The sequence below is a fragment of the Euleptes europaea genome, chromosome 10 (assembly GCF_029931775.1).
Source record: "Euleptes europaea isolate rEulEur1 chromosome 10, rEulEur1.hap1, whole genome shotgun sequence".
Taxonomy (NCBI): domain Eukaryota; kingdom Metazoa; phylum Chordata; class Lepidosauria; order Squamata; family Sphaerodactylidae; genus Euleptes; species Euleptes europaea.
The window spans coordinates 64,276,726-64,348,814 of NC_079321.1; the positions used below are offsets into that span (position 1 = coordinate 64,276,726).

At 43.2% G+C, this 72,089-nt stretch overlaps 1 protein-coding gene across 1 annotated transcript; it reads right to left on the reverse strand.

Annotated features, from left to right (window-relative positions):
* Positions 1-29,439: 29,439 nt before the first annotated feature.
* On the reverse strand, positions 29,440-50,053 carry OSTM1 (osteoclastogenesis associated transmembrane protein 1). Its single transcript, XM_056856727.1, has 6 exons — positions 49,679-50,053; positions 38,456-38,570; positions 35,976-36,073; positions 31,487-31,648; positions 30,461-30,626; positions 29,440-29,557 (listed from the first exon to the last, which is right to left on the reverse strand). The coding sequence occupies exons 1-6, from the start codon at positions 50,051-50,053 to the stop codon at positions 29,502-29,504; spliced, it is 972 nt and encodes a 323-aa protein (XP_056712705.1). The 3' UTR covers positions 29,440-29,501.
* Positions 50,054-72,089: the final 22,036 nt, after the last annotated feature.

Here is a 72,089-nt window from a genome sequence, read left to right on the forward strand (position 1 = left end):
CTTCTCAGGATGAGGTACAACTAGGGTTGTCAACTGCCAGATGGTGGCTGGAGATCTCCTGCTAATACCACTGGTCTCCAGGTGACAGAGATTGTTATGTATGCAGCGGAAAGCAGCATCTATACTGAGCTTGGAGTTTCTCCAGGCTCCTGAGCTGCGTGTTCGTATTGGCTGTAAGACTGTAACTGTCCAATCACAGACGCGAGTGCTTGTGTGTTTTCATTGGCTGCAACGGCTGTAGCTGCCCAATGGGGTGGGGGTGGCCTGCGGGGCTGAGCAAGCATATAAGCACCATGCACACTGAGTTAGCTAGCTGTAATCACAATAAAGCAATGTTGTATGAGCTCTGCCTCCTGCCTCGTGTATTGCCTACACGGCATAACAGAGATCATCAGTTCACCTGGAGAAAATGGCTGCTTTGGCAATTGGGCTCTATGGCATTGAAGCCCTCCTTTCTCCAAACCCCGCCCTCCTCAGGCTCCACCCCAAAAACCTCCAGATATTTCCCAACCTGGAGCTGGCAACCCTAAGTACAATTGCGCTTGCAATTTCATTTCATCTTAGCGGGACTTACAGAACCTTCACCTGTGCTGTAGCAAAACAGATATGGCTTAATGTATAGCTTTCCTTTATAATACAGCATGCTGCTCTGTTTAAAAACATGAAAAGCCTGCTATGCCATGCAATTCTTTTTTACAACATGATCAAAGCAGGGGAAAAGCAGTAAAGCTCCTGATTGACTTAAGAGGTTCACTTAAAAACTAGCATAGAGCAATGAGTCCCAAAAATACAGATGGGCTCCAACTGGTACTGAAACACAGGTAGGAAACAATTGCCATTTCCCCTGCTCTTACAATATAACACCCTCCTCAGCCAGCAAAGAATGCAGTTTCACTAACCCAGCCTCTACAGCAGCCATCCCACTTAAATGGGAAAGCCAAATTTTCCACTTAGCCACAGGGACCACCACCCCCCCCAAAAAAATAATCAAAAAAATGAAAAGTTTGATTTGGTAGGGGAGCAGCGATTTATTTTTAAAACCATTCCGCCTAATATCAGTGGACTACCGTACCACTTGCCCTCACCTGGATGGCTCAGGCTAGTCGGCTCTCGAAAGCCAGGCAGGGTCAGCGCTGGTTCGTACTTTGATGGGAGACCACCAAGGAAGTCCAGGCTCGCTACACAGAGGCAGGCCATGGCAAATCACCTCTGTTCATCTCTTGCCTTGAAAACCCTACAGGGTTGCCATAGGTCGCCTGCAACGTGACGACACTCTCCACTGCCACCCTACTACTTATTGCCTCACGGAAACCTTTTTATCAGTATCACCGTTTCCCGGTAGCCAACGCATAATCCTCTCCTAGGCACGATGAGCCCTTCTCCCCCACGACTTCAACTCTCTTCTGACTTGCCACAGTGGGCCGTCCAAAATACTCTCTCGTGCGCTCCCCGCTGCCTCTACATTTCTCAGCTTTATCCTCCGAATCTCCTCTACAAGACATAGGCTACCACACCATTTCATTCTCTTCACTCTTGGCAGCAAATTTGGGTCACTGCGCAAATACCCGACCTCGCTGACCTCGCTGTGTTTCACTTCAGCGTGCCGCACTCTTCCCTCACCACTCTAGGATGCTTTGCATGGCTAATTCATAGGGGATGGTGAGAGAAGCTAATGCTGAGGCAGGCAGCTTATGACATTTCTTTGTCAATCTTTTTCCCTGTTAAGGACATTAGCCTCCCAGCCCTGAAAAAGGACAAACATTTCTGTCATGCAGATGGCAGGCTGCACAGGAGACCACAAAAGTATGCGGAAAGGCCCTTCGATCTTATGTCCAACAGTGCTGCTCCAGGGGAAATATTTATTTATCCTGCCTTTCCATTATTGAAAAAAAAAAACCTGCCAGGAGTCAGGCTCTGAAAAGGCAGCATTAAAAAATGTTCTAAAATAAAATAAAAGTTGCAACATTGTATCTATTTTTGAACAGCACAATAGAGGATATAATTGATCGAATCATAAAATAGAGCCAGGGACAGACAAAGGGGGTTACCGCATTATGTATTCCCAGCGATGTATTAAGAGTTTGAAAATGTTATAAAAAACATCGCTTTAAAAGGGTTTTTAGATACCACGGCTAAAAAATGGCTGGAAGATGTCTTCACAGCTAAAGGGGCCAAAGTGCGAACAGTATTTTTTATAACATTTTCAAACTCTTAATACATCGCTGGGAATACATAGAAAGTGCGAACAGTATTTTCTATAACGTTTTCAAACTCTTAGTACATCGCTGGGAATACATAATGTGGTAACCCCCTGAGACTATTTCTTTACAAACGTGAAGGGAAGGCAGACTCGGGGTTCCAGGGATATCTAAAATCTCTTTAATATATTGGGGGATTAAAACCTCCCAAACTAAAAGAAACCACCCCATTAGCTTTAAAAAACAGATGCCCACTGAACTCTCAGCAGCTCTTGGCAGTTGCTAGACAGCCACAACCATATTGCCTTCTTAGCCTTAGTTTCTGTAAGGAGGGGTGACAGACAGGAGAAGATTCTGCCCTCTTTTCTTTTGTGGACCCATGGGCAAGCGGCTCCAAGGGAAGGAGAAGTAACGTTAAGTAAACACACATACACATGCTCTTTGGGTGCAAATGGCCACAGTTTTTATTGATCACAACAGAATGGAGCATTGGCGGAAAAACATGGGGGCGGATCCAAGATATCGAGTCACCACCCTGTAACTCGATACACGTATCGAAAGCATCGATAAACAGCCCAACCACCAGTGGGCACAGCACCGGAGTAGCACTTATGAGGCCCCACCAGGACGGGCATCTCTGTGTGGAGCCAGTGCCACCTGGGATTGGAGCACCCACTGCAGGCCCCTTAGCTGGGCATCGTTGTTGTACTCCATCCCAAGACCCCTTATGGGGGTCCCCATAAACGGGAAGGAAAAGCACATCTTTCCTTCTTGGATCAGACCCCATGGAAAAACCAGCCCGAACAAACTGTGACAAAGAAAGCAAACAACATAACCAGAACACAGGGAGGGTGGGCGGGTAACCTCGCTGTCCCGCTGCAAAGAGGACGGCAGCTGGGCTGCGCCGGCTTAAGTAGGCACAGGGAGGGGTGACGTCAGGACATCCCACCCGCCTTGGGAAGGGAGGGGGAGAAACCGCGAGGCAAGAATGGCCTCGCGAGATGGCGGCAGCCCAACCTGAGGGACCATCTCCCCTTCCCCTGTATCCTGCCCGGTAAGTCCACAAGGGTGGGACCTGTTTATTCAGGTCCCCCTTTTTTTTCAGCTCAGACCAATCAGATTTGAAATGATGATTTCAGTGCCAGGGGCGGGGAGAGGCTGCGCCAGTGTTCTCACCCCCCTGCACCAGTGCCCGTGCCACTTACCCCATCCAGGGTGGCACTGACGACGGTGGGGGGCCCCGGACACCATTCTCCCGGCGCTACTGCAGCAGCGCCACCCAGGGATGCCAGCTGGGCCTTCTGCCAGTGTCCCACTGCCGCAAAGCCCCGTGCCGGCATCCTGGGAGGTACTCCAGGGGCGTGCCGAGGGGCAGAGCTGCCAGTAGGCAGCTTCCTGACCCCTTTTGGCCCAGTACGCTGACAGAGAGAAAACAGCGTTGCTGCACCAGCTTTTTGCTGGCACAGCCTCGTTGTTTTCAGTGGGGCAAAATGCCCCATTTAAAAAAATTAAAAACCTACAAAAGGCTTTTTAAAGCCTTCCGGCAGCCAGGGAATGGTTTTGGTTGCGCCACGGCAGTGCCGCAGCCACGCTGTCCCCGGCCACCGAAGGCTCAGGAATGGGCTGTTCGTTTCCAACTACCAACTGAAAAAGTGGAATGGGGTTTTGGAGGGAAAGGAGAGGTATCCTGGAATGGGAAGAGACTCCAGTAAGGACTTTAGAGAATGTTTAGACAGGCAAGGTTTGGGTGCTGTTCCTATTTAAAAAAAACCCAGTAAAATGTCCAAGTGACATTTATATCATATCGGTAGGGTTGCCAGGTCCCTCTTTGCCACAGGCGGGAGGTTTTTTTGGGGCAGAGCCTGAGGAGGACTGGGTTTGGGGAGGGGAGGGACGTCAATGCCATAGAGTCCAATTGCCAAAGCGGCCATTTTCTCCAGGTGAACTGATGATCTCTGTCACCTGGAGATCAGTTGCATTAGCAGGAGATCTCCAGCCACCACCTGGAGGATGGCAACCCTAAGCCCATCCTAGCGGCAGTGGCAGCCCCCCAACTGGGCCTGGCCACTGTGCAGCCCAGCCAGACTTTTCCAAGGGAGAGGCTGTCAGGGGTAGGGAAGGAGGGAAAACCGAAGGTGGGGGGGGGGGGGAGATAATGGTAGGTTGGCTAGTGGATGGGAAGGAGACAAGGAAAGAGGACATGAAAAGAAGCTACGGGGACTGCCAGGGATAGAAACAGTGGGAGAGGAGACATGGGGAGAATAAGATGCTCCACACATAGGATTGCCAGCTTTGGGTTGGGAAATACCTGGGGATTTTGGGAGTGGAGCTTGGGGAGGGAGGGGTTTGGGGAGGGGAGGGACTTCAACAGGTTATAATGCCTATACATTTCAGCAAAATAAGTGTGCACAATCTTTTGAGTGGCAGGTTTGTTTTTGGTTGGGGTTTTCCTTTCCACAGGTTTAAATGAATGCGTCTCTGGGACAATATACTTTTTGAATCCCCTCTGCGACTGTATATTGTAGATCGCAGGTCAGACCATCACAGAATGTAACATTGGTTGTTAATCTTTATACGCAACTTAAACTTTTGTGTTTACGGATATTGAGATTAAGCTGTGCGCTGGAAGAAATGTGTATTCTGTTTGGTATGAATAAGATTGTGGGCAAGATCGTGTCTGTCTGACTTTTAGATTTATAAACTGGGGAGCAGATGATTGCACCAGTGTTTAATTCATGTTTAAAGTGGGCGGAAAACCTACCCACGCTCTCTGTAAAATGCAATTCTTGTAGATTGGTAAAATCATTTTACACCATTCTGTTGTTTTTGAACAGTATTCCCCTGCAGCTGTGGGCAGTTGGTGATATTACATGGTTAATACAGAGAGAAATGGAGGGCTTTTCTTGGGCCTGCCCTCTGTTGTGGTAACTGGAGTTCTGTGCCAGCTAGTACTACAGACAGGGTTGCCAACCTCCAGGTACTAGCTGGAGATCTCCTGCTATTACAACTGATCTCCAGCCAATTGAGATCAGTTCACCTGGAGAAAATGGCCACTGTGGCCATTGGACTCTATGGCATTGAAGTCCCTCCCCTCCCCAAACCTCGCCCTCCTCAGGCTCCACCCCCAAAACCTCCTGCCAATTGTGAAGAGGGACCTGGCAACCCTAACTACAGACCACAAATGGAGGGCTTGCCTTAGGGTGGTCATATCGATGCTTTCATATTAATATATGGTAAGCAGTAGATGCACTCCATACTATATTTATTTTAAAGAAGCTGGTAGCTTCAGAGGAGGGCTGCCAACTGCGGCCTGAGAAATTCCTGGAGATTTGGTGCAGAGTGTGTGGAAGGGGGAATTTGGGGAGGGGGTTTCAACTAAAATCTATGGAATACCATAAAGTCTGCCCTCTGAAGCTGCCATTTCCTCCAGAAAGATTATTTTATGTTCTCTAGAGATCAATTGTAATTCTGGGAGGACTCCAGGCCCCTTCTGGAGGTTAGCATCCCTATTGCAGCAGCCAGCCTTTTGAAAAAAATTATTTATTTATTTTCAAAAAGAGGGGTACAAAAGGAAAGAAGGGAAGGGATAGGGGACCATCTGCGGGTAGAATACATTTGTAAAAAATAATAGCGATTCAGCATAAAAAGGAATTACATCATGACTACCACAAAAAAAAGTATATCTTATTCCTATAAAAAATATTTATTTTGCTATAATCAATAATTGTACCTTTATTCTTGTTCTACTAAACTTCACTTTGCTTTGACCAGTGTTTATACCGTTTTACAACATTTCAACTACTGGTTTCTGTATACCTATAAAACAAAGTCCATTTTTCATTAAACTGTTCAAGAGTTTCTTCGTCAGTCATATTCATCATATGAGTCATTTTAGCCATTGTGGCATATTCCATCATTTTATCTTTCCAGTCATCTTCAGCAGCCAGCCTTGACAGTAAGGGCCATTACACAAACTAATTTTTCTTTTGTCTAATATTGTTTTGTTGTTGCTATTGTATCTTCGCTTCATTTTACTTACCTTGTCTGAAGTGTGCTGACTCTGTAGAAAGTCGATAAAGAACTTTGAAAGTAACACCAAATCAGGACTATTTCCAATGCTGAGAAAATGTCAGGCATCTATCTGAGCAGATTTATACCCTTCTAAGTCCACTGAAATCTGTTGTCTTCAGGGTGTAACTCTGCCAAAGGTGGCACTGTTTATATTAACTCAGACCATTCGGGCAATCCAGCAGAATAATATCTTGCTAGAAGCAACTCACCAACATCTCAGGCCAGGCATTCTCCAGCCATACTGTCTTTGGATTGCAGATGCCACAAGCTGAATCCAGAAAGTCATAGACACAAGCCCCGCATGTTAGTGTTTTGCAAGGAGTAGAAAACCTGTACATTCTGGACAATGTTGCCACAAGGTTTGCAAGACACGGACTTTATGCTGCTGCTTGACCCTCCAGAAATTATTATTTTTAATTGTTTAATTTTCTATGGAGCCCAGTCGGTTGAGGAAGCAAGAGGATAACAAGACACCAGTAATAGTTATAGTACTGCCTCTATCATACAATATGGGGGGGGGGATGGACTAAAAAGAGATCCAAAACCATCCAGGTGGAATGAGTTCCTCTTGTTCCACCTGCAAACCAAAGTGCTCCCTAAATCATAAACAAATAATATGTTCATTGATTATGTGATATTTACAATTTAATATTTAAATATTTAAATTATTTTTATTTAAACATTGAATATAAATGTTTACTGTTTACAACTCCATAAATAAAAAATAATGCAAAAGAAGTAGACATTGCTACCCATCCTTTTAACCCAGTGCAAGATACCTTTGTGCTTCTCTGTTTCTTGAGCACCTCTGAAAGCCAAATAAAAACATCAGTATCATTTGAAAAAAGTGGCTCTGATACATCTTCAGTATCTGGTACATTGCTGGTAAGAATTTGATCATTGATCACACAAAAACAGCTTTGGCCATTTCTGGCTGTCTCTCTAAAAATATTTATAAGTGAAAGTAAGGGAAATGTTATGTTGGAGATAGCTATCAGGCAAAGCAAAGACACAGACTTTGACAGAAGTTCAAGAGTACTGTATAAGCCATTCTTTATTGGCCATGACCTCCCCTGGGATGCTTTAAGTCCCCCACAAAGCAAAGGCCTTGAACTCTCCATAATAAAAAAAAATGTATGAGTACTTACAGTTTCACCAAGTAGCTTAAATCATTCCAGCAGATTTAGAATACTTTGGTTTTGACAGATTTAATTTATTGATGTGTGAATGCATGTCAAATCCCAGAATAATCACTGAAAATGAACATGATGGATTTGTTAAGAGGGGGGACTACCTTTACCTCTTCTCTATCCTCTAAAGATTAAATAATCACACCAGGTCCAAGATGTTATATGACAGGTATATATTAACAGTAAATTTTTTACCGCTGAGCTCCAAAGACCTAAAAAAAGTCTCCTACTTGAAATGCTGACAAAACCCTTAACCTGAGCCGCACTGAGGGGGCACGGCTATAATTTTAATAAAGCTGTCAGATTAGGTGACTGCATGGTTACAGCATGATATTAATACAACTTCTTAACTGACAATTAGTTAACTGGCTCCTAAAGAGAAACCAGCTTATAGGATTTCCCTAATGAATATAATGCTTTGTTTCTGAGCAAAACATATGCTTTGGATATATAATTAGAAAAAGACTCTCTCCCCCCCTTGAGGAAGCATGTGCAGCTGAATAAAAGAGCTTATTATTATACCTGTGAGAGGTCAAAGTCTATGGGCCTGTAGCTTATGGTATTACGACAGATTACAAAATCATTCTATTATGTTAGTCAATCTGTTTCCAAGCATCAACTAGCAGGGAACTTGCACTGCAAAGTAACAAATAAGGTTCCCTTTGACTCCCCCGCCCCCCAGGTCTTGTGATAAGTCAGCTGTTGATGGCATCATCATTCCTGTCAAATCACATGCCAGACCCAGCGGATGGCTTTGATACTGAGAACCATCTTCACCAACAATTGGCATGCTTCATGTTACAAACCAGACTTTTTTTTAAAAAAAGAGCTGGAACCAGTCTGATGTCCATGGGTAGCCTTTGCTCCTAATGAGAAGGGGGGGAACAGTATTCACACTTCAACTGACCTTCCACATAAAACAAACCATTCAAGAGGGAAAAACAACGACAGAAAACAGAATCTGCCTTGATCGGCATCAATAGATCGGTGCATTGGTTTAAAGCACTGGTTCCCAACCGGGGGTCCGTGGACCCCCAGGGGTCCGTGAGAACTAAATTAAGGTCCGCGAAACAAAGTTATAAACCCATAATAAATTAATATTTTCAATTAAAAGTTCTCTGTTATAAAAATATATATTCAAATATTATTCAAAGTTTAATGTTTAACTAACAGTTATGATTAAAGTTTATTTTCAAATTCTCAGAATTTTTATTTTGAACCTTGGGGTCCCTGCACCGAACAAAAAAGTCCTAGTGGTCCCTGGTCAAAAAAAGGTTGGGAACCACTGGTTTAAAGAGAGATCTGGGTGGGGGGGACGACCCTGAGCATCAAATAGGGTTGCCAGGTCCCTCTTCGCAACCGGCGGGAGGTTTGGGGGGTGGAGCCTGAGGAAGGTGGGGTTTGGGGATGGGAGGAACCTCCAAAGTGGCCATTTTCTCCAGGTGAACTGATCTCTATCGGCTGGAGATCCGTTGTAATAGCAGGAGATCTCCAGCTAGTACCTGGAGGTTGGCAAGCCTAGCATCAGAAAATATCAACCTTTCCATAGTGAAAGCCAGCAGTTGTCAGCCTTTTTAGAAACAGAAGCCACCTATGATATAGAACCCACTTTTAAGTGTTTACTCTTCCCCCTAAAAGTACTTATTAAATCAAGTTATAGGGGCACTACTTTAGGTTGGCCACACTCTCCCAGCTGAAGATCCGTGTGCTTGATGATTTGTGTACATATTTTTGTAGAAATTATTCATTAAATCTCATTGGCAAACACAACCTCTTGATAATAATGAATGCGGTGGGTCCACATTTCTCTTTCTCATATAACATACTGGTATTCAGACTGCACTAAAATACAACTTCATTGACTCTAACTATTCTTTCTTTCTTGCTTATATTATATTTGGGATTTAATGCAATAGCTGGAATCAGTAAGAACTACAACAGCTCACTCCAACGCTCCCTTCTTGGCTTTATGGGGCTTTATCGCAGCCTGCCTTGCAAGCCATGAACTCTGTTATAGGGATCTGAAGTTTTATTCAGAAGGGCATTTGACAGGCAATGAGACTCCTTTTAAGACAACTGTGATTTGGTGTGTGGGGGGGTGGACTTTGTTCAGAGATATTTTATGCAATAACATTTTTTATGTTGGTGGTTTGCAGTGCCAAAGATCTTTTTTTTGTGAGTTGCTTTGAGTTCCTTTATTCATTTTATCAAAATCCTGCCCTTCCCCAGCAAACAAGTCCATGGTGTCTCTCAGACAGTTACTTTCAGTTTCAGTCACCTTTATTGGCATGATAATAGTAGCAGGAATACATAAAACTCCACACTCGCTCACAAGAGTCTCACGTACAATAATATAGCCAAAACCTAACCATCAATTTAAAACTCTTGTTTTAAATGCTGTAATAATACGTTCTCCCAAACGACAAATGAGAACCAGGACCTATCGCACAGCACAGCTAATACCAGTACCCTTTTATGTATTATTTCCCAGTGTCTGTAGATTGCCTCAGTTGGATTTATTGTTTATTTATTCCCTTGTGTGTAAAGTGCAGTCAAGTCGCAGCCAACTTAGGGCGACCCCTTTGGGGGGTTTTCATGGCAAGAGACTAACAGAGGTGGTTTGCCAGTGCCTTCCTCTGCATAGCGACCCTGGTATTCCTTGGTGGTCTCCCATCCAAATAGTAACCAGGGCTGACCCTGCTTAGCTTCTGAGATCTGACGAGATCAGGCTAGCCTGGGCCATCCAGGTCAGGGCCATTTATTCCCTTACCCTCTTATTTTTATTTTTAATAACAATCGCCAGAAACTCTGCCACCTGTTCGGAAACAGCAGGTATCCTATCCGCTAATAAAATTTTGGTCCCATCATGTGCTAAATCTTTTAAGGACATCAGGTGAGGGTTAAGTAGTTCTAGACGTTGTTTATAGTACAAAGGACACTATAGGAGAGTATGTTCTACTGATTCTGGCTCTTTCAACAGACAGTGAAGCATTTTGGGTCCCATTGGTTTCAACTGGAAAGTTACGTGTAAGGTACCACTAAGAGGCTGCCATACAAAAGATAAATAAACAGGTAACTCTATTGTAACCACAAAGGTGCAGCAGAAGCATGTCATGAACTGAACTGGCTGTGAGCAAGAGCAAAAGTGAACTGGAAAGCGAAATGTTTCTTGCTAAGACCCTGAAGTCCGGCATTTCTTAATATGTCAGGAGGGCCAATATTTTACATTAATGATGTCATTACATTTCACCCATTGAAAGAAGAGGATCTTTGAGAGTGTTTTGCTTTGACAGGAATATGCCCTTTGTAATTAAGCTGCTGCATTAATTTATTATATTTTTATCCCACTGTTAAACCAAAAATGTGCCTCCCAAAGCAACTCGCAGAAATTGAGACAAAACAAAGGACAATTAAACTCTGATAAAAAGTGTTCTTTGGGAAAGGGAATTCAGAGCAGGCTGCTCCCTGTTGTCTCTCTGGCCCGATCGACAGCAACTGGAAGCAGGAGAGGAGGAGGATCTCAGTCAGAGTTGGACTGAGGTACACAGCTGATTCCTGCCCTCCTCCTGATGGCTTAGCTGTATAGTGGATGTGACCAGCAAGAACCGCATGAATACGTAAACTTCCATACATGATAGCAATTCGTTAACTTTCCATATTAGCATTAATTAACTTTCCATAACACAGAAGTCTACATACTATTACAACAGAGCAATAAAGAATACTACCATAATACTGTTCCTTAATTCTTATTTTGTATTATTGCACCAAAGTGATATGATCCATTCTTATAACAATTGTGAAGAGTCAGAGGGAAATACTTAGGACAAATACCATCCCCCCACCACACACACACACACAACCCCCTTAGTGTTTGTAGCAATGTATATTTTATATAACAAAAAAATTGTGCTTTACTAAACTACTTATGATTCACACTCGATTTAAACCAAACATTCAGTGGTAATCTCCGTATTTTAGGGCTGCCAACCTCCTGGAGATCTTCCAGAATGAAAACGGATCTCCAGGCTACTCAGATTAGTTTCCCTGGCTGCTTTTGAGGGTGGATGGCATTATACCCCGTTGAAGTCCCTCCCCTTTCCAAAACCCACCCTCCCCAGGCTCCACTCCTAAATCTCCAGGAACTTCCCAAACCAAGATTGGCAATGCTAATTATGATGCGGCCATATGCCAGGAAATCCCACCCCTTCTTTACAAAATTTCCCTGTCAGTCACTTCCCCTCCAAAAATTTCCCCAAGCTGCTTTTACCTACACCACTGTTCTAGTTACCTCACAAATATGGGTATGAAACCCTACAAAAGTAAAAGCTGCCTGGTGCAGAGAGGTTGAGGATGAAAATGATTGGCATGGGAAGGGTTAAGTACTTCCTCTTCAGTGTTCCTCCATTTTCAAGTTAGTGCCTACATTTGCAATGTTAGTAAAAGCCTTATATTTGAAAGGCATATTCAGATATAGCTTATACTTCCTTGACATCAGCGTAGTAGCACCTGCTCTTTATAAATGGCACAATTTGGTCTTGTGAGGCATGTTCTTCACAGTTCATGACTTTTATGTATTTCACAGAAAAGGCACTGAAAAGAGGCATTGATATGGTTATTTAGTGGATGAGATCAAAAGGTTCCTTTTACAGTTAATCCCCTCCATATTTTCCCCAGTAGGGAATAAACACTTTTTAAAAATAACCCTGCAGGTGTTCAAGCATCTCAGCTCGTGAAATAAACAATTGTTGTGTGCATACTTTGCTTCTCACCCAGCAAGAACCTAGAGTTTCTCCCGAGCTTTACTTCATCTGTTTAGACTTCCATTATGAAACATCATTATCAGAATAAGCGCTTCCAACCAACAGGGAGGCAGAAGGCCTTTGTTGGTCTGAGGTTTTTTCTGCAAGGTCAGGTCTCAGGTTCAGCAAATGTGTAAGAATTGGTCCATGTGAATTGCATCTTAGGGATAGAGTTCGATCAGAGGCAGAATCCGAGTGTAAGGAGCAACATTTAAACTAAGCCAGTGTTATGGGTCACAAGCATAAGGCTCAGTCCTGGAATAAGGTACACATCACACATCAGGCTCAGTCCTGGAATAAAGGTAAAGGTAGTCCCCAGTGCAAGCATCGAGTCATTACTGACCCACAAGGTGACACTACATCACAACATTTACTAGGCAGACTATGGTCATTTCTGCATGGGGCGTTTTACCAGAGGTTCGTTGCTCGCTGGACTCACCCTTTCCTATTGGGAATTTCTGCACCGGCAGCCTCCCAGGCTCAAATCAAGTCCCACCCTTTTAAATGCTGCTCTGTAACTGGCTCATTTCACAGTGCTGATTGTGAAAGATAATCACCCCCCAAAAAACCAACTGCCACATAAAAAAGCATTTTAAGAACGAAAAAACAAAAAATGGAGCAATCTGAAAAGGGGGGGAGAAATCCAAGCCTCGTTTTTAAAAAGGCTTTCTTTTTATTAGAAAGAGCTCCAAGGTAGCAGGAAGCACTTGAATCCCTGCCTCTTTACATGCTGCTTCGTGACTGGCTGTTCCCCTGCTTTTTTATCTCCATGGGTATTTGAGCTGGGCTGAGCTCAAGTTAGAGGGGAAAGTCGGATTAGCAGAGGAATGGGAAGAGCCGGACATTGTTAGGGCTGACAGCGATTTCATTTCTCATGGAAGGAAAACTCGTGCATAATTCCAAGGAATGTCCGAGTCAGACAGGGAGCAAACGTGAGTCCAAGTACCCATGCATAATAGACCTATGTTTATGTGGTGGCTTGCCATTGCCTTCCCCAGACAACTACACTTTACCCCCAACAAACCGGGTACTCATTTTACCAACCTCCGAAGGATGGAAGGCTGAGTCAACCTTGAGCCGGCTACCTGAAACTGACTTCTGTTGGGATCGAACTCTGCAGTACTGCAGTTGAAGTTCTGCTCATGACCGGAGTTCAATCCCTACAGAAGTCAGTTTCAGGTAACCGGCTCAAGGTTGACTCAGCCTTCCATCATTCCGAGGTCGGTAAAATGAGTACCCAGTTTGTTGGGGGTAAAGTGTAGATGACTGGGGAAGGCACTGGCAAACCACCCCATAAATGTAGTCTGCCCAGTAAACACCGTGATGTGACATCTCCCATGGATCAGTAATGACCTGGTGCTTACCTTTACCTATCAGATTATATAGTAACTTCCCTTGCCAAGAGTCTGAGGAAGAGGTGTAATGCTGGTATAGCCAAACACTGACTTTCATAACAGGTATTTGCTTATATGTGGGGTTGCCTTCTGAAGCACTCTAAAATAAGAAATACATTGTGCAACTCTTAGAAGATGATATCCTATGTGGGTCAGAACATCACCAGTTCTTTCTTTGAATATGCTGCCTTATAATGGCTTGGAGCTAGCACATTTTCATAGGCAGAAGCAGCCTATGGAGCGTGACTTTCTTTCCACCCTCCTACCTGCAGCCTCACATTCTGTTCCTGGGGAGAGCAATATTTGGGGTCGGTGTGGGAAGGGCAGGCAAGAAAGTTAGTCTGAGAGGGGAAAACCTTCTGCCCAGAGAAATGCTGTACTGGATCCAAGGCCCATGGTCACATGGTGCTGCCTTATACTGAATCAGGCCCTTGGTCCATCGAAGTCAGTATTGTCTGCTCAGATTGGCAGCGGCTCTCCAGGGTCTCTTGCAGAGGTCTTTCACTGTAATTGATTTCACAATTTTAGTGCCGTCTCTTCTTTTCTGGGAGTCTTTCTGCAATAAATAAGGAATCGTTCCTTGACATAAGGAACAGATGGCAGGACTACCATTGTGATTGCATTGATGTGCAGCCCTTACTGAATGACAGCAGCCACGTAGTTATCAGTAAACTCCATACAGCTGAATGAGCAGCCCCAGACAATCAAGTAGTGGGCCACTTTGGGCCACCACTGCCTTATCTTCTGTGGAACTCTTATCGTATAGGAACTCTTATCCTTCCTGTTCATCACATCCACACAGAATCACCAACCAGATGACAATCTTGCCGGATCTCCCTGCAGCCCAGCTGTCTCCCCACCCCATAGCAATTGAGCCAGATGTTAAAGGAGGAAAAGCCTTGTTAAAGGGCTAAAGGGGAAGGGGAATGCTGGAGCCGTTTTGAAGGTGGCATTAAGCTCCACCACCCTTCCAGACTGGCAGCAAGCAGAGCTTTCACATGGAGCTTCTTCCTGCAGCAGGTGCTTCGTCTCTGGCCCATGCTCTTCTATTCAGAAGTATGAAGGACTGCCTCTGCCCAATCATACATGGAATTTTACTCATATTGTCCATGACAATACATGAGAATACTCTGTACTAAAGCCAGCGTGGTTAAGAGTGGTGGTTTGGAGCAGTGAACTCTAATCTGGAGAACCAAGTTTGATTCCCCACTCCTCCACATGAGCAGTGGACTCTGATCTGGAAAACCAGGTCTGATTCCCTACTCCTCCACATGACCAGCAGACGCTAATCTGGTGAACTGGATTGGTTTCCCCACTACCACACATGAAGCTAGCTGGGTGACCTTGGGCTCTTCACAGCTCTCTTAGAGCTCTCTCAGCCCCACCTACCTCACAGGGTGTCTGTTGTGGGGAGGGGAAGGGAAGGTGATTGTAAGCCGGTTTGATTCTTCCTTAAGTGGTAGAGAAAGTCAGCATATAAAAACCAACTCTTCTTCTTCTCTTTCTCCTCCTCCTCCTTCTCCTCCTCCCATTGCAGCTTTGTGTATTGGGGGCTTTGTTCTGTTACATGTTGTATAACTACTTCATTCATAATATTTATGATCATTATTTGTTTATGATCATGATTTGTTGCAAGAACAGTGCAACAGTAAATTGGTTATGGAAAGTGTGTGTGTGTGTGTGTGTGTGTGTGTGTGTGTGTGTGTGAGTGAGTGAATGGTTTCTGCATGCTTAAGGATGAAAGCAATTACACAGAGATATTAAGCCAAGCAAAGAAATCTTATGTGCATAGGTCAGTGTGTTCACTGTGTTTAAAGTAATGCTGTCACAGAAACACGGGCAAGGAATGTGCACACGACTGGTATTTAAGAAACATGGCTAAATTCTTCATTGAGGAAACACATTTAATCTTTGCAGAAAACACAATTCAATGAATCCTGGTAAAGTCAGGGTCAGATTAGGTTACTCATTGCATGTGCACACACACACACACACACACACACACAAAAGCTTTCATTGCACACACACACACAAAAGCTAGAGCAGGGCACAACTTCTCTGCATAGTCTTTCATGCTCAGCTCAGTCCAGAATCATTATCCCAGTGTTCATTTAATATCAGCCCTGTTTGTGGTTGCCAAATATTTCACCCAGAGCTCAGTTTCCAAGTTAAGAAGTGTAAGTCACACCCTCTGACCTGAAAAGCCTCGTTGGCATTTGCAGATTTTCTTCATCAAATTTCCCATCACTTGCAAGAGAATTGTCCTTTCCAGAACAACACAAACACCCTCCAGGCTTATGCTATCCAAATAGGTCTGGAATTTTTTAAAAGAACCAACAAAATAGGTATAAAGATTACCAGTGCAACCCATAATTCATGTCAATGACTAACAGCCCATTCCTGAAAAAATGGGCCGAAAGTCCTTAGGAGGCAGCGTGACCTCGCCACCAGCGTAAGTGCGTGTAATCACGCAATTACACGTACTTATGCTGGCGGTGAGGCCAGTCCCGCAGGCGAGCGAGCGCCGTGGGACCATGCCTCGCCCCTCCGCCGGTGTGGCCTCTCTGTGGCGCCGGCAACAGCGTAGAGAGGCCGTGCCGGTGCAGGGGGGCGTTCCGGTGGAAGGAGCCACCGGTTAGGCGGCCTCCTTCTGCTAGTTACGCTGGTGGTGGGAACATTTCCTTTTTCCTCCTAATAACTTCCCTATGCCAGGGGAAGCTTCCCTCCAGGTATGAACAACCTGTTTCCAGTCATAGAAGCAAGTAGGAAGGCAGTCAAGGAAGGATGCTTCATACGTATAATTTTTAAGGTGTACTCATAAGAATTTACCATACTTAAAATCCTACAGAGAATACAAATGATATACCAGTCGTGGCAAGTTGTACCAGGTGACTTTGGCTTGGAAGCAGTACTACAAGAGTACATTTATTACATCCAAAGCCCACTGTTCAGAATCCTTCAGTCATTATTGCCCAGCTATACATTCCCAAATTCATAACAGAAGAAACAGATGCTACAATATAGTTTTAATATATAACATCTGTTTAATACGGGCTTTTGAAAAATTTGCAGTGCAATCCCAAATAGAATTACATTTTCCTAAGCCCATTTAAGTTAGTGGACTTAGAAAGGTGTAACCCTGTTTAGGATTGCACTGTAATTTTATTCCAGTGAATAAGTATATTCATTATGGCAACTAAATCAGTAGTGCAAGGGATTATTGAAGAGGAAAGACATGTTAGAGGTGATTAGGGCACCATATTGATCTTTTCCCCCCATCCAATTTAACCTGCTGCTTTACAACGGTCCCGTCTAATAAACACTCATGGAGTGAAGCTTAAGCAGGTGGAAAAGCTGCCTGGAAAGAGCATTAAGAATAACTTTAGATACTGGATTTAATTGTAGCAGTCCATGATACTTATGATGCTGGCCCCTTAATGGAATTTTAGCATTTAGCTGAAAGCTTGACTGAATGGTTAACAAGTGCCTCTTTTTTATTAAATATTTTAAATAACTTTCTATTAGTTGGCCTTGCCTTGCTTATACATGAAGACTAAGAATTCATACATTGCTTAACTAGAAAAGCTCCAAGCTTGAAGAAACGTTTACAAGAAAACTGGCCATCTATACTGTATTGCTGGGGTGCTAAAGCCTAAGACCTTGATGGACCAATGGTCTAATTCAGTTTATGGCACCTTTATATTTTTGTGTGTTTACATTGCCAGCCTTCTAGGAAGGAAGCTTAAGCATTTTAAGGTCTTGTTTGTTTGCAGGCCAGATTATTTACAGCTACTGACAGCTATTGGTTGAACTGAAAGAAGGCAAGGACCTTTGTAGTTGTGCAAAGTTATTTTTGCGAATTTCTTTGTGATGGCTGCCGTTTGGCTTTGACATTACTATTTGAACTCATCTGTCTTTCAAAGGCATTTTGGGGTTGGTATGAGAACTACTTCAAGGCAAACTATCTTCAGTGCACATGTGCTGCTTTTCCTTTTTGGTAAGTCTTAAAACTTTCCTAAGAGCAATGTATCACGTCAAGCATCTGCCTCTGGACTGCATAGTCATGACACAACTAACACACATTTAGCCTATTGGTTGGAAATCCCACTTACAACTATATGAATTTTAACTTGAATGGAATTACTCACTGTGGCATATAGACAGCTCCTACCATATTTTTCTGGTTCAAAATATAACCTGCAACTCCCACTCCCACTGTTCATGACATGTAGCTCAACAGTGCAATTCCTGTGTGTGTGTGTGTGTGTGTTAAGTGCCGTCAAGTCGCTTCCGACTCATGGCAACCCTATGAATGAAAGTCCTCCAAAATGTCCTATCTTTGACAGCCTTGCTCAGATCTTGCAAATTGAAGGCTGTGCTTCCTTTATTGAATCAAACCATCTCTTGTGCAATTCCTACAATGTTTTTAAGTGAATGTTGAACAGACCCTCTAAATTCCAAATAAATAAATAATGATGGGAAATAAGACAACAGAGATACTTAAATGCAGGTGTAATTGAGATGACTAGAGGCAAAGAATGAAGATGCTTGCTTGCAGCATAGAAAAAAGGATTTTGGCAAACAGAACTTCTCACCTAGGTAAAAAGTCCTCTCTACTCCAATGCTGGCTCCAGGTTCTGAGGGACCAGGAGGGGCATGCTATAAATGTCTACATCTCCTTGTTGCTGCTCACTCATCTGTGCATGAGGTGAATCATAGTAGCTGCTCTTCCTCCTGTTACTGCTCACTCACTTGAAGACAGCAGACAATGAGGAAGCAATTGCAAAGGGAGAAAAACAGCATAGGCCAGAGGACTGTAGAAGTTTGCAGCAGGCCTCCATTTGGCATGCACCTTCATAGTTGCCCTGTGATGCCAACCCCAAGGAAGGCCCCAATTTAATCATAACTTCCTTAATAATGCCACTGTACTGGTCCATTTTTGTGTGTTTACATTGCCAGCCAAAGCAAGGACTACAAGTGCCAAAGCAGGACTACAACTGAACATCAAGAAAACAAAAGTAATGACTACAGGAGAATTACACAACTTTAAGGTTGACAATGAGGAAATTGAACTTTAAGGTTAACAATGAGGACAATTGAAATTGTTCAAGACTTTCTATTCCTTGGCTCCACCATCAACCAAAAAGGGAGACTGCAGCCAAGAAATCAGAAGGAGATTGAGACTGGGAAGGGCAGCCATGAAGGAGCTAGAAAATATTTTGAAGTGTAAGGATGTGTTACTGGCCACCAAGACTAGATTAATTCATGCCATCGTATTCCCTATTACTATGTATGGATGTGAAAGCTGGATAGTGAAGAAAGCTGATAGGAAGAAAATAGATTCCTTTGAAATGTGGTGTTGGAGGAGAGTGTTACGGATTCTGTGGACTTCTGAAAAAAAACAAATCAGTGGGTTATAGATCAAATCAAGCCTGAACTGACCCTAGAAGCTAAAATGACTAAACTGAGGCTGTCATATTTTGGTCACGTCATGCAACAACAAGAGTCACTGGAAAAGGAGGAGGAGGAAGATACAGGGGGAAGAAGAAGAGCTCAAGATACAGGGGGAAATGCACCCCAGCAAGATAATTGTCTTCCAAAGCAGTCAATATTTTTCCGTGTTAGAATATATATTAAGCTTTTTGTCATCAGAGAAGTACAGAAATATACGGTAACACCTAAATTGTAGGTTACATAGTACTTTGGAATCCTTCTGCCAATCAGTGCCCTCATACTCCTTGAAAAACCTGCAAGACAAATAAGAGTTAGATGGGAAGGGGGGGATCAAATAAACCTGTAGTTTTGATATTTATCTGTCATGCTCTGTTTGAACAATACAGAGAAGGGGAAGGAAAATATGTAATATAACTTACTACATAAGATAATTTTAACCTGCAAAATACCCAAAATATGGTGAACAACCCTACACTAATAACAGTATTATCATTCAAATGAATCACAGATTCAGATGAAGCCCGGCACAACTTTGCCGATCGTACTGCTCCCCCCTCCTCTGAAGAAACTCAGCATTCTGGGCACAAAGCCAAATCCACAGATTACACAAAGTGTAAACAGACTAAAAGAATGCCCAGTTCAACAGAAGAAAATTAGAAAATGTTTAAATATCATGAATTGGCTGACCCGGGTCTTGAGTTCCAGAACTGATGAAGGGATGTTGGTTTAAAGTTGGGATGAGATGGTATTGCCACCAGGTTCACCAATAAATAACCTATCACAAACCAAATATACCTATCTGACTTGTAAGCATCAATAGATCACAAATGAGAAAAGCCACCACCACCGTTTAACACTTTGTGAGCTGAGAGCAGGCATCCCTTGCCGAGTCGAGGAAAGAGATGAGCTTGGCCCCACATTCATTGTGCTACCATGTGGGGTTGTGTTGGGTGTTATGACTGAATGGGGAAAAGTTCAAACCATTGCTTACCTGCCAAACTCGTCATAGAATCATGACACAACATACTAACTTGCCCCCAAATTTGTACAGAATCTATCAAATGACTCATTTCCCAAAAAGAGCAAACAGACAATAAGAACTGCAGGGATGTCCCCAAGAAGGGCCATTATTCTCATGACAGGTGGGTAAGAAGCCATTCTAAGTAACTTCTACAAATTACTGAATATTAGACTGTAGCTTTAAATGTGCTTGTATCAGGGTTTCTGAACTGATGGATGCCCATGCAGGAATTGCAATGTAACCTCCCTGGGTTTTTGTATTCCCTGGGAACGGACAAGTTCTGTCTCACCTGCCTTTTTTTCTATAGTTATACACTGGATAATATTAAGATCAAACTTTTTAAAAAATTATTTCATGCTATGTAAATAAAATTCCATTGGGTTTTTTTTTTAAAGATCCCATGTGAGTTGGATCCCAAAGCACCCTTGCACAAGGCACGCCTGCTCGTTTGAATTGGGGGGGGGGTGTTCATGATTCCTGTGGATTCCCCACTCAAGAGGCAGCCGGTGCTGTTCCTGAGGGTCTGCCAATCCTCAGGACCAGCTTTTCGAACAGCTGCAGAAAACAGGAAAGAAGGAACATCCATTATGAAAGTCTGACTCCAGCTCACAGTTCCCAGAGGATGTAGATAGACAACATGATACTTTCCACACTTCAGAAGTGTGCAAAAGGTATTTGCCAAATACAATAGTGAGTATATATATGAGGAGCAATGACACTAGTTTCACACCACCTCCAACACTGAAAAAATATTGGTATCCCAGCTGAGAAGGCTGACTTTTGAATTACCAGAAGGTAAACATGGGCCTTTTGAGGTCTAGGCTACAGGTAGGCCTGTCAACGAGCAAAGGATGCCAGTTTATATCTAAACAAGTTGCCATTAGTGTAAGAGTCAGCAGTTTTGGGAAGCTTTAAGAAAATAACTCTAAAATCGCTGCATTTATCCGCAATAATCTCCTTAAAATTTCCATAAAAACACAATACTTAGTTTGAAGAACATAATTGCTGCAAAATGGAAATGGCACTTTTTTAGTTTAGGAGAGAGGGGAGAAAAAGACAGACCAGAGCACTTGATTAAGCGGACCATGAGAGCCAGACATAATACCATTAACACACTGTTCTAAAGCCATTTTGTTATAAATTAGTCATCAAATGTGAAGGACAAAATAAGTTCTCCTATACAAGAAGTGTCAATTCATTAAGAAAAAAAAGCGTAATGTCTTTTTTTTTAATGTCCTTTACTGTAAGCGGTTTCTTTTAAATTCTCCATTGTTCACAAGGTTTCCAAGCTCTTAATTCTAAGCAGGAATGCCAATTATAAACCCTGTTAAACAAGACTTGCACCATTACTGGTCCATATCTCTGAGATAAAATAGCTTGATGAAAATAGCTTGATGAAAAATTATTTTTTTAAAAAATCAAAAGGCAAAATTAGGAGCAAATTACATCCTTCTCTTTTTTCGCTCTCTCCCCCCTCCCTCTCCCTTAAAAACCCCCCTATATCTTCAGAAGTGGGGAGAATTTCATTCAAAGAACCTAAAATTAAACAATGCAAGGGAGGTATGATTGTGTTAACAGGCAACTTCAATTTCTACTAAGCTTGCAGTGTGATGGCAGGGTATGATTTCAGTTAAAACTATTCTGAGTTATTGGTATGTTGTGTACAATTTTGTATTTAGGTATGATTTGTAGCCTATTCAGATTCATTGGGATTATGACACCAGTACAAATAGCACTTGAGAAATCTGTGCAGACTGGCTTCCAGCCCACAGCCAGCGCATCCATTTCCATGTGTGCGAGTACATTTTTTGCTATGCCATTATAGCAGTTCTTGTGGTGGTGTGGGCTCATTTTGCCCTAACAGTGGCATTGCCAAAGCCTGCATATTCAGTTCATTTCCGCAGCTGTACACAACCCATCAGCTACAAGCTTGGGCTACAGCACACAAAAGCTTTTCAAAGAAACAACACTCCAGTAGATGGTTTCCAGAAGTGTTCTTTAGGCAGGGACTGAGAAACAATGTATTTACTAGTAGTCACTGCAGTGATTTACACATCAAATTCAAATATCTATATGGGCAGCAGATAAAGGAAACACATTTATGGAAGAAACTGATTTACTATTTGCAGTACTCACACAAGCCTTTTTGCTACCTGTGGTGAAAAGGCTAGCTAATGCTGCCACCAACTATTGGGTTGGGATGAACAAAGGGGCCTTAAGCTACCCCTCTCATTTCACATGGCACACCTGAGAACAGAGAAAGCTGTTCTGTTTCTACCATTCCTGGCAGCTCTGCCTAAAATGAAATTATAGGGCAGGGTTCCCCCATTTGGCACCTGCTGGCACCATAGCACTCACCAAGCTTTTCAGAAAATAGGTGGGGCCGTTATAAGGTAGGGCTTGTTATTCCAATGAGTTTCCCATGGCTGCAGTAACAGTAGGACGGGGGCTTTCTTTAGTCAGTCTGTGGTTCCATTCCCTCTTCAGTTTTTAAATTCTCCCTTCTCTCTCTCCCTCCCCACTCCAGCTTTTGCCCCTTTATTGATTTATTTATTGTTCTTTCTTTTATTATTTCTTTTTATTCCTCCTTTACCCTCCACACTTCTGGCTTTCCTTCATTTCTTTTTACTGCCTTCTCTGATTCTTTTACAAAATGAGGAAAGAGGTATTGTGTTTGGCTACATTTCCCATGAAGAAGCTTTGTATGGAGGAGCCCATTGATTCATACTTGGAAATAAGCAGGTTACTGATATAACCAAGATCAATGGTAAATAGTTAATAAAGTGATGGTCACTCCATACCTTTCTTCTTCCTGCAGAGCAACTAAAATAAATATATACCTAATTGCTCAATAAGTGTAACCAGAGTGAAAGAGACCCATGCTATCTTTCATGGCCTGAGGTTAATGTATGAAAAAATCCTACGACGTTAATATTTCATACCAAACTTTTCCCGTGTACAACTAATCTGTGCTACTCTAACTTGTATAGCTTTCTCCCTATAAAAACAGGTACAGTACACCAAACACACAAAGCCAAGGATTTTCAAAGAAATCATCTTTATTATATCTGATAACCATCATTTAAAAAGCAATATTAATAATTTCTGCTGTATATTTTCTAACAGGGTAATGAAAAGTAGACAGGGAAACAAAAAACAATACAAGGTGGGGGTAGGGATGATCTAATAAAAAGCCATGAATGTACAACTTTAAATCATATGGGGAAAGTACCACTGTAGCAACAACAAAAAAAAGATAACCTTGTAACAGTTTAGGAAGAAGTTTTATCTTAAATTATTTTAAGTTTAAACAAGAACAACAAAATCACATGAGTACTTGCGCATTTGGCTAAGCAGCCAAGAAAATAATAAAAGCAGCTTTTAAAAAAAAGTGCTTAACGATCATACCCAAGAGTAATGACTTTCAGACCTACTTAATGGGAATGCGCTCAAAAAGCCACTGCTTATGAGAGCAAAGCTGTCATACCGTAGCTCTGGGCGCGCACACAAGCTCTCTCATTATGAATGAAAGATTGCTTTGAGCTGCTCTCCATCATATGATGCCTCAAATCAATGTAATGCTATTAAGGGCAGCAGTTGGCTAAATCCAAGCACCTCGAAATCTGAATGAAAGCAGTACAAAAACAGACATCTTTAAAAACAAATAGTAATAGGCAGCTTGCTCCAACAGTAACGAACAGCATAAAGTTATTCTACCACCCTGATCTCCATGAAGGGCATGTTCTGCAGCTTGAAAACCTGTCTTATTTTGGCAGAAATCCGAGAACAGTTTAGACCCACACACTTATATTGTAAAACAGCTTAACCCTGCAGATTCATCAGATCTAACCTGCCATACATAAATGCTGTTATGTCAAGTTAAGTGGTTTGTGGATTTCATTAGTAGGCCAAAGGAACCACTCAAAATCAGTAAGGGCAATTCATGTGATTAAAAGAGACCATACCAAACACCTTGGATTACTCAAAATCCACACTGATGTAGCATTGAGACAGAATTGACAAACATGTCAAGTATTCAAGGGTGGGTGGATGGATACATTTACACTGGCAACGCACTGCCAAATCTGTTCCCACCACTGTGCATTCTGCATTTTAGTAACAACAGTTTGGCATTATGTTACTGCTCAAGATCCAGTAGTAGTATTATGGGTATATCCAAATATGATTGTTTGAGACTTCAGAAAGGATTTTGGAATGGAGTGTAACAACTTCTGTCCTCCTAGGTAGAAATAACTGACAAAATTCCTTTTCACCAATAGTATGATTCATATTCCGTCAATGCAAGAGAATACGGCATAGGTACTGCCCTCCTTCTCAGACCGTGGCTACGATAAACAAGTAGCAATACTTCACTTTCTACAAACCATGGCAGCATGAATGGTACAGAAATGGGGTAGTGGTTACAGTGTTGGGACTAGGATCTGGGAGAACCAGGTGTGAATACCTACTCTACCAAGGAAGCTTTCTGAGTGACCTTGAGCCAGTCACACATTCTTAGTGAGGGTAACATGGAGAATGACATACCATTCAGAGAGTGAGTGAGTGGGGGGGGGGGGAAAGCCTCGGTGTGTCATTGAGAGGGAGGGAAACCTCTCAACACACCGCTGAAGGGAAGGGGGGGGGAATCTCTGCCCACCTATCTCCGCAAGTTTCTTGCAACTCTCCACCTGCATATTCTAATAGCCAAGTCGGCCAAATCTGAGGATATTTAAATCCAGTGATTGGAGCCGTGAACAGACAAGACAGATCTTTCTACAAACCTGAAAAACACTCCAGGTTTGAAGAAGAATCTGAAATCTAAAAAGATACGTTGGGGGGGGGGGCAGATAAAGGTAGGCTGGCTGTTGGATGGGAAAGAAATAAAGCGGGAAAAAGAGAGAGGCTGTGGGAGTTTCAGGGAAGAGAAAGAGGAAATAATGGGGAGGAATTAGATGCCATCCCACAAGTCCTTGCAGGTTCCTATTTGTCTATATGCTAATAGCCAAGTCAGCTAAATTTGAGGTTACTTAAATCTGTGATTAGAGCTGTGAACGGGCAAGACAGATCTTTCGACAAACCTGAAAAATGCCTTAGGTTGGCAGGAAAATGTGAAATCTAAAAAATAACACATTGGGGTGTTAAAAAAACACCCTAAATGATAAAAAGGGTGCCTGTAGCTTTAAGCAATGGGTTTCCTCAGTGGCTGTTGCTAGGCAACCACAGTATTTCACGCTGGGTTTCTGTGAGTAAAAAGGCAGGGGCAGGGCCCTTTCCAGGCCTGTTTTCCCCTTTGAGAAAGGACTCACTGGGGCTAGGACTGACTAGAGTTGCCAGCTCCAGGTTGAGAAATTGCTAGAGATTTTGTGAACACATGAAGCTGCCTTATACTGAATCAGACCCCCCTTGGTCCATCAAAATCAGTATCGTCTACTCAGACCAGCAACAGCTCTCCGGGGTCTCAGGTAGAGGTCTTTCACATCACCTACCTGCCTAGTCCCTTTAACTGGAGATGCTGGGGATTGAACCTGGGACCTTCTGCATGCCAAGCAGATGCTCTACCACTGAGCCGCAGCCCCTCCCCTAGAGTCTGAGGCTCTCAGGCTAGCTAGATTAGACCATACATCTCAGCTGGGAACCTAAGATGGGAGGGGGAAATGCACTCACGCCCTGGAAAGTTCCATGAAGACAGCTCCATGATTGGTTGTACAGATCAAGAGGTTAGGGCCAGCTTTCTCCAAAAGTGTAGCCAATGAAAAGAATACCTCCTCACCCTCCCCCGCTTGCTGCCAGAAAGACAGTTGTATTAAATCTCTGAAAACTTTATGCCTCAAGAACCATCTATAATGTATTTAGACTTTAGTAAGTAGATAGCTAGTTGGCTTTGTTATTTTCTATGCACCCTGCTACCACTGAACAATGTGCCTCGTTTTTAAATATCTTTTCTAACTTTCTTCATTAAATCCTTAGTTAGCTTTATGGTGTGACTTATTCAAGGAGTTTCTGGTACCAAACCCAGGTGAGCTCGGTTGCATAACTGCACCATGCGCAGGGACAGCCGTGACAGAGGCTGCAGCCGAATATACTGCCATAGAGTCCACCCTCCAAAGCAGTCATTTTCCCCAGGGAAGCAGATCTCTGGAGTTCAGTTGTAATTCTGGGAGACCCTAGGCCTGGCAACCCTAGGCTTGGCAGCAACCTCTGGATGACTTAATACCACCCAACTTGACCTGGCTGCTAGCTACCGTTCAACAGCAGCCACTGTATTAAACCAGTGAGGTATAGCAGTTAGAGCAGGGATGGGGAATGTCCAGCCCGGGGGCCGTGTGCAGCCCTCGAGGACATTTTTAGTGGCCCTCAGGAGCTCCAGGGCCCAGCCACGGAGGCGCAGCACAGCGTGGCCCTCTCCGAGGGTGTTCCTGGGGCCGCGGCGCCCTTTGGACCTCCTCTCATCGACTGTTGGTTGGCGAGAGGAGGGGGGAGGGAAGCTTCCCCCAAGGCTGCCCCCTACAGTCACGACATGCAGGAACACCACGGCACACTGTAAGCCCCTCTTGCTGCTTGTCAAGCGGTGTGTGTGTGGGGGGAGAGGCTGGTGGCTCCCAGCGGTGGAACATGTGGGCGGGAGCCGATCGGGCCTTTTGTGAACTCGGGGTGGGAGGGCGTGGAGGCTGGGGCCCGGTCACGCAGGGCTGCATGTGCTGCTGTGTATGTGTGTGTGTCGGGGGAGGCGGGGAGCCTGGGGCCCGGTTGCGTGGGGCCAGCGGGTGTGTGCGTGTGGGGGGAAGGCTTTTCTCTCCTCCTCTTTTTCCGTCACTCTTTCTCCCCCTCTCTCCCTCGTCTCTTTCTTTATCTCCTTCCGACCTTTTCTCCCCCTCCATTTCTGTTTTCCTTCCTTCCTCCCTTCCCTGAGGATCGGCTGTGTGCTGCGCCCCCCTGGCGCCTCATTTGCTCGGGGCCCACCGCTGGCTGCCCTCCCGCCTGGGAGGGGGGAGGGAGGGGGGAGCGGAGGTGCCCTCCAGGACTTCTCTGCGAGGCTTCCCCTTTGGTTGCCAACCTCCAGGTGGTGGCTGGAGACCTGGCAACCCTAGCCTCTCCCCCCCCCCCCGGGAGATCTACACCTGGTTATGGCCCCTGAATGATGTTATAAATGAGCAAATGGCCCTTGGCAGGAAAAAGGTTCCCCACCCCTGAGTTAGAGCTTCAAAGTAGGATCTGGAAGACCCAGGTTTGATTCTACATCTTGCTGTGAAAGCTCAATGTCTGATTTTGGACCAGTCACATACTTTCAGCCTATCTTACTGTACAGGGTTGTTGTGCAGATAAAAAGTAGAAGCTGCTTTGGTCCCCACTGTGGAGAAAGGTGGGGTATAAATGAAATAAATAAATAATAAATATAGCTGAAGATGAGAGGCAATATAAGGTAGATTGGTGAATGGCTGAGAAGGAGAGAATGGGGCTGGGAGAGGCTATGGGGATTTTCAGGAAAAGGAGGAGGAAATAGTGGTGGAGGGGAAATGAGATGCCTCCTGCAAGTCCCTTGCTAGTTCCCGCTTGTTAACTCTACAGGGAGAAATAGCACAACCAGAAATAGCGCTGTCAGATGCTCAGAACGGCAAGAGAGGTATTACATTCCCAATTACTACAACTGTAAACTGTAGGCTGAAATTGTGCCAAAATCAGGTGAGATTTTTCTCATCACTTGACTGCGTGCCAGTTCACACGCCAGAGTACATTCTACATGCTGTGTGGCTGGGCAGTTAGTGCCCGGTTTTTTCATGCCACGCTACCTAATCCCCTATAGAACAGTATTTATTTCTACACGTGCCTCACCCTCACCCCAATGTCCTTTCCACTTCCTCCTTCTGGTACATGGACCATGGTTCATGCAGGCAGGACATATGTGCTGTAAATCCACTCATGGAGCATAGTTTATACGCAATAAGGAGGCCTGCAGGAGTCCAGGTCTCATCCCCTCCAACCCATTATAGATATAACCTATCCATTAGGTCTGTGTGTAAAGTTACCATCTCTCTTACATCTTTCAATTAATGTACATAATTTACTGATAGTAAAGCCTCCAACTTAACAATAGTTGAAATAGAATCTGAGAATGTTTCAAGGAGAAAAATAATATACCAATCAAGGCAGTGGTCAAATTGAACTTTCTATTGTTCGTTCGGAGAGGAAAAAAAAGAATTTCAAGCGAGTATCTTTAGAAAAAATCATACCAGTATTTAAAAACACTATGTTCCTCCACAGATTGAGATACTGAAAGGGTGAGATTTAATTCAGGTTTAAGAATATTTTTATATTTTGTTAAAATGACAGAAATATATATATGCCCAGTTTTTTACTAAAACATTTCTACTGAGAAACTTTCAAAACTATGTGTGAAAACAAAAACAAAGCATCACAACTTCCCATAAAATATATGTAAACCCATTTAGATCCAACCAATTTTGGTCCAAGCAATTCAGTATCTTCAGTGATTGCTTTTTTAAAAACTGTTAATTTTCCCCTGGCAATATATACAAAAATAGCAAAATACTGTCTTTATAAATATATTTATACTTTGTATCATGAAATATACAGCTATTTCATAAAGTTTAGCTTAGAGAAAAATACTGTTAAAATTAAAGGGAAAAAGTAACAATTCCTCAGTCAGAATGACCCGTCAGTTATTCCTCTCAAGCAACTCTGACTCATGTTAGTACAGCTTGTTGAAGCCCAGCTCTTGGGGGGTTGGGCCCCTATCCACAGCACTATAAGGGGGGGGGGGAAACCCCGCCAAGGCAAAATTACAGAAATGTTACTTAATTCAGTAGTCCTGCTCTCTTATTATTGCCAGCAATAAGGCATTTTAAGCCTGTATCAATAAACTAAGCGGTTTAGATTCGTTAGAGAACTAAGATTTATAACCTAAAATTTCGGATAATTATTAGAAGTTAAGGCAGTACTCCTGACAGAATCTGGGGGGACGGGATAAGAACACTACTAAATCAAAATAAACACCATGAACTTTTAAGGTTCACACATAGAAATTAAAACTAGGCTTATCAACACAACTGAAGACGTGTGAAGGTTAGGAATGTGTACAGAAAACAAGTCAATATGAATGACTACCCCTCAGAAACCAAGTGATTCAAAAGCAAATGTATGGATTGGGGAATGGGGGAGTCTCCACTTTCTTCCACTTTGGAAGCCATGTTGTGTCTTCAGTGGAAAACCTTTGCCTTATCAGTGCATGTAACTGTTGGAGAGTCACAGGGCATTTTAGTGGGTTACAAGACACTGAGGGACAGGGCTAAATCATAATCGTCTCCTTTAGAACAATCAAGTATACACTCTGCTCTGGTTTGCATTCTGCAGGTTCAGTGGCATTTTTCTTGGATGTTCACAAGACTGGCAGTTGATTGGATCCGCTTGGCTAGAAAGAGAAACACAAGAGTTGTTGTTTCTTTTAAATCCCACAAAAGGCTTTCACTTTGGCCATTTGGGCACAGGTCACCCACGCAACAGCTCTGGTAACAGGGCTATTTCTACACGCAAGAAGCATCAGAGGAAAGGCGGGTTATGAACTCAGAGCCAACCGATACCTGCAGCGCAGTCACACGATCCAGCTTTTCCTGCTGTACCATTTCTTGACTATAGGCAGAGTTCTGAGCCAAACAAGCACTGAATGATCATTCTATAGGGAAAGGCAATTAAATGCTGGAGGGAGGGGGGAATACTAAAGATTGTCCATCTGGTCCCACTATATCTTCAGGTCTCAAAATCGCTTCCCACCCTCCCACCCACCTCCCCACATTATTATGCACCTCGGCCATTCTCTTTCAAGCTGAGACAAACACAAAGGGCTCTTTAATCCCCTCTGCTGCAGTGCAAAGAGCAAAAGAAGCTTTAGCGTGGCTCTTCCCCTACTACACACTTTACTTCTGTGCGCTAGGCCAAAATAGTGGGATATGGCAATGTACAACCAAGCCACCGAAAGGAGGCTCTGGCAAAGTTCCTGCTACCATTCACCCCGAGGGAGAGGAGCTGAAAGAGCCCTTGGCCTAGGTCATAGCTTGCTGTTAGTGGGCAGAACCAACGTTGCTAGACCTTCAACAAGCTCAACTGAAAATATGACCCTTTAAAAAAAAGTATATCAGCTGCTGATCAGAATCCCACAACTCTCTTCACTTCTGGCCTGCAGAGCTTAAAAATCTAGCTGTGCTGTTTGCAGCCCAGACTCCCAAGCAGCACAGCTAGCGGTTGTGCATTTGATAGTTAGTGTCCATCTACCAGTGATTTTAACAGAAAGCAGAAATTTCTGGAAAATGTTACTTACGGAGAATCAGGATGCGCTTTTTTTGCTTCGAGTGAAGGAAGCTACTCAGGTAAAAAATGACAGGCAAAAAGAGAATGAATGAAGAAACAGCAACCACTGACACCGTGTCACTGAAGGGGACAGAGCAATTGAAAGTCCTGCTCCAAAGCCTCCGTGTAATGTTCATCTAAAAAGGAGAAAATCCAGGGTTGTTATTTTTTTAGTTATTTGCCAGGCCAGGGCCAGGTGCAAACACCAACAGACGCAAGGCTGTCGTTCTGCTGCTTTACCAGTTATGGTTTTATTCTGATTTGAAGAAGTTGTTTTATGCAAAGCCAGATCAAGGTGGCCCTGAACCCAAACGCTGTCTCCTCTGAGTGTGGCTTTCAAAGGTCTCACACAGATGACTTTTCCATTCTTGCTACCCAAAGTAGTTTCAACTGTAAATACCAAGTATTGAACCCGGGACCTTCTAAAAGCAAAGCAGGTGAGGAACTACTGAGCTATAGTCCCTCTTCTGTAATAACCATATCAGGATCCAGCAGATCCCAAGGAGAAGCCCTCCTAATTGCCCTACCAATCCAAGAAGTTTGTCTGGTGGGCACACGAGAGAGGGCCTTATTGGTGGCAGCCCCAAAATTATGGAACAACCTCCCCAGGGAGGTGCACCTGGCCCTCTCACTTTTCGATCTTCAGAAGACAGTTGAAAACCATTTTCTTTAGGACTGCATTTGACTAATTTAGTTTTTATTTAGTGGCTGTCCTAATTGGAGATTTTAAATTGTGGTCTTTTATATGTTTTTTATAGTTTTTGCTTTATTTATCCTGTAAGCCGCTTTGAGTTCCACAAGGGAGAAAGGCAGCTAATAAATGTTTTAAATAAATAAACAGCACTCTGTATTTGATTGCTATTTTCATGCAACTTTTTTTAAACAATAATGTAATACACCTTGAGTATGTCTGAAAGGCAGAGCATTAAAATTCTGAAAATTGAAAATCAGCAAGTAAGATAGGTGGGTGCTGATACAGCACAAAAGGAATACTTACTGCATCTTCCACATCAATGCACAAATGAGATTGTTCTTCAGCATCATGTTTCTGCCTGCTCTCTTGCATCCTCTTGTACAGATCATTTAGGTTTTTATACGTCACACTGCAGTTTTTGCATACTTGTGTGTAGTTACTTACTAGAAGACTGTCTTCCTGTTCCTACAGTTAGAACCAGAAATTACATTTTAAACAAGATATGATTTCAAAGTAAACTTGATTCTGATACACAATCCAGACCAATAAAACAGCATATATGTAAACTGCCCAAACTGCTTTACACAGGCAACCTAATTTGTGGATCAGCTCATTTTCATGTGATATGGATGTTGGTGAAAATGCACTGCCATGTGAGGTTTTTAAAAAACAATTAAAATAGCCACAGATCTCTAATTCTTCCTCAAGGTATTTTCTCTGGAATGGTATGTGTGGGATGAATTGAATCAATGTAGGTTTAATAATCAAACTATACAAAACGTTTTTAAAGGAGTCAAGTCAGGGTTTACTTGCTGCTGGCTGGCTGCGGAAAAAACAAGTCAAGTCAGGGTTTCCCTGACCTGACTTGTTTTTTCCGCAGCCAGGCAGCAGCAAGTATAATACAGGGTAATAAAGACAGGCAAAAAAAAAAGGGAGGGAACAGAACAACAACAACAACAAAACAACGTGGGGAAAGAAGAGAGCAAAAACAAATAAGCAGACAACTATTTGGGAAAGATCCACAGGGAAATTACAAATCGTGTGGACAGAATCTACTTGGTAAATTACTACATCAAATAACTGATGTTTCAGACAGAAGTATCTCAGTGAATTCAATTCAAAAAAAGAACCACTTGTCCTCCATTATATCTAATAATAGAAGCAGAAAAGACAATCAATCATAGCTTTTGTTTCCCACAAGGTTCCTTAAAAGCCCTAATTCAGCAAACCTGCATATCCCATTCAGAGCCTATAGGCAGCTGTCAAAGGCAAGGATCTGTGAAAGCAATGATGGAAAATGGTCCAGCTGAGTTCACACTATTCAGCCACATTATCTCAACCTACCTGGTTACAGATATTACATAAATGAAGTCAAAGGAAATGAAAGGGTGAGTGTAACCAAACTAAACCACGAAAACAGTGCCATTTATATAGCAGCCATTTTGCAAATGGGATAGTTTATGTTTTTATAACCTCTAGTCAGAATCCTGGTACACTGCAAAACAAAAAGTCAATATTACCTCCCTCACTCTAAAATGAACAACGGAATGGAAGTAATGGTAAGGGGGGGAGGATGTTAAAGTACTATATATTACATGCAAGTGCAGAAAACACCTTTGCTGCATTGCTAATGGAAGTGCCTTGCCATCATCTTAAATTAGGGAAGCAGATGAGCAAAAAGGAAGCTAGGCAGAAAAGTCAAGGATGGTATGCAAGAGATATATATCATATTCAAGAATGCGCTGAATAGAACCTTCCTGGAGAGGCTTATTGTAGGTCTTTGGGTGAACTTCATTTGTACATTTTCAAGCTGCCAATAGATCTATTTCCTCCCCAACTTGCGCTATTCTTTTCATTTACCTCCTGCTGACAACACTTTATTATTCAATAGCTATTGACTATTCCAGCATAAATGCAAAACATTCGCGCTAATGACTGTACATCAACAATAGGTGGTTTGTTTTGGTGTAACAGAAACCATCACAACAGCACATTTTAACATTTGATACTTTGATCAACAAAGGGAAAAAGAAAAAAAAGACGTGCATGCACTGAAAATTATCTCTGTTTTTCCATTATTGGGGACATGTTTGTAGACACAGAGAGGCTGCTGGGTCATTTATACACACACAAAATTTTGAAAGGTAACCCACATTAACAATACATATTTAGCATAACAAGGACAGCATGGGTTAAGCACATTTACTGGGTAGTCATTTTCACACAAAAATAATAGGGTGTATTTTCAAAGAGTTTAACATGGAAGGCTGTCTATCAGATGAAATAGGCATGCATTTATAGTTTTAGTTACATTGAGGGTGCAATTGACTTCCATTAGTCACCTTGAGTTTTGAGTTTGATTTCAATACAAGAGGGCCTTATACTCATTCTTCAAATCATGTTGGACAAAGGATCCAAAATACTATGCAAGGAATTCACAACTCCCGAGGGGCCTTGCCTTTATGATTCTTCCACAACCATCCCCCATCCACCATGGTGAACGTCAAAACATTTTGGAAAGTGATCAAAAATTCCAAAGCACTTTGCAATATGAATCCAAGATTAGATGGTTCTGAGATCCGGAGTGTGAAGAATTATGCTGAGCTGGAGACTATCCAGGATAAATTTTTAAGAAGTTTATTATCTTAACCACCTGCCAGCACTTCTTAGAGCAGTGGCTGTACTTCTACCTATTGCTGCAGAGATGCATATATTGGTCTGTTCTGCAAGACAGTTTATAGGATGACAAAAGCAACATCTGCCTAAGATAATTTTTAGAACAACTTTAAAAAGTAGGATGGGGATATGTTCACTGTCTTTGGAGGAGTTAGTTTTGTGAGGGTCGAAAATTTTACATTTGTAAGCTTTAGAGAGGATGCTAGAATTTATTATATGGAGCTGATAAAACTACAGACTTCCCCAGATGGTACAGGTTGCTTAAAGTGGATCGTAACAGAATATGTATGAGAATGTACATTTTCCCCACATCAGGTGGGCTTTTATAGAGTTGGAGTTTCAATTTATGTTTTGTACCTATGGAAGACAGTGGCACACATCCCGCCACACAGTCCTGAAATCTTAAGCACACTTCAATGTCCTGAAGAGAGAACAGCCATTTCTGTTGATTCCCCCCTCCCACTGTCAATCCTCACCTTGCCCATAATGCTGTTCCTAGGGGGTCCAGTGACCCCCAAGAACAGAATTTCAGTGGTCTCAGGGGGCTGCAGCTTAATAGGGAAGCAGGTAAGTCTCACTTTGTGAGGATCGCTGGCCCATCGAGGTACTTCATTTAAGGTACTGGCCAGATCAAAAAATATATTGCATTGTAGTGCCCACTGTATGCTATTTTGGCCTTATCGCCCTTGGCTGGTTTACCACTGATGTTACCTGCACTCTACTATCTTCTGGAAATATATACACCATGTACAGAATGATTATTTTTAGAGAAGAGGCTCCAAAAATCCGGGCAGGAGTACTGACAAGGCAGTTGACAATTGTATAGGCAATTATTTCATCTAGCATTTCATTGTAAAATGAATTTGTTAATTTCCCTCCCAACATTACCAGATGGGGAGGTGTTGTCCTAATATCCTATGGCTAAACACATTAAAAGTGACTTGATGAGGAATTCAAAAAAACAAAGGTGTTTCTTTAATATCCCATGGGGATATTCCATGTTCAAGCTCTTCTTTAGCCTGTCTTTATGCTTCATCTGGCGTACCCCGCAATAACGGTTACTGGCCTTCCTTCTGGTGTTGCTTCTTTATGTGGTTTTAATTGAATTGTTTTATAATTTTATATATATTTTAATTGCCCAGATGTTTTATTTTTTATTCACCACCATTTAGACCCTGATCGGGTAGAAAGGGGGCATTAAAATGTTTTAAAATAATAAACAAAAAACAGTTGTTTGGATTGTGGCCATGGTCAGCGGTCCATCCTTCTCTCTTGCAGGGTTTCCCCCCACCCTAGTTTTATCAACAGTGCCTTGTTCACTCTAACTAACCCTAAACAAACAGGTCAATATTATTCCCATGTTGCTAGTCACTTGCTAAAGTTGTATGAGGAAAAGCGCTTGGCAAACCCACAAGTGAGCTGGGATTTCACAGCAGCCAAGAAGAAAGCCAGCGAAAACGCTGAGGCTTGCGGCCTTAACTTGAGCATCACCCTTCTGGTCAGTAAGCTCCATGGCACCCAAGTAAATCATTCATTTAAATCAAATTTAGAGTTAAAGCAACTGTAGTCCTAACAGACCAAAGTCAAATGCGCAATCAACCTTTTGTACAGGGCTACTTTTTCAGAAGAAAAAAGTCGAATCTTCACAATACAAGAGGAGATACTATATTAGACTTTAATGTCTCCTATTCTGACATATTAAAAACCAACTGTTTAAAACGTATTCAAATAACTAAGCCCTTATGGCTACATCCATGCTGTAACAAAATACCAGAAGACCCATGTAGCTAAATCAGAAGGTGACAAGGCCCAGAATAAGGAAGGAAAGTGATTTACTATATGCAGAGATTACACGACTCTTCCTATATAATTACCAACTATTGTGAGACCAAAACAGCACCATAATTGCATATGAAATGGAGGTGAACATTAATTAGAATGCATTTTGTTCTCTCAGTGGTGAACACCTGCGTTTTATAGATAATTGTTCTACCTGCTTAAACTGCATAAGAGTTTGAGAATTGTATTTGCCGCATCTTGCTCTGAAAAAATAAAGACGTTTTCACTACACCATTAGAGAGCTTGACTGTACCCTTCTGTCAACAGGATGAAGTACCTGGAGGTTGTGTTCAAAGCATGTCAGCGATGCATTGAATAAGGCCAGGAATTTCACGGTACTATTGGATAAGCCTTCACTGTTGTTCTTTAAACAATCTGTGAAAGAGAAAGATGATAGGCATGTCACTCTATCCACCATTGCCCTCCTTCCAGAAGGCACCTTCAGGCCAAGCACTGTTGCCCCACTTTTAAAATCTTGCCCATGTTGCTTTTCTTCGAGTAAGGTCTTGATACTGCTGTAATTCGCTGGCAGTCCTTGTGTCATTTGAGGTTATACAATTTGTACCTGAATTAACTGGCCTTCACGCTATGAAAGAAGAAATTGAGTTCACTGTGAAGTGGCTTGGAGCTACCCTTGAGCTTGCAGGCAACACAAGTGGTGCTTCACCTGATCTAACGTAGAAACTTGATGCAAAAAGGTAGATCAAAAAAGGGAGGACGACGAGTTCAAAATGTACACTACATTTTTAAGAACTGAGGCCAAATATACACAAACCTCCAAATGGGGGAGGGAGAAACCAGTTTTGCCTGCTGTCTTACAGACGTTTAAGATATTCCTTGAGGACACCACCCTCCAGGTATCCAGTAAGGAATCTCCACAGAAATATTTTTCTTTCTTTCTTTCTTTTTTTGGTGTTACTATTCTTATCTTGCAGGCTTTAGGAAACCTCTGTTTCATTTGTAGATTCCTCACAGTCAAACACACAATCTCCAAGACTTAGATGAAGTCTTGGATGTTTAAAGAGCAATAAACAAATATTGTACTTTTAGGGAAATGGGAATAATTTAAAGCCCTTTATGTTCTATAAACATCCATATCCCTCTCCTCAATGTACTTGAGGTGACCTATGAGACAGTTTTCAAGTCAAATAAGGCTGTGTAGCTGTATCAGCAGTACTCCACAGCAATTTGGTCTGACAGAGCACAGAAAATGAAATGGTTGAAGACTGAGCAGAGGCATGTTGCCAGAGCCATTTTGAAACTGAGCCCCAGAATGTGTAAAATTTGATAAATTCTGATTAAATATACTGGAGAAATCATTTGCCAGTTTCAAACATAGCTTTGCAGCCACATGGACTAGAATCTCAGGGGTTGGGGGTTAATGACATACAATAGTAACATTAAGAAAATGAGATTAACAGGATACCGGTAATAAGGTACACAGCTGCATCATTTGGGACCTCTGTACTGAGCTATCTTCGCGAGGTTCCAGACTTGTACCTCAAGGTGAGGTCCTTGCAGCCATCTCTGCTGTGCTTGACAAGGTAGATTTTCAGTGAGAAAACAGCACTAGGGGAAAGATTTTTTTAAAATCCTCTCCTGCTTTATTAACCATTAAATCATAGCCAGCACACTGACTGCACACAGTTCTCCTGCACTGGAAGAGATAAAGGCTCAGTTCAGACATTACACAAAACCATGGTTTATTTGAAGAGAGCCAGCATGGTGTAGTGATTAAAAGTGTCAGATTACGATTTGGGAAACCCAGGTTTGAATCCCCACTCTGTGATGATAACTCGCTAGGTGACCTCAGGCCTCAACCCTGGCAAGTATTTGGATGGGAGACCTCCAAGGAATACCTGAGGTGTGATGTGGAGGCGGGCAAAGGCAAACCACATCTGAATGTCTCTTGCCTTGAAAACCCCACCAGGGGTCACCGTAAGTCAGCTGTGACTTGAAAAAAAAAGTCTGTGAAACCAAGACAAGGCTCACAAATGATCACTTAAATCTTAGTCAGCCTCAATAAACCCTGTTTTCACTGACCTCAGTCAGGCTAGCTGTCCCTGGAAGGATCTGACTGTGGAAAGGTGATGCTGAGCAATGAGCCAGTACTCACTCGGGATGTCTGTGATCATGCATCATGTGAAACTAAAGTTAAGACTGGATTAATAAACCAGCTTAAAATTGTGGTTTCAGATCCTGGTTTGACAAATAAGTTAGTGAAATGGTACGAAGTACAAATGTTAGGGAAATGGCTCACATTCAGACAATCCCACTAACCACAGTTATTTTAATTACCTTGGTTTCATGTTATGCCTGAACTGAGGTTGTATTCAGATATCTCAGTAAACTGTAGGTTATTCAAGTTACGATTCAAGGCATCAAACTGTGGTTGAAGTATATTTTCCACATAAGCTCTAAGCCACAATGGAAAAATGAAATGACTGAACAGGAGAAACAATTTCAGAAGAACAAATCAAGCAGCTAAGTTTTAGCATTTCAAATCATTAAAAAAATGAGGGAATGAGATATAACAAAAGCATAATTGGATCTTGAGAACACTAAGGCATAAGCTGTTGACCACTGTTATTTTCTAACATTTTTAGCTTTAAAAAGTGCACCAATTCCCCTGTACAAGATAATACCAATGTGGAAACATTATTAAGGATCCTTCAATTTACAGCCTGTGTACATCATTTGAAAATAAGCTATCACATAAATGTGCACAATGCCAATATTAAGAAAGTCACCACATACTTGCACAGTTTGCTTTCTCCCAAGTGTCATTAAAAAACTTGGACAGGAGCACAACAATCTGTAGCCTATCAGACATCAAGAGACTTTTGGCACATTTGCTGCTGTCAGAAGTGTTCTGAAAAGGATGGTGAGAAAGACAGGAAAAAGACACTTTTATACATTCATCGTTATCCAGGTTTTACCATTTCTTTAGCAGTTCCAGCACACAGGTGTAAAGCACAGATTACCTATCACACTTCGTTTATTTTACCCAGCAGAAGAAAAATGGCCACTTGGCAACAGGTTCTCCTACTTCTGAGAACTGCACAGGACAGAAAGCCACTTGAGAAATAAAGGCTACACAGAGCTCGAAAATCCTACAAGTTCAAACCCCAGCCAAAAGGGTTTTCTAGCAATGCTCCCCCTAAGATAAAAAATTCAGGACGCTGTATGCTACAGGGAAACAGGACTAAATACCAATAGCAAGGTGTCTGTGGTGGGAATAGCTGAAGAAGATTCTAAGCAAACAATCCAAGCTACATGTTGTAAATGAGAAGAAACCCTTAACTGATGAAATAAACGTCATAGCAAAACAAAGAGGCTAAAATGTTATTTGGTATATTGCAAACTGCCCTGCTTACCTCTTAGCGCGTTCTCATATAAAAGCTACCTCACAGCGTGTCAGACCACTGGTTGATCTAGTGAAGTGTTGTCTATACCCAATGGCAACAGTTCACAGACAATGGTCTTTGCAAAACCTGCCCATTTCATAACCTTTTATCTGGAAGATGCCAGAACCTTCTGCATTCAGTGCCTGAGCTCTGCCATGGAGCTACATTCCCCATTCTCAAAAATGTTTCAAGAGGAGAACAAGAGGATGTGAAAATGTTAACTTGGTTTACTGCCCAATTTTAAAAATAAAACACAGCAATGCTGAAGTGCTTGGCTTATACTAATATCCTGTTAATTTTGACCCATTACATCCACTTGAAGATCACTTGGTGGTTTATGGACCTCAGTCTAAGGAACTGTTCACACCAGTTACTGTTGCAGTCAGTCACTCCAAGCAATTCCACCATTCTTCTCTCCAACTGTTCCTGCTTAACAGTCCATTTACTCAACTCTCCTTCTCACAATATACAATTGATTTGGACAAATATCTCAGGGTTTCCCTCTTCCTAGCCATTATTATGCCTGCTCCATTTTAAAGCTGATTTTGTACTAATACTTCTGTTTGTCACCTTTCTAATATCTGCTAACAGTTTTATTTTTTAAGGGGGCTGCATGTGTTTTGATGGTGCACAATCGTGCTGACACCATAATTTTGTTCTGAGTCCATGTCCATCCCTGCCTTTCTGGCACAACATCTCACTACGCTGTTCACCACTTATGCCAATGCAGCATTTCTGTAGGAGAAAATGAAAAAAACGAAGTCCACAGTTCCAAGAAGAAGAGACACATATGTACAACCATTTCATGAAGATCAGTACTGGGACTGGGGACAATCTGAAACAAAGGGATAATGGAAGTCACAGACACACCTTAAGCTACTCATATATAAAAAATTCTCTACTAAGTACTAGAAAAAGTAAATCTTCCATTCAAAATTAGGAGGTGTGTAACTGTCCCAAAATCAGGAGCTTGCATATCTTGTGAATAAGAAAACAGGTACAAAAGAATAGGGAAGCTATAAAAGTCACTTGTTTCCAGATGTAAGCTTGATGGAAGGTTCTACCTGAAGAGTTACTATTGTTGCATTTGTTATTATCACATTCAATCAATCAAACTTTATTAAAAACAGTCATAGACCAACACAGCTCTTCACAATTTACCACTAAAACCCTTAGTATTACACTCTACCCACAGGTTTATACAGATAGTAAAAAAGTTGCACAATTTGCAAACTATATATACTACCCATTAAAATTATTGGCATACAGATGTTCTCAGCAGCGTCCGACGGATTCTACAGGCCACTGAACAAAACTTTGCCGTTCCTACTGTAACCTGTGGATTTTCATCTATAAGCAACATTTTAGTATACTCCAGACCTGAATGGCTGGGATGCCAACTAAGACTGATGGAGATAAACTTAGAACAAAACTCTTGGTATAGTGGACAGCGCAGTAGAACATGCTCCGTTGTTTCAATTTCCTTTAAAGCACAGGGACATACTCTATCCTCCAAGGGAACCTTTCTACATCTCCCATCCAAAACCGCCGAGGGAAGAGCTTGGCATCTAGTAAGGGTGAATGCTTTCCTGTATCTGAAGATCTCTAATTGGGAGAGGTAGGCGGCAGGAGAGGCTACATATCTGGACTGTTCTGCTGATAGAAAAGTCGGTGCCTTCTCTAGATCTTTTTGGCACTCCATATCCAGTATCCTGTTTTATAACTTGCCTCACCTGATCATATTGTTATTATCACATTGTTGTTTCCCATCCTGGGACGTTAAGAAAAACAATAATGCTGGATGAAGAACTGGGTGCAAAATTCTGCTTCCTAAAATCTTACCATCCTTTAAAACACTGGTTCCCAACCAGGGGTCTGTGGTGTGAGGCTCTTCAGCCGGAGCAAGAGGCTAAACCCCTTGGAGACAGGCCTGGCGCCCCGAAGGACTCTCGCCTCCCTTCAGGGGGGGCAGTCGGTAGCGGAACGCCGCAAGCGTTTTGAGAGTGGGGCCTGTCTCGTTTGCGGTGGTATGGGACACTTCGCCTCTCAATGCCCATCCCATGCCGGGAAGCCGGGACCGTCTCAGCCAACGGCAGGAGAACCGGAAAAAGCAAGCTCCGAGGGACAATCTCGTCGCCGAAGCAGCGTACCAGGGAGACGGAGTACCTCCTCGGCTCTGCAGGTGCAGCCTGACCAGGGACCGTCGAAAGCTACTGGCCCATCGGGGCCACGGAATACAAACGAAACTATGGGCTCATCGGAGCCGCGGGTTACAAATGCCGACTCTCCCTCCTCTAGTGACGGGGAGGATTGGGTCCCGCCGGCAAAAAACGCCATCGGTCTGCTGTAAAGGGGGCTCCTCAACAGACCGCTCTGGACCTCGAGCAGGGAGCTCCGATCATGGTAAGCGACCAGGAGGACAATGTATACGTGAAGGTTGCCCTTACGTTGCCCAGAGGGGGACCTCTATTACAAGTGGCGGCTCTAGTTGACTCTGGCTGTGCTCGTACTTTAATAAGTGAGGAGACCGCCCGGGAGCTACGAGTTAAACGAGTTAAGTTACCAGAGCCCGTACAGTTTTCCCAGATGGATGGGAGTGACTTTAAGGGTGGACCAGTCACTCATCGTACGGCCAGGGTAGTACTGGGCATGGGAGAACATTGGGAACAACTGTTATGGGCTCTGCCTTCGGAGCTGAGGACCCGGAGGACTCTGAAGCTGAAGTGGAGGAACAGGTTGCCTCTGAGCCTTCAGTACCTCCATTGCAGTCAGTAGTACAGGAGCCTGAAACAACTCAGCAGGAACCACAGCTAGGCAGAGAGATGGAACAAAGGCGGACAGAAGCTACTTGTCCCCCAACTCCTGCAGTGGAAGCTGAGAATGGCAGCTCTCCAAGCTCACCTGAACCTGATAGGCATATCAGGACTCGCCAGCGTATAGTTTTGCAGGGTAGGCGAAGGAGTGCTCGCCTGGAAAGCCTAAGCAGACAGAGAACTGGTGCTGAGTCGTTGCAGGATGAAGCCTAGCTTGGAAGTGCACTGACTGATAAAGGCAGTGCAGGCACGCTTTCACTTTGCGGAAGCAACCGTGCAATTTCCCTGCCTTCTTGCTACTGCTATGATTGATATTTCCGGCCGTTGACTCCTGCCTGTTTTGACGACGCCTCTGAATACTGACCTTGGGAGATAGCAGAATCTTTGTTGCCTGCTCCAAAAGGGGCTAGATACCCCCCCGCACGTCTGAGGACTGCGGGCACCGCCCAGCCCTTGACCTACGCCAGCACAACAACTCTATTTTACTATTGCCCCCATAAAGGCCCCTGTCGTGTTGGGGATGAACTGGCTACTGAATCATTATAGATTAGAGAGAACGAACTCTCACTTTCCCGCGCGCCCTTTGTAACCAACACAGGCGGGAGAGGGCACTCAGAGACCAGGCTGTCGCTTTGACGGGATTGCCATTGATCAAGACTCATTCGCCCCAACTCCCCAAAGAGTATGCCCAGTTTGCTGACGTGTTTGATGTCCGGGAGTGCAATGAATTATCCCCCCACCGGGATACTGACTGTGCGATTGAAGTGGTGGGAGACGGTAAACTTTATTGTAGAAGCAACAGGTTCAGCCAGGCCCTCGCAAAGGCAAAGCTGCTAGTGACTACTTAGAAAACATTGCATAGTTATAAACATATCTACATCACAGGTGCACAGCCCAGAGGCCTGGGAAAGGGATTGATAACAGAGTCTTGAGCAGGAAGACAAAGCAGACATCGAAACACAGTCTTGGGCTTGCTCGTTAGCAGTTGCTTGTTAGCAGTCAAGGATACGGGGGGAGGGAATCACTGGGAGTGAGAACATACCGGCAGAGGCCTGACTCATGTCAAGAGCCTGGCCTTCGTACCAGACCCTAGCCGCTTGTACAGGCAAAACCAAAAGAAAAGCAACACAGTATCTCACACGTGGACCCCCAGGGGTCCACGAGAACTAAACCAGGGGTCCGCGAAACAAAGTTATAAACCCATAATAAATTAATATTTATGCGGGCGGCATGGCAGCGGCTCGCGGGCGCAGAGAGCGGTGGCGTGCGGTGGTGACTCACGGGAGCGGCATGCGACAAGTAAGGAACATGCGGGGGTGGGGAGGCCGGGGGAGGGTGCAAGCGAGCCTCACACAACCACACACAATAGGAGAAACACTCGTCAAACCTTGTTTGATGATAGCTGTCGAAGAGGTTTTAGGGATGGAAGCCAAAAAGAAAGTACAAGAAATACCTCTATCGAACAACACGGTAAAAGCTTGAATTGAAATTATGTCAAATGACATCAAGGAGCAACTTGTTTCAAAAATAAAAAATTCGCCATGTTTTGCTTTGCAGTGTGATGAATCGACAGACGTTTCTAACTGCAGTCAGTTGCTCGTATTTGTCCGCTTTTTAGATGACAACACTATTAAAGAGGAATTATTGATTTCGCGGAAACTGGAAACGACGTCAAAAGGTATCGACGTCATGAATATAATAGCGGAGTATTTTGAGAAACATAGCATTATGTGGGAAAAGCTCGCCGGCTTCTGTACAGATGGCGCTCCAGCCATATTAGGATCACGCTCCGGTCTAGCAACATTAATAAAACAGAAGAATCCTTCAGCAATAACAACTCATTGTATCATACATCGTCAGGCGTTAGCTTCTAAGACTCTTCCTAAAAGCCTTGTTAATACCATGGAAATGGCCATAAAAGTGGTCAATGCTATTAAAAGTAGCACCTTAAATACAAGCCTTTTTAAAAAACTGTGCACTGAAATGGACTCCGATCATGAGACTCTTCTTTTCCACACCAAAGTTCGTTGGCTATCGAAAGGCAATATGCTGGTAAGGTTATTTGAACTAAGAAAAGAGGTTGAGCTGTTTCTAGCCGAGAAGAAAATTAAAGATTTACTAGAGCTGTTTTCTGATTCAAAAAGTCAGATGCATTTGGCTTATCTTATGGATATTTTCTCACATTTGAATAAACTAAACTTGCAGTTGCAAGGTTCTGGAAACATAAATTTAGCAGGTGTGGGAAACATTTTTATGTTTGAAGATAAACTGCGTGCCTTTATTTGCAAACTTCAATTATGGGTAGGCGAAAACAATTATTTTGCGTTTGTGACATTAAAAGCACTGGTTGATGATAGTAAAGACGACATGATCACCGCAAATATACAAGACAACATCAGAAGTCATCTGCAAATGCTGGTCGATGAATTCCACCGTTACTTCCCAGAATATAACCAGACAGAATCAAAAGATACCCAAAAGCTGATTCGCAATCCTTTTGGTATTGCTGTTGAAGAGGTTGCAGAAGAAATCCAGGAAGAGCGCTCATTGAATTCCAAAATGATAGGCACTGTAAGGATGCGTTTGAATCAGTTTCTCTTGAAGAGTTCTGGTGTAAAAAAGCAATTTCATATCCTACAGTTCGAGGATTCACCTTGCGATATCTTATGCTCTTCTCCACAACTTATTTATGCGAACAAGGGTTTTCTGCTTTGCTTATAATTAAGAACACGACAAGAAATCGATTGGAAGCAAGTGATGATATTCGTGTAGCTCTGAGCAACAGTATTAGCCCCAGAATTGCCGAGCTTGTAAAAAGGATGCAAGCTCAAAAATCACACTGATTTACAATTAAAAGTTCTCTATTATAAAAATATATATTCAAATATTATTCTAAATTTAATGTTTAACTAACAGTTATGATTAAAGTTTATTTTCAAATTCTCGGAATTTTTATTTTGAACCTTGGGGTCCCAGCACCGAACAAAAAAGTCCTAGTGGTCCCTGGTCAAAAAAAGGCTGGGAACCACTGCTTTAAAATAAAGAAGCATGTTTCTGGTCCCTATAGATGTAACAATATAGAATAAGCAAACACTGGTGAAATTTCAGAAGCTAGAAGTGGTTGATTTTTAAGTGGTTGGAAGTGAGGTTTCAGTGTCCTGTATAGTTCAAGATCTTGCCTATCACTAGTACAAATACCATCAATTACATGATATAGTATACTATAATAAACTATAGATAAACTATACGCAAAAGAGGAAACATTAGATAAATCTGCACAATATATACAGTTTGCAGAATTCTACTTTCCTTGGCACGGGGGGGAGGGAAATAACGGCTACGAACATACACTCCATGTATATGAGGAAGTGAGCTCAGACTCACAAAACCTTATGGTGGAATAAATGTTGTCAGCCTTGGACTTATTTTATTATTCTTAGCACAGAATTTAGATTGCTTGTGCAATTTACAAGCCATTGTTGCACAGTGGCTAGAACATTTTACTTTTGACCAGAAAGAATGGCACTCCGCAATGATGCTCACTGGACAGCCTATCTATAATGGCATTTAAGCCACTAAACCCTTTGGTTTCTGACCATACATGATGAAGGGGAAATGACACAGCTATCTTTGGTACAATTTATGCCTTACCAACATTCATGGTCAAGAAGAGAAAAATAATCAAGAACCACTCCGCTGCCCAGGCTGAGCAAGGAGTGAGAGGACTACTTAAAATTCCTACATGGAAGAACTTTGATCACACGTTTGAGGTCATGTTCTCCCGCATATTTCAGAGAAACCAAAGGATTTTGCTTCCTTCCCACCATAAGGTAATCTATCCAAATAATATATATATACATCACGTTTTTATTCTACTGCTCGTTCCACAGATCTCAGAATGCCATATGTGGTTCTCTCCTTCACGTCACCCTCACAATAAATCTGCAAGGTAGGGCAGGATGAGAGAAAGAAACTGGCCCAAGATCACCTAGCCAAGTAGGAATTCAAACCCAGGTTTCACCAGTCCTAATCTAAGCTGCAGTACTGCAGTCAAGAGCTCTGCTCACGACCTGAGTTTGATCCCGACAGAAGTCGGGTTCAGGTAGCCGGCTCAAGGTTGACTCAGCTTTCCATCCTTCCGAGGTCGGTGAAATGAGTACCCAGCTTGCTGGGGGTAAAGGGAAGATGACTGGGGAAGGCACTGGCAAACCACCCCGTAAACAAAGTCTGCCTAGGAAATGCCGGGATGTGACGTTACCCCATGGGTCAGGAATGACCCGGTGCTTGCACAGGGGACCTTTACCTTTTAATCTAACACTAACCACTGCACCACACTGGTTGCCAAATGCAGCCTTACAGTCATCTTTGTCATCTTGCACTGCTTCATTCGTAACTCAAGAGTAGTTCTCTAGTCATTCTGCACCACTTTAGATTTAAGCACCCCCAACTCCCCTTTGGAAAGACAGCTGACAGCAAAAATTACAGACTGCTCAGAAAATAATATTCAGCATTTTCCATGTTTATCCCTCATGAACTACTTTTAACCATGAACTGTTGACTGTACTTCACATCAACGCTGTGATAGGATTAGTCAGACCCAGATTCATTTTCCAGTTCTCCTTCCCCCCCCCCAAAAAAATATCTTGTTTCCTTTCAAGTTATTTATGCAAAGCAACAATTGGTCTAGTCATATACAGCACACAGAACAGTCAATAGGATTGCAAACACTTTCCAAAGACAACTGAGTTTTCAGTTTCAAGGTCATCCAGTAACTTTATTGCTGAGCGGGGGATTAGATTCTTCTTGCCCCTTGCTGAATTCAGACCCTTTAAAGCAAATCTTAGTGCAGACCTACATAACATGTGACCACTCCAGGTAAATACAACCCACCCAGCCACCTGTGGTGCCACATTAGGGGCTCAAGCTATAAATCTATTACCCAAGCCTGGCCCTCATCTGCAGATATCTAAATCTGCAGTTTGGGGCCAAACTTACCCAAAACAGATTTTTCTGCAAACTTGGGGGACCCCCTAGGTTTGCAGAATATTTAAAAAGTTTTTAAAATTTATTGGGGAGGTTTACATTTCCCTCAAAATAAATAAAGTGTTGTCTGTGCATGCACAGACAATGCACTTACCATTGGTAAACTAGAGAGGGGCCTGGCAGTGGCTGCTATTGCAGTAGCAGAGCCCTGGAACCCAGCAGCAGCTGTGGGGCTGGAAGCCACCAGTGGGCCTGGCCATGGCAGCAGCGGAGCCCAGGAGCTGCTCCAAGCCCAGCTGTGGCAGAAACCAGGAGACGCTCCAGGTCCAGCTGCAGCGATGACGGAGTCCAGGAGCTGCTCTGGGCTCGGAGCACCTCCCAGACACTGCCACTGCTGCAGCCAGGCTCCAAGGTGAGTTATGCCTATTTTTGCTACCTGAATGGGAACTACAAAGAGAGAGAGAGATGGTAAACACCCAGAGAATACATGGCTGGTGAGCTACATTTAGCTTGGTAAGCAGCCAGCTGTGCAGGCCTACCTCAGCATTTGTGTGAATACAGAAATCTGAAAAGCCACAACTTGCCTAACTTTATCACAATCCAACATTGGTATACAATCTCTATTATCAGTTCCTCAGAGAAACCCAACGTAGCTGGCCAACTCTGTCGTTTTTGATATATCGTTTGGCTGAATCATGGTACACTATGTCACTGGCAAAAATTAATGTCAAGGGCGTAGGTAAAGTGCAAGTCGGAAATCCTACCCAGAGCTGCCACTACTGACCCTCCCACAAAAATTATCCCTGGGAGTTCCCTCACACCACTCAAACCCCAACCTAGCCATTCTGTGACAACCATGCACACGACCTGACCAGTTGCACAGCCCCAAGATGAGCAGGGTCTCCAGTATGTCACCTGGTCTCCCCCTCATAGCAGCCTTAAACCCATCTGCCCCTTTAAACCTTCTAAGAGGACAACAATTAGGGTTGCCATCTCTGGGCTAGGGAATTCCTGGAGACTTGGGGGCAGAGCCTGGGAAAGGTGGAGTCTACAGAAGAGACAGAGCTCAGCAGGAATGTGATGCCACAGACTCCACCCTCCAAGGCTACCATTTTCTCCAGGGGAACTGATCTCTGTAGTCTGGAGATCAGTTGTAATTCTGAGCTAGCTCAGATTAGACACCTGTTGGAAGATAAGGAGGCTCATGTGTTGTATGCTGTGGCAAAATTTTGTCATTTGGCCATTTAGAAAAGAAATGATTTAGTAAGAAAGAAGGACGGTTAATAACCTTTTATGTAAAGTAAAATCATATGCTGAAGTGAAGGTTTACATAATTTATTTACAGCACACTCAGGTTTGCTGTATAGGTCTCTTATATTTAACTAGGTACATGTTTGGTTGCGGATGTACATAATTTTTTACTTTTATGGTGGTTTATGTAATTTTTTTAGCGTGGATTATTGATTGCATTTTATACAAGTGTCGGTTTAAGAATGTATTTTATACATGTGCTGGTCTATGGCCATAGCAACAATAAACACAAACACAGTTGTAATTCTGGGAGATCTCCAAACCCCACCTGGAGGTTGGTGACCCTAGAGAACATGCATCCTGATCCTCCACCAGTCCCTCCTTTCGCTTTCTGGTTTGACCCCACAGCAGTCAGAGCAGATACTGAGCCACCCAAAGTACTTCCCCATTTACAATGTGATTACTACTGCTTCTGGGATTTTTCATTCTGGGAACCGGCTTTTAAACAGGCAGTGCCTTTGAGATCAGGCCCAACAGACTTCTCTTGCTCTGACACATAAGAAGATATAACCCCGGAACACACTGTGGATCCGAAAACGAGGGAACGAAGTATTCCCAGTGATGTATGAAGAGTTTGAAAATGTTATAAAAAATACTAAGAGTCTAGGTAAAAAGGTAAAGGTCCCCTGTGCAAGCACCGGGTCATTCCTGACCCATGGGGTGACGTCACATCCCGACGTTTCCAAGGCAGACTTTGTTTGCCGGGTGGTTTGCCAGTGCCTTCCCCAGTCATCTTCCCTTTACCCCCAGCAAGCTGGGTACTCATTTCACCGACCTCGGAAGGATGGAAGGCTGAGTCGACCTTGAGCCGGCTACCTGAAACCAACTTCCGTTGGGATCGAACTCAGGTGAGCAGAGCTTTTGACTGCAGTACTGCAGCTTAACACTCTGCGCCACGGGGCTCCAACTAAGAGTCTAGTAGCACCTTAAAGACTAACAAAAATATTTTCTGGCAGGGTATGAGCTTTCGTGAGCCACAGCTCACTTCTTCAGATACTTGAGCTGTGGCTCACGAAAGCTCACACCCTACCAGAAAATATTTTTGTTAGTCTTGAAGGTGCTACTGGACTCTTGCTCTTTTCTACTACTGCGGACAGACTAACACGGCTACCCACTGTGAATTATAAAAAATACTGTTTGCACTTTCTACGTATTCCCAGCGATGTATTAAGAGTTTGAAAACGTTATAAAAAATACTGTTTGCACTTTCTATGTATTCCCAGCGATGTATTAAGAGTTTGAAAACGTTATAAAAAAATACTGTTCACACTTTGTTGGGCCCCTGTAGCTGTGAAGACGTCTTCCAACCATTTATAAGCCGTGGCATCCAAAAACCCTTTTTAAAGCGATGTTTTTTTACAACGTTTTACAAACTCTTCAATACATCGCTGGGAATACCAAGTGCGGTAACCCCCTGTCTCCGCCCTCCCCCTTGTTGATCTGCTCCGACAAACCCGCAGACGCACCCCTGCAGCCCGGGTGATGTTCTCCAGGCGCTCGTTGAGCTCCCGGAAGTAGGGGTAGCAATTCTGGCAGAGCCTCACGGGCCGGGCGCTCCGCACCAAGCAGCCCGTCAACTCCACGCTGCCGTCGGCGAAGGCGGCCAGGAGCTGCCTGCACTCCGGCTCCAGCTCGAGCAGGTTCCTCAGGGACTCCGACCCCAGCGCGGCCAGGTCCTCCGCCTCCTCCTCCTCCAGCAGCCCTAGGGACAGAGGCCGGGCCCCCGAAGCCCTGACTTCCGGGCCAGCCTGCAGTACGACGGGCCGGCTAGGCCACAGGCCGTCCCCGAGGCAGAGGCCCAGCAGGACGCCGGGCAAGGACAGCAGCGCGGCCGGGCCCATGGCTGCCGGCCCGGGGGAAGCCGAGCAACCGCCGCCTCCTGCCCGTTGCGGCCGCGGCGAGAAGCGGAACTCGGTCACGTGCGGCCGGGCGCGATGCTGTCCCCATGCAGGGACTACGTCTAACGCGCCCTCTCATTGGCTGCTGGGGATTCGACGCCGAACGCTCGTGAGAAGGGGCGGGGTCAAGCTGTGGCGACGGTTGCCAGGCGTCGGTTGAGCGGGCGGCGCTGCTCTGGAGTGGGAATCCGGTGCTTCTCAGTAGTAGAAAAGGGGCAAGAGCCCAGGAGCACCTTGAAGACTAACAAAAATATTTTCTGGTAGAAAAGGGCAAGAGCCCAGGAGCACCTTACAGGCTAACAAAACTATTTTCTGGTAGAAAAGGGCAAGAGCCCAGGAGCACCTTACAGACTAACAAAAATATTTTCTGGTAGAAAAGGGCAAGAGCCCAGGAGCACCTTACAGACTAACAAAAATATTTTCTGGTAGAAAAGGGCAAGAGCCCAGGAGCACCTTACAGACTAACAAAAATATTTTCTGGTAGAAAAGGGCAAGAGCCCAGAAGCACCTTGAAGACTAACAAAACTATTTTCTGGTAGAAAAGGGCAAGAGCCCAGGAGCACCTTGAAGACTAACAAAAATATTTTCTGGTAGAAAAGGGCAAGAGCCCAGGAGCACCTTGAAGACTAACAAAAATATTTTCTGGTAGAAAAGGGCAAGAGCCCAGAAGCACCTTGAAGACTAACAAAACTATTTTCTGGTAGAAAAGGGCAAGAGCCCAGGAGCACCTTACAGACTAACAAAACTATTTTCTGGTAGAAAAGGGCAAGAGCCCAGGAGCACCTTACAGACTAACAAAAATATTTTCTGGTAGAAAAGGGCAAGAGCCCAGGAGCACCTTACAGACTAACAAAAATATTTTCTGGTAGAAAAGGGCAAGAGCCCAGGAGCACCTTACAGACTAACAAAAATATTTTCTGGTAGAAAAGGGCAAGAGCCCAGAAGCACCTTGAAGACTAACAAAACTATTTTCTGGTAGAAAAGGGCAAGAGCCCAGGAGCACCTTGAAGACTAACAAAAATATTTTCTGGTAGAAAAGGGCAAGAGCCCAGGAGCACCTTACAGACTAACAAAAATATTTTCTGGTAGAAAAGGGCAAGAGCCCAGGAGCACCTTACAGACTAACAAAAATATTTTCTGGTAGAAAAGGGCAAGAGCCCAGGAGCACCTTACAGACTAACAAAAATATTTTCTGGTAGAAAAGGGCAAGAGCCCAGAAGCACCTTGAAGACTAACAAAACTATTTTCTGGTAGAAAAGGGCAAGAGCCCAGGAGCACCTTGAAGACTAACAAAAATATTTTCTGGTAGAAAAGGGCAAGAGCCCAGGAGCACCTTACAGACTAACAAAAATATTTTCTGGTAGAAAAGGGCAAGAGCCCAGGAGCACCTTACAGACTAACAAAAATATTTTCTGGTAGAAAAGGGCAAGAGCCCAGGAGCACCTTACAGACTAACAAAAATATTTTCTGGTAGAAAAGGGCAAGAGCCCAGAAGCACCTTGAAGACTAACAAAACTATTTTCTGGTAGAAAAGGGCAAGAGCCCAGGAGCACCTTGAAGACTAACAAAAATATTTTCTGGTAGAAAAGGGCAAGAGCCCAGGAGCACCTTACAGACTAACAAAAATATTTTCTGGTAGAAAAGGGCAAGAGCCCAGGAGCACCTTACAGACTAACAAAAATATTTTCTGGTAGAAAAGGGCAAGAGCCCAGGAGCACCTTACAGACTAACAAAAATATTTTCTGGTAGAAAAGGGCAAGAGCCCAGGAGCACCTTACAGACTAACAAAAATATTTTCTGGTAGAAAAGGGCAAGAGCCCAGAAGCACCTTGAAGACTAACAAAACTATTTTCTGGTAGAAAAGGGCAAGAGCCCAGGAGCACCTTGAAGACTAACAAAAATATTTTCTGGTAGAAAAGGGCAAGAGCCCAGGAGCACCTTAAAGACTAGCAAAACTATTTTCTGGTAGAAAAGGGCAAGAGCCCAGGAGCACCTTAAAGACTAACAAAACTATTTTCTGGTAGAAAGGGGCAAGAGCCCAGGAGCACCTTAAAGACTAACAAAAATATTTTCTGGCAGGGTGTGAGCTTTCGGGAGCCACAGCTCGCTTCTTCAGACACAGCTAGAATTTTTTTCACAAACCTTTCCTGAACTGCCTTTGTCTCATTTCACCTGCACTTCCATTGCCACCTAAGCCCATTTAAAGCATTCTTACATTGAAACATTTTGGATCTCTTGGCTTCCATGTCTCCTAAGGTGCAATGTGACCTGTCTTGTGTCATAAAAAGGACTTTTTCGTAACTATGCAATAATTCAAACATTACACCTTTTTGACAATATCAGCCTGACAACCGCCTGGATCTAAAATAAAATGTATTCACTAATAATTTACTAAAACGTATTTGTTAGTAGATTCTAAAACTTGTTTCAAAATGGTTCTCAGTTCCAGCCCATCCCCTATTTTTGTTCCCACCCAGCTTTACTAGGCAGGGGAGGAGGGGGCTGTGGCTCAGTGGCAGAGCATCTGCTTGGCTTGCAGAAGGTCCCAGGTTCAATCCCTGGCATCTCCGATTAAAGGGACTCGGCAAGTAGGAGATGTGAAAGACCTCTGTCTGAGACCCTGGAGAGCTGCTGCCGGTCTGAGTAGACAATACTGACTTTGATAGACCTTGATGGTCTGATTCAGTATAAGGCAGCTTCGTGTAGGCGGCTGTTTCTTTGCAGGTTACGGAAGACATGACTTTATGAACATGCTAAGACTTCTCTTTTTTTAAAAAATCACTTGTGAATATTCTTAAGGTGTAGAAAGGTGAGCAATGCAAAAAAACAACAACAACCCTCCAGCGTAATCATTTGTGAAAATGCCTTCTGCCTGTTTGGCTGTCACATCTGTCCTTAGTAGAAAAGAGCAAGAGTCCAGTAGCACCTTAAAGACTAACAAAAATATCTTCTGGCAGGATATGAGCTTTCGTGAGCCACAGCTCACTTCTTCAGACACAGCTAGAATTTTTTTCACAAACCTTTCCTGAACTGCCTTTGTCTCATTTCACCTGCACTTCCATTGCCACCTAAGCCCATTTAAAGCATTCTTACATTGAAACATTTTGGATCTATTGGCTTCCATGTCTCTTAAGGTGCAATGTGACCTGTCTTGTGTCATAAAAAGGCCTTTTTCGTAACTATGCAATAGTTCAAACATTAAACCTTTTTGACAATTCTGCAGCATTCTAGCTGTATCTGAAGAAGTGAGCTGTGGCTCACGAAAGCTCACACCCTGCCAGAAAATATTTTTGTTAGTCTTTAAGGTGCTACTGGACTCTTGCTCTTTTCTACTACTGCAGACAGACTAACACGGCTACCCACTGTGAATTGTTATTCTCAGTTTGTTAGAAGCCCACTTATCCACAAGGCAGAACAATTTTATGAGATCAAGAATGTTCATACATAAAAATTAGCAAAACAGCGTGGTGTGGTGGCTAAGAGCTGAGGACTCTAATCGGGAAAACCGAGTTCGATTCCCCACTCCTCCGCATGAAGCCTGCTGGGTAGGGTTGCCAGGTCCCTTTTCACAGCCGGCAGGAGATTTTGGGGGCGGAGCCTGAAGAGGGTGGGGTTTGGGGAGGGGAGGGACTTCAATGCCATAGAGTTCAATTGCCAACGCAGCCATTTTTCTCCAGGTGATCTGATCTCTGTCGGCTGGAGATTTCCTGCTACTACCTGGCAGTTGGCAGCCCTACTGCTGGGTGACCTTGGGCTAGTCACAGCTCTCTCAGAACTCTCTCAGCCCCAATATTTGGCCACTAAGACATTATTGCACTGCTCATGTTATCTGAAAGTGGGGAGAAAGATATCCCTCCTGATGGTAAAATTAACACTCTTAATGAGCCTGCAACAGTATAAATACAGCTACAGTAAGCCCAGAGAATCAGAACCTTCCAAAGGCTCTCAAGAAAAGGCTGATTGGTATGTACGGCCTAAATACATTACTCTAGACTTTATGAATTAGATACTTTGAACTGAATCAGAATAATTTGACTGTTATATTTTAGAAGTTGGATTTTGAAACTGAATAGTATGTAAGACTTGCTTGCTTTTACTTCATACATTGTAAATACATACATTGTACTTTGACAAGATTTTTATAGAAGTGTTAAAGACTTGATAATCTGCATTTATGCATATTTTACTAGAAGTATATCAATAAAAAGACTTGCTTTTTAAAAGTAGGTAAAGTTGTTGAGTCCTGCTTACTCGATGACTGGCTGAATAAGATAACTTCACTTCTCAGTAAGTGATACATTCTTTTTTTATATATATAATTTTTTATTATTTTTATAATAAAACATAAACACACACACAAAATAATAATAATAATAATACATATAAAAAGAAAAAAATACATGTTCAGCGCACTACTTATCCACTAATACAGTATACAATTCACTTAATTCCATCGTGCCCTGAATCCAAATCCCACCCCCCCACCACAGTGCCCATCACCATTGGACTTCCGATGGAGTGTTATGACATTACAAAATAAAATATCTATAATTATATCATATTTAAAATCATATTGTACTACAGTTCGTTAACTATACTTTTAAAGTCCGTTTTTGCCACTTTATCCCAATATGCGGTAGCCTTTGACCATGTTAATTTGAATTCCTCCATATCTTTACCATGTAAAGAAGCTGTAATTTTGGCCATCCACATATACATCCATAATTTTTCTCTCCACTCTTTAATTGAAGGTTTATTTGTTTGCTTCCATTTTTTTGCAATTATAATTCTTGCTGCTGCAAAACTATATTGACATATGACTCTATCACCTTTATCTAAATCTTTTTTTGAAATACCCAATAAGCAAAAGGCGGGATCTCTCTTAATTATTGTTTTAATCAAATTATTAGTTTCATTCAAAACTAATCTCCAAAACCTCCTTATTTTTTTACAAAACCACCAAACATGCATAAATGTACCTATTTCCATACCACATTTCCAACATAAAGCTTCATTTTCTTTCTTCATTTTACTTAACAATACTGGGGTTATATGCCATCTATAAAACATTTTATACAAATTCTCTCTTATTTCATTTGAAATGGTAAACTTAAATTCCTTTTTCCATAAGTTTTCCCATATTTCCAAATCTATATTATAACCTAAATCTCTCATCCATTTCAACATCACCGGCTTAATCCTTTCTTGTTCTAAATTTATTTCTATAAGTAATTTATATACCCTCCCTATCAATCTTTTATTGCCCTTAGATAGTATAATCTCAAATTTCGATTTGGTTTGATTAAAACCCAACTTGTTATCTTTATTAAAAACATTTCTTAATTTATAATACATAAACCAGTCTTTAATCTGAAGTTCTTCATTTAATTTCAATACCGATGTACCATCTTTATATTCTATCAATTCTCTATAATTATTACCATCCAAATTTAAATGTTTACCCCTTCTCAAAAATTCTTCTACAGGATTAATCCAGCCGGGAGTTTTGCTTTCAAAAACATCCTTATATTTATTCCATACTTTTAATAGATTTTTCCTAATAATATGAGAATTAAATTCTTTATTTACTTTCTCCTTTTCGTACCACAAGTAAGCATGCCACCCAAATCTCAACTTAAATCCTTCTAATTCTAATAATTTCTGGTTCTCTAAGAGAATCCAATGTTTGATCCAGGTGAAACATGCTGCTTGATAATACATTTTTAAATCTGGTAGACCAAATCCTCCCGTATCCTTCAGTTCAATTAAATTATTATATGCAATCCTGTGTCTTTCTTTACCCCAGAGAAATCTCATAATATCTTTTTTCCAAACATCAAATATCTGTACACCCTTAACTATTGGGAGGTTTTGAAACAAGAAAAGCATTTTAGGTAATATCATCATTTTAACTACCGAAATTCTTCCCCACAGTGATAATGGCAATTTCTCCCAGCTTATCAAATCCTTTTTTATCTGTTGCCATTGATTCACATAATTATCTTGAAATAAATTAAGATTATTATTTGATATCCATATACCTAAATATTTAACTTTATTTTCAATAATAAACCCCGTCTTTTTTGTTAATATTTGTTGTTTTGAAAGAGTCATATTCTTAGTTAAAATCTTGGTTTTAGTTTTATTAATTTTAAAACCTGAAAGCTTTCCATAAACCTCCAAAATTTTATTCCATCTGTCAATTTGTTCAATCGGATCAATCAAAAAACAAACTAAATCATCCGCATATGCTTTAAATTTATAATGATTTTTACCTATTCGTACACCAACTACATCATCATTTATTCTAAAATTATACAGTAAGAGTTCTAATACTAAAATAAACAGTAAAGGGGAAAGAGGACATCCCTGTCTCGTTCCCCTTTGTATTTCAATATTTGGTGATAGTAACCCATTTATAATCAAATTGGCAGTTTGTTGTGTATATATTCCTTTTATAGCTGTTTTAAAATTCACACCAAAATATCTTAAACATAAACTGCCAATTGACATTGTCAAAAGCTTTTTCAGCATCCAAAAATATCAAAGCTATTGGTGTTGTATCTTGTTCTGCATATTCTAAAAGATCAATTACCACCCTCACATTCTGACTCATCAACCTTCCAGGTAAAAAACCAGCTTGGTCTTCATGTATTACTTGATTTAATACTCTTTTTAATCTAGTAGCTAATATTGCTACAAATAGTTTATAATCAGCATTTAACAATGAAATTGGCCTAAAATTTTTAACTTCCAATATATCAGAATTTACCTTTGGTATTAATGTTATATTTGCTTGTTTCCAAGTTTGAGGAATAATGCCTTCTTTCAATGCTAAGTTCATTACTTCCAATAAATAAGGAATTAACTGATCTTTAAATGTTTTCTAATAAAATGCATTAAATCCATCTGGGCCGGGAGATTTGTTTAATTTACTTTTTTTTATTGCTTCTTCTAACTCCTCTTTAGTTATTAAAGAATCCAAAAAATCTTTATTTTCCTGTGTTATTTTTCCCCAGTCCCCTTTAATAAAATACTTATCCATTTCTACCTCTGAGACTACATTTTTTCTATACAAATTTGTATAAAATTCTACAAATGTTTCTAATATCTCCTCATTTTTTCTTGTAATCTTGCCATTCTTTTTAATTTGAGTTATTGGTATTTTTTTCTCTTTCTGTTTAAGTTGCCAAGCTAACATTTTACCCGGCTTATTTGCATGTTCAAAAAATCTTTGTTTATTATACATAAGTTTACTTTCAATTTCTTCTGCAATTAAAAATTCATATTGTTGTTGCCAATTTCTAATCTTAACCTGCTGTTCCTGCTTAGCTGCTTTATCTTGCAACCTACTTAAATATCTTTCACCTTGTCTTATTTCATCTAATATATGTTTTCTCTTTTTCTCCCTATCCCTGTACCACCTTGTATTTTGTTGGATTAAGAATCCTCTAATTACTGCCTTACCAGCATCCCAAACTATATCTTCACGGGTACCTTTATCTATATTTTCTTTAAAATAATTCTGTATATCCATCTTCAATTTGGTAACTATTTTAATATTTTTAAGAGGAAGTCATTAATTCTCCAGGGTTTGTATCTTCTATCTCCCATTTGGATTTTAACTGAAACCGCATTATGATCAGACAGAACCCTAGGTAAAATCTCTGAATCTTCTGATTTCTCTATTAAACCCTTCGATAGCCACAAAATATCTATCCTGGAATATGTAAGGTGTCTTTGGGGAAAAAAGTATATCCTTTCTTATTACCATGTGCCAATCTCCAGACATCAAACATATTCCATTGATCAGTAAGAGCATCAAAAACCCCTGGTAATTTTCCTTCATTAGTTGCTTTCTTCTTTTTTCCAGATCTGTCTATCTTAGGTACGTTCACACCATTAAAATCCCCCATCCATATCATTTTTTCTGTGGCGTATTCAGCTAGTAATATTGCTAGTTTATCATAAAAACCTTTTTGATTTATGTTAGGCGCATATATTCCCACAAGCATTATCTTCTGAAAGCCACATGTTATTTCAACTAACAAAACTCTTCCCTCCGTATCTTGGAAAACAACTTTTGGTTCTAATGAGAGATATATACATAGCTATTCCATTAATTTTTCTACCATTATTACATGCCGTGAAAAAGTAAGTGATACATTCTAAGAGCCTGTCATCTGAACAGCACGACCCGCTTCACCACGCAGAGGCAGGCAATGGCAAACCACCTCCAAACCACTCTTGCCTTGGAAATCCTAGGGGCTCACCAAAAATCAGCTGGGATTATCTCTCTTTTTTAGTTTCAGGACTTTCTGTTGTGTGCATAGTAAGGGTTCTATTTCTTATATTATTGTGATTTTGAGAAACTGGTATTCACCCCAGATTAACAGATTGTGAGAAACAGGTATTCACCCTAGATTAATAGGGCACCTCCAGATCAGGCACCTCTCAAAGGATGTGTTATGTTAGGCAGGCTAATTCTGCTGAGGGTGGTGTCAGGACATACATTTCCCTGTTGCAGAGTCTCTCTCTTGATCACTGTGAATATGCGATCAACAAAGGATTTAAGAAAATACCTTCATCGTGTTTGCAGGGATCCAGTTTTTTTTGAGTGGGATCCAGTTTTCAGAATGTGACATCTCTGAGCAAAGGTGAAGAAAGCAGATAAATAGTTTAGGGAGTGCTAATTTTCTTCTAATATGTTGTGCCTGTATATTGTAAAAAAAAAAAAAACCCTGATCATAGCGCTCCTGAAATTCTCAGTGCTTGTAAGTGGCATTGTTGTAGCATAGTTATTATCCTATTGTGATATTGTGTGATGTGGCTAAGGGGATCCATGCTTCGATCATATCCAGGTTAGATTACGGTCATGTGCTTTACATGTGGCTGCCTTTGAAGGTCTGGCCAGGCTATTATGGAAGGCTTGATACAGGAATCATATCACCCCTGTGCTGAAAGATCTTGGCTGGCTGGCTGTTTCCAAGCATAATACAAGGTGATGGTTCTTACCATTACGGTCCCAAACACCTTGAGGTCAAGATACCATTTTCTCCTGTACTGTTTACCCGCCAGTTAAGCTCACCTTCCCAAGCCCTGCTCTCTGTGCCCCCTCCTGCAAAGGGGAGGCAGCTGGTGACCTGAGAGGTGTTGTTGTTTTCCAGTGGTGGCACCTCACCTTTGGAATGCCCTCCCCTTGAGGCCCACTCACTTGGCACCTTCTTTTGTCACCAGAAGGGAACATTTCTTTTTATCCAGCTTTTAACTAAAGTGGCATCAATATGCTGTGTCAATCACCACAAACCCTTAGTTGGCAAAAATCCAGAAGTGACACACACCATTTCCCAGTAAAGCCCCCATGTCCCCCCACCAACACAAACTCCTGAAGGTTGCCACATAGAGTTGCCAACTCCAGATTGGAAAATTCATGGAGATTTGGAGGTAGGTCCTGGAGAAGGTGAACTTTGGGGAATCGACGGACTTGTGCAGGCTATAATGCCATACAGTCCACCCTCCAAAGCAGCCTTTTTCTCCAGGGGAACTGATTTCTGTACTCTAGAGATCCGTTGTAATTCTGAGAGATCTCTAGGTCTCACCTGGAGGTTGGCAATCCTATTGTCTGGCAACCCGACTTAAGGCATGTTAGGCTGAGAAAAAGTATCTGGACAAAGGTTACCCATTGAGCTTCAAGGGATAGGCAGATATATCAATTTCTAGGGAGTAAAGGTGGGAGGATGCTGTTGCAGTTATCCTGCTTGTAGGGTTCCTAGAGGCAGCTGGTCAACTACCGTGTGAACATAATACTGGACTTGATGGACCTTTCATCTGATCCAGTGTGGTTCTTTGTAGGTTTTTATGTTCTTATGACATCTGATCTAATCTTAATGAAAATGGAACCCAATGAGACTTCATGATATAGCAACAACATTTCTGAAAATTCTTAAAACCAAACCCCTTCCCTTTTATAAATTATGATACAGAATTTTTCAAAAATTTCTCATGCACACCCATAGTCCAGCACTCTCACACCACATGAGGTGCCAAGTGAAGAAGACTTTTTAAATTTCTCCAGGCTTTTGTCTAATTTTACTAAATGGCCATGCAGAAGTTAGCTGAGACGAATGTTATATTGGGCTTTTCCCATCTTGCCATTGTTATCTCCTTGATCATCACTGTTGTAAGTTTTTTTGCTGTGCTTTTTTTATCTTGATGTGTTTCAACATGGCATTGTACTTTATTCTGATGGATTTTATATTTCTCATCGTTGTGTGTGGTTTAATCATCTACCACAGATAGTTATCATCCTTTATTCTTAAGTTTTGTTTGGTGTTGAATGTTATTTGTTTTATCAACAATTTGATTATCTCTCATTGTTAATAGTATATTCATTATCTCTGCTGCTGCTGATAATTGCTCTTTTGACTTTTTATGACATTTTTTATTTTATGTTGTAGGCCACCTTGAGCACCATTGTACATAGGGAAGGCCCATTAATATTTTAAATAAACAAATAAATGTTATTGTTATTAACCTGCCTTGTGGCCTATGCCATACCTTCAAGGCAATGCACAACACTCACAAAAATATTAAAAGACTGTTTAAATAGTAAGCAATGAAAACAGTTAAACCACGAACAGTCAACAACCAGTAAAACAAACCCTTCAGTAGCACATTCAAATTAATTTCGGAAATTACGTGATCTTATTCTGTTTTGATGAAGAAATTGTATGCTTAAAGGCACTGCAGATTAGCTGGTTCCAGATTGGGTGATTATTTTGCTTTATAGACTCCTTTTTGTGCACATAAACATATGTGCACATACACAAGTTTTTGTGCACATACACAAGTTCTTACATTTTCTAGAAAAGATATAATTATGTAACTAACAGCCCAATCCAGTGTACTTTTCACTCAACAGCTCCCAGAGAGTTCAGTAATATGTATACTCAGGTAACTGCACCACCATGTACATGGTCCATAGATAGATTTGTTCTTTATCTGGGACTTTTAAGTTTAGAGAAAAGGTAATTAAGCCAGGAACATGATAGAGGTTTATAAAACTTATGCGTAGGGTGGAAAAAATGGACAGAGATTGAACATCCTCTCCTTCTCCCATAATAGTAGACCTTGGGGGCACCCAATGAACTGGATGGGCAGTAGGTCCAAACAGACTTAAGGAACTACTTCGTTACTTAATGAGTAATTGAATTGTGGAATTCACTGCCAGTAGACGTGATGGCCACGATCACAAACAGCTTTAAGAAGGAATTAGTTTCATGGAGGAGAGGTCAATCAATGGCTACTGTACATGGTGACTCAAGGGAACCTCCATATTCATAGGCAGCCAACCAATTTCTTAGTACAAATACAGGACACAAAAACCAGGGAAGGCACTGGCCTCTGTGCCTTGTTTTTTGGCCCTCCAGGGCAACTGATGGGCCCCATATGGAACAGGTTGCTGAACTAGATGGGCCGCTGGCCTGAACACATGAAGCTGCCTTATACTGAATCAGACCCTCCTCGGTCCATCAAGTCAGTATTGTCTACTCAGACCGGCAGCTGCTCTCCAGGGTCTTTCACATCACCTACTTGCCTGGTCCCTTTAACTGGAGATGCCAGGGATTGAACCTGGGACCTTCTGCATGTCAAGCAGAGGCTCTGCCATTGAGCCACGGCCCCTCCCCTAAGCCTGGTCCAGAAGAGCTCATATTTTAATGCTGGATGCTCCCTATTTTAAATGAAGATCCCATATTCCATTACAGCACCACCATATCAATTTGTTGCTGGTCTTTGACCGTAAATAAACTTGTTGTTGTTGTACAGCACCATGTATCTAGAGAATGTAAAGATATCTCATGTATTGGAAGATGCTGGACCCATTTCACAGACCTCTCATTTTCTCTTATGAAGAAGGTTGCCTCTTGGAAGCAATTCTCAAACAAATGGAATCCTCCCCACCAGAACTGAAAGGAAGGAATAAAGGAAATACTGTTTTCTATTTGTTAAGACTGTCACCCAATTAAGGACATCTTAACGAATTGTATGAGTTTCGTTGATACATTAGTTAACTAAATCAGCCTAAATCTACATTTATAAAACAATACAACTGATTGAAAAAACATACTTTAATTGATTTTAGATCGTGTGTACCTATGTCACAACAGGTGCAGTGTTAGAAGAGGCATTCTCTCTTTGTATTAGAGAAGGGGGAATGTGTCTTCTACAGCAATGCCCACCACCCACGCCCCTTGTATAACAAAAGTAGTTGAATTACAATAATTCACACTGTTTTTTAAAAAAATCATTTGAGATCCTGATTAATTAGGAGCACTTTTTTAGTTGGTGAAAACATTTACTGTGCAATCCTGAAGGGGGGGCAAGCTCCATAGGACCCAGCAACAGTGTCTGTGCCACTTTGTGCCATGATAAAGGGGCAGTGTCAGCGAGGGCATGCAATCGGACCCGGGATAGCGAGGTGACTTTCGTTTCATCTCTCCTTCCCGTGGGAAGGAAGAGGCAACAGCCAAAAGGCTCGAGAGATCTCCACTTCAAAGTGACTTCCTGATTGTAATCCTGCTCTGATCTTAAGGTGTGAATTCTCTCTCTTGGTATTGGGGAACCTCTGATGTTTTGCATTTCAAAGATGTTACTTGTAAACATGCTAGTGTGTGTACTCTATAAGAATACCCTCCAAATGATTTGGCGCCATTGTAACGTTGTGTTTCATAGATTACTGTACCCTTCCTTTCAAATAAATTCTACTTTAACTCTCTGCTAACGTCTGGAGTAAAGTTGATGATTCCTGAGAGGCAACGGAGTCCTAGAATCTGACAGTACGTTACAATCCCAACCTTTTTTGTTTTCGGGTCAGAAGTAGTATTAGGATGTCTGTACCACCCTCGGGGCCGCTCAACGCGGGAGAGGAAAGTCGGCAGACTCCCGCTGATATTGAGGTTGGCCAAGGAGAAGCGACCCCGGAGCAGCGCCCACCCGGGCCTACCGATGTCCCTGGGAGGCTGACGTGGACCCCCCGACTCTCGGGGGCCGGGCAGCGGCAGAGAGCAGTGTCAGAACCAGGAGGCGACTTCTACCGGGGACCGCTGGCCGCTTGGTATGGAGAGGGGGAAGGGTGGAAGGACCCCACGCTCGCTCACACCCCTACCCTCACGGCAGAAGCGGCCACTCTGATACGCGGACAGAATCAGATGCTCGTTCTGCAGAATCGGGACCTGCAAACTCAGCTAGACACCTTGCAGCGGGATCTCGCAGCTGTTCTAGGGGCAGTGAGGGGGCTTGGACAGCCTGTGCAACCACCCCAAACGGATTCGCGGCCGACTACAGGACCGCTCGTTGTTGGGGAGGCTCCCACGCCCAGACGCCCTACGGCCAGAGACCTGAAGGTATCTTTCGACGGATCCAGCTCACAGTTGCCTCACTTCTTACTCCAAATTTCCGGCTTCATGAAGGACCAGGGGGAGACCTTTGCCTCGGAAGAGGCTCGGGTCAGGTATGTGATCAGCCTGCTGGAGAAGGAAGCGGTGGAGTGGGCAGTGACGGCGGCCGAGACTATGCCTAGGGTTTTGGCATCCCTGGATGAGTTCTTGTCCGCTCTGCGACGCAGGTTCGAAGACCCCCACCGGGGGGAAAAGGCAAAGGTTGCCCTGCGTCGTTTGAAGCAGGGAACCCGCTCAGTAAGTGAGTATGCACAAGACTTTTTATCTTTGTCGTGCAAGATACGGGAGTGGAGCGAGGCCACAAAGGTCCAGCATTTCCGCGAAGGGTTGCGGTGGGAAGTGCTGGATGGCTGTTTGACTTTGGGAGATCCAGAATCGGTGGAGGAGTGGATAAGTTTGGCAGCTCTGGTAGAGAATCGCAAACTTACCCTCCAGTTCTCCAGGGATCGTCCTTCGAAGACAATCCCTATCCCGCCCGCGAGAGGGGACAACGCAGTAGGCCCCCGGCGAGAGGGAAGACATCGAGGAGTCTACAGTCTCGACAGGGCGCGTCGGTTCAGGGAGGGAGCTTGCCTTCAGTGTGGGAAGATGGGCCATTTTGCAGCAAAATGTACCAACACGCCGTCAGAAGGGACGAGCAACAGGGCGACACAAGAGCGGGAGGCGACACCACCTCGGAATCTGGAGCACAGGAGAGCGGAGGGGATGAACGGTCGCCGTGGGGCGGCGGCCCTGCAAGCTGAAACCTCATCGGATCTCCACAATCGTTGTACCCGAGATAGTTTCCGAAGCCCCTCACCGGCAAAAAACGAGGACGGCCTTCTGTGAGGGAACCGGCACAGAGGGCACCCGCGGAAGAAACCAAACCGGCTCCATGTAGGGTGAGTGATCAGGGAGAGACATTACTGATACCTGTGGTGTTACGAAACCCCCAAGGGGGGGAACCTGTGGCTGTTGTGGCTATAGTGGATTCCGGGTGCTCCCGGACCCTAATTGATCAGGCGGTGGTAGAGCGTCTGAAAATTGGGACTCGAGAACTGGACCAGTCCCTACACTTCCATCAAATGGATGGGAGTGACCTGCGGGGGGGGCCGGTTCATTTGCGCACTCGCAAGATGTGGTTGGGGGTGGGAAATCACTGGGAACAAATCCACTTCACGGTAGTTCCTAAAATTTCCTACCCGGTGGTGCTCGGCATCAATTGGTTGGTGGGGCATAACCCGAGCATTGATTGGGAACAAAGGCAGGTGGTATTTGGAGCTCCCCAGTGCGAGAGACACAGCCGGGATGATTTACCTGGAGGGGAAGGGGGAGACGCCGCTGCTTTGGAGACGCCCACGTTACCCCCAGAGTATAGTGACTTTTCCGATGTATTTGAAGGGACGGATTGTGATTTATTGCCTCCTCATCGCACAACGGACTGTGCCATCGAACTGATTAAGGATGTGAAACCGTCCAAGGCTCGAGTTTATGCCATGAGTCCTCACGAGAAAACAGTGCTGCGAGAATTTCTGGACAAGAACTTGAAGCGGGGTTTCATACGGCCGTCCAAGGCTGCATTTTCTTCTCCTTGCTTCTTTGTGAAGAAGAAAGGTACATCTGATCTCAGACTGTGTGTAGACTACAGGGGGCTTAACGCGATTACTGAAACTAATGCCTACCCCCTTCCCTTAATCCCGGATCTCCTGAGTGCGTTACAGGAGGGTTGTGTTTTTTCGAAAATTGACCTGGCGGAAGCCTACTACAGGGTCCGGATCAAGGAGGGGGATGAAGCTAAAACAGCCTTTTCTTGTTGCTATGGTTTGTTTGAATTTTTAGTCATGCCATTCGGTCTGTCTGGGGGGCCCTCGTGCTTCATGCAATTAATTAATGAGATCCTACACGACCTCCTATTTAAAGGTGTAATAGTATTTCTCGACGATTTATTAATTTACTCCAAGGATCCCGCAGAGCACAGAGAGTTGGTGCGGGAGGTGTTGAGTCGTCTAAGGGACAATCATTTGTATGCTAAGTTATCAAAATGTGCATTCAACCAAGACCAATTGTCGTTTTTGGGTTATGTGATATCTCCCCAAGGGTTAAGCATGGATCCGGAAAAGGTGCAGGCAGTGTTAGGATGGGAACCTCCCAGAACTCGCAAACAAGTTCAGCAGTTTCTGGGGTTTGCGAACTTTTATAGAAATTTTATTCAGGATTTCGCTCAAATAGCCTTGCCTATTACTGATTTGCTTAAAACCAAGGGGAAGGGGCAAGAGGCCACCTTTGCACAATACCAGGTATCTTGGACTGCCAGGTGTCAGGCGGCTTTCGAAATTCTTAAGGAGCGCTTTACCTCTGAACCCATTCTGGCGCACCCAGATTGCTCCAGGCCATTCACCTTACAGGTAGATGCCTCTGACAAGGCGATGGGAGGCGCGCTCCTTCAGAGGGATGATCAAGGGAGACTTAGACCCTGCGCATATTTTTCTAAGAAGTTCTCTGGCCCTGAACTCAATTGGCCAATTGGGGAAAAAGAGGCAATGGCGATTAAACATGCACTCACGGTTTGGCGACAGTTCCTGGAGGGGGCTGCCGAGCCCTTTGTGGTATGTACTGATCACCGCAACCTCGAATCTATTTTGGGTCAGCGGAAGCTGTCAGCCAAACAAGTGCGTTGGTCTACCTTTTTCTCTAAGTTTAATTTTACCATCAAACACATGCCTGGGAAAGAAAACTGCTTAGCAGACGGACTGTCTCGCATGCCGCAATATGAGTGTCAGGTTGAGCGGCCGGTGGGTTCTCTTTTCACACGGGAACACCTGGGTTTGACTCCAGAGGGGAATAGTGCAGGAGTTCTGACCAGAGCGCAAAGCCGCGCGGCGGCACAGGACTCGAGTTCGAGTTCCCCTCGTGAAGTGGTCGCTCCCACCTCCTCATCCCCAGCAGTCCCCGGAAAACTCTCAACCACTACCGCTGGGGAGGGGGGGGGAATCTCCCAAATAGAGCGAAGGGACCAGGCTGAAGGGCCGGTACCCACCCCCTTGCCGGGGTCGGATGTTGCCATTCCCCGCCTCTGGGCAGTTCCAGAAAGCCTCCCGGGGGTAGTCAAGAAAAGGTGGGGGGAGGCTCTTCAACGGGAGCGGGAGGAAGAATCTATCCCGTCCCAGATGACGGACAAAAACGGTATCTGTAAGAACAAACATTACGTGCCCAGGGAACTGAGGCGGGAGATATTGGAACGGAGCCACAGTTCAACAATAGGGGGACATTTTGGGTTTGCTAAATCCTTACACCTAATAAGAAGACAGTTTTGGTGGCCTGGGATGCGCCAAGACATCGAAGTATTTATCAAATCCTGCCCTGTGTGCGCAACTAGTAAACGTTTGATGGGAAAACCCCCGGGATTATTAAAGCCCCTAGAAACTCCCGAGGCACCCTGGCGAGTGATTGGGATGGATTTCATAACAGACCTCCCATCCAGTCAGGGGAAGACTGTCCTGTGGGTAATCACGGATCTTTTCTCTAAGCAAGTTCATCTCGTACCGTGTGAAGGGATGCCATCTGCACATAAACTGGCTCGCTTGTTTGTACACTGCATATTCAAATTGCACGGATTTCCACGGAAGGTCCTGAGTGACAGGGGCTCCGTGTTTGTGTCCAAGTTCTGGAAAGCGTTTTTAGGAATTGTAGGTGTGCAGTTGGGTTTGTCATCTGCCTATCACCCCCAGACGGATGGGCAGACCGAAAGGGTTAATGCGGTGATGGAATGTTATTTGCGTTGTTTTGTTAATTATCACCAAGACAATTGGGTTGATCTGCTGCCACTGGCAGAATATGCCTACAATAACTCGGTGCACTCTGCAACCGGGGTGAGCCCATTCAAAGCAGTTTATGGAATGGATTTTGGACCATTAGGGGCTGTACCCACCCCGCCAGAAGGCGATCCCCCCGAGGTGTCTAAATGGGCTCACACAGTGAGGAACACTTGGCCCTGGCTTGTAAAAAACCTGGAACAGGCTAAAGATAGGTACAAACTACAAGCAGACAAACACAGAACACCTCAGTGGGAATTGAGGGTCGGAGAAAAGGTGTATCTTTCCACTAAGAACCTCAGGTCTTTACGCCCGTGTAAAAAATTGAGCCAACGGTTTGTGGGCCCATTTTCTATCTCCAGAGTTATCAATGAGGTTACGGTAGAGCTGGAGCTACCCAAATCCTTACAAGGGGTGCACCCGGTGTTTCACGTGAGTCTACTAAAACCCTTTCTACAAGCACCAGAATGGCACCCCGAACCCGAAGCGGCAACTCCCATCATGGTACAGGGCGAACGGCACTTTGAAATCTCCAGGGTGCTCGATTCTCGGAGGCGCAGGGGCCGACTGGAATATCTTGTGCGTTGGAAACATTTAAATTCCAGTCACGATGAGTGGGTGTCCGCTGTTCACGTACAGGCTCCAACCCTCGTAGCGGATTTCCATCGCCATTACCCGGACAAACCAGGAAATCTGGAGGGGGGGCCTTTGGGGAGGCGGAGTGTCAGCGAGGGCATGCAATCGGACCCGGGATAGCGAGGTGACTTTCGTTTCATCTCTCCTTCCCGTGGGAAGGAAGAGGCAACAGCCAAAAGGCTCGAGAGATCTCCACTTCAAAGTGACTTCCTGATTGTAATCCTGCTCTGATCTTAAGGTGTGAATTCTCTCTCTTGGTATTGGGGAACCTCTGATGTTTTGCATTTCAAAGATGTTACTTGTAAACATGCTAGTGTGTGTACTCTATAAGAATACCCTCCAAATGATTTGGCGCCATTGTAACGTTGTGTTTCATAGATTACTGTACCCTTCCTTTCAAATAAATTCTACTTTAACTCTCTGCTAACGTCTGGAGTAAAGTTGATGATTCCTGAGAGGCAACGGAGTCCTAGAATCTGACAGGCGCTTAAGCCAGCAATAGGGCTCTTATGCTGGCGGTGGAGGTGCGTGACACATGGGCGCCTCTTCAGAAGGGCGAGTCACCTAGGATGCCCCAGCAGCTCATGACTGTACTTCCCCGGGACGGTCCTCACGGATAGAACCATTTCTCCCAGGGGCTGGCCCTCCTGCCGTGGATGATGCTCCTGGCCCGGTGCCCGGACCACGGGCACGGTGTTCCCGCCCTGCCCATCCCCCAACTCTTTTGTCCATGTGGGCCGCCATTGAGAGGGAACGACTGGAGAGCCACCATGAGTGGTGGGAGACCACCTCCCAGGCCAAGCACTGGATGGAAGCACTGTCCACCAATGTCGCCATGGGCATGGGCCACCTAGAGACCTTGGCTTGATGTGGAATCTCATTGAGGGGCAGGCGTGCCTCCAGGGGTCCTTCAATGACCACTCCCATACTCTGCAGGGTCCCCCACTCTCTGCATCCACTTCTTCCCAGCCACCAATTCCTGGGTACTTCCAAGGGTTCATGGATGTCCACAGGGATGCTCCCCGTTAACCCCCTCACCCCGCCTGCCCCCTCCCTAGTCCTCTTCCTTTTGGGGGTCTGCAACGCATACACCTCTCTGGCTGACGTGACTATGGGGATGACAGGGGACTCATGGTCTCACCCTCATTGCAAGACACAGAATTGGGGTAACACTATAACATGAATACTACAATATGAAAATGATAATTTACTAAGATGAAAAGAAATATATGAATTATGCAAAGATATGTAATCGAATTGAAATAACGTGTGAGATATATGTAACAGCAGCTTCTTGTTATAGTTAGGTACAAATATAGATGCCGAAAGGTAGAACTGTTTAGATACAATATCATGTTATTATTTTTTCAGTCCAAACTAATACAGTAATTGGTATAAAATAGTGGAATTTATATTTCTGTTTAGTAATAATTTTTAATATTGATAGAATATATTCAAGTAGTAAATACAACAGGGATTCTAATAATAATGCTTCAGGTGGTTGTTTTACCTTGCTTATATTTATGATTTTTTTTCTTTTCCCCAACATCCCTTTTCCAATTTATGTATCCCACATTGAAAAAACTAATAAAATTTGTATTTAAAAAAGAAGAATCAGAGTAACCATCATCACTGCTGCCTTCGCCCCAGCAGGCCATGGTCTCAGCCATGTCCGAGAGGGCTGTTGCTTGGCCACTCTGACCTCAAAAGGTTGGGGCGCTGGGCTCACATTCCCCCGCCCATTGCCAGGCCTCCTCTGCCCTCCCTCTGGGCCACTTTTTTGTAGGGGCGGGGCCATCCTTCAGCCTCCTTTTGCCTATTCTTGCCCCTTCCCCACCCTTCACTGGCTCCAGTGCCTTCCCTGTGGCCCTGGTGGATGTGATGGCATGTCTGCCCTATGAGGTGTTTTGCCTGGTTCTGCCCTATGCCCCGCCTCTCCATGCTGCAGCCTCCCCGCAGCCCCCTGGTGGCCGCATGCCTCCACAACTGCCTGGTCTCTGGCTCCGCCACCTCCACCCCGGTGCACACACACCAATGTCCGCTCACTGTTGTTTTGTTTAAAATGCCAAATTTGTAGAGCTGGCCATGGCACGGCAAAACTCTTAGGAGGCAGCTCAGCTGCACCGTTGCTGCGCTGTTCACAGCTGTGGCACAAGTACCCCCCCTTCAGGAATGGGCTGTTAATTGAGTAATTGATTAAAAGAGGCATTCCCTCTTGTGTGAGAACAAAAAGGAAGTGCCCCTTCTACAGTGATGCATGCCACCCACAATTCTTATAAGTTCTTATACACTAACAGTTAACTTTAAAAAATATGCTGCTTGATAATTCAAGGGACACATTTTTAGTTTATAAAAACATTTAATCTAACCAATTAACATTGCAGCCCTAATTTTAATTAAATTGAAAGGAAGTACTTTAAGAAGTACTTTGATCTTACTCAGATGGAAATTTGCCCCAATTCTAGTAATGAATAGCTATTTAACAGCACAAGAGTTAGCTGACATAATAGTCACCAGAACAAATTGTACCCCTTCCTTGTCCGCCCTTGTGATTGGCATTGTACAGGATTGGCCGCATTGCTGTCTATAAGGTAGTGAAATAAACATGGAAAATGTCCATTTTTTAGATATCTTTGTGTGCTTTATTTCATGCCTTCCTTCCATCCATATATCTCAACTAAAGCAGAGCTTCTTTAAGCTAGATAATTCAGCTGACTGGGCCAGGCAGGACTTTGGCATTGTGTAGGCAGCAGCAAGCATAAAAATGTGTGACTTTTAGGGTATAAAAATGTGTGACTTTTAGGTGCATATCAATATACCCGAACTGAAAATAAACCCAAAATTAGCCGTTTCTGTAATTTTGGGGTTTGGGGTTTACCAAATGCCATAACCTGGGGATCTGCCCAAAGCCGAATGGGTGATTCCCAAAAAAGCCGAATAAACATTTGGCTTTTTCAGGTTCAGCAATTCGCCTTTGCTCAGATGCACAACTCTGTGCTTTCTCCCATTTTTCTATCTTTTTTTGACTGGTTTGGTTAGGGCCCCATAGTTGGGGCCCTTTTGAGGTAGGGGTCATGTAATCAAAGCCAACTTGGTCTGACCCATCTCAGCTGCCTGTTTCAGTGTGCTCCATCTGCTGTAAATTGGTGGTCGTTCTCCATAAAGGTTGGAGTTTTTTTTAAATCAGGGGTTAATGCAGAGTGTCACTTATACTTCAGGTTTTTTGTCGCATTGTAAGATTATTCCTGACTCTGGAGGTACTATGATGGGGAATCACTTTATTGGTTAATACCCGTGGCGCAGAGTGGTAAGCTGCAGTACTGCAGTGAAAAGCTCTGCTCATGACCTGAGTTCGATCCCGACAGAAGTCGGTTTCAGGTAGCCAGCTCAAGGTTGACTCAGCCTTCCATCCTTCCAAGGTCGGTAAAATGAGTACCCGGCTTGCTGGGGGTAAAGGGAAGATGACTGGGGAAGGCACTGGCAAACCACCCCATAAACAAAGTCTGCCTTGGAAACGTCAGGATGTGACGTCACCCCACGGGTCAGGAATGACCCGGTGCTTGCACAGGGGACCTTTACCTTTTTTTTACAGCACTTTACTGGGACCTTAAAGCTCTTTAAACCCTTCACCATTTTCATATATGTTTATTTTTTCCAGGTTGCGGATGGCATTATCTAGTTTGCTAAGACTGTAAGGGAAAATTAAAATATCACAATTAAGTATCTGTTTTAGCATGAAAGTAATAAAATATCACAAGAAAGCAGATATCACAACAATGCAGAATCCTTTTTCGTCAAGGTATGATAACAATGAAATTTTTTTTTTTCCAGGATTGACCTTGCAGATTTCTCAAAAAACAGATTTTGGTATGACCAATCACAATTTTTGGAGCAGGATTCACAAGTTATACCACTACTATCTTCACTCTAAATTGTAATGAAGAGAGAAGAATTACAGTTTTTCATTTTGTAATTTCTAATTGCAAGTCTAATGGAAAAGGCATCTTTGGAAGCTTTTTCTTGCCTTGAAATGTTTACATTTAATGTAACACAATAAAAATGGTATTTTAATGCACCTGTTGGCTTTTTTTTACA

What these genes read in the sequence shown, in the direction of transcription:
- OSTM1 (XM_056856727.1), bottom strand. Translation starts at nt 50,053, where the DNA reads ATGGGCCCGGCCGCGCTGCTGTCCTTGCCCGGCGTCCTGCTGGGCCTC. An exon ending in GCTTTGAACACAACCTCCAG is followed by an intron (nt 31,649 to 35,975) that starts GTACTTCATCCT and finishes TTCTAACTGTAG; the next exon opens with GAACAGGAAGACAGTCTTCT. An exon ending in GCATTGATGTGGAAGATGCA is followed by an intron (nt 30,627 to 31,486) that starts GTAAGTATTCCT and finishes TCTCCTTTTTAG; the next exon opens with ATGAACATTACACGGAGGCT.